Source organism: Pinus tabuliformis, chromosome 2_1 (assembly GCF_031772625.1).
Source record: "Pinus tabuliformis cultivar Carrire ecotype Pingquan chromosome 2_1, CPIR1, whole genome shotgun sequence".
In the NCBI taxonomy this organism is placed as follows: domain Eukaryota; kingdom Viridiplantae; phylum Streptophyta; class Pinopsida; order Pinales; family Pinaceae; genus Pinus; species Pinus tabuliformis.
In genome coordinates this window covers 375,418,643-375,490,731 of record NC_142299.1, presented here as the reverse complement: position 1 = coordinate 375,490,731, position 72,089 = coordinate 375,418,643, and positions in this window count along the sequence as shown.

Sequence of the window (72,089 nt, the reverse complement as noted above, 5' to 3'; positions counted from 1 at the left end):
ACATAGGAGAAGTTGGCCTATAAAAAGGACATGTGGGCCTAGAGATGATGTCAATTCGGGCTAATTGCAAGGGTAAAAAGCCTATATAAAGGAGGAATCAACCTCACTTAAGGAGACATTCATCAAGAATAATCAAATATAAGCAAGAGGAAGTGACCTAATAGGCTAGCGAAGGAAGAGATAATCTCCAAAAGAATAATCCAAAGTTGGAAGTTTGTTTTAGGGTCAAAGTCTCTCACACATTTGGAGAATGTTGGGTACTATCCATTGCTGCAGTAGTCGAGGTACAACAGTCACCTAAGAAGGCAAAAATCATGAGAAAGTCAAACCACCTTATAAGCCGAGTTCCAAAAGAAGAAGCCTTTATCCAAGCGAAGAAGAAACAAGGGAAAAATATTTTTCTTTCTCCCACACGCGATGCAACTAGGGTTTCTAAAGTGACAAAAAATTACAGGCTTGAAGAAAAGCTAAAATCAATGGTGTAGTAGCTAGTTTGACTAGCATTGACTTAGAAGAAAGAAGAGTTATTCAAGGAAGAATTGTGACTTTGTCTTCGAGAGGTTCTTGTTCAACGGTCTAGGTCTTGGAATTCATCAATTAAAGATTCTATAAGAACAAGAACCATGTCAGTTTTCCTCTCAGGATTGGATAGGTTTTGCCCTTAGATGATTGCTTATATATTTTGTCCTTTGTCTCATTGTTCTTTATGGCTTTGGTAATTATTTGATGAAGAGAACACAATATTAATTAATCTAAATAAGAACCTACTTACGACAAACAAAAATTCTTCACAAGTAGTTATCATAATAAGAGATATCACCTACACTTGTTTCCCCTTAGATTTCTCAACATGGTATAAGAGCTAAGGTGACAAGTAAAGGAAGGGTAGCTCAATAAAGGACATTCAAGGACCAAAATTTTAGAATATTATTAAGGGAGTCAAATCATCCGGAGGATATACTCATCTCCAAGGCATTTCAAGAACACGGATTACATCATTATATTGAAGAATGTCTATAAAATAAGATCTCAAAAACCCTAGTTTCTAGACTTGAAGCACTCTTGGGAACCTCACTCAATCATCACCTCGAAGAAGGATACCTCAAAAATCTCAGTCAAATAGATAAGAACTACAAATTGAAGCATCTTGAAGAGTACTTGTCCAAGGGAAGCAAGAAGAAAAGCACTGTCTTCATCATCAAGGATTTATGATGTTCTCTCTCTACTTGAAGTCAAGGATAACTTTTGAAGGAATGCATCTTCATCAAGAAGTCATCTTCCACTATCAATATCATCATCTAAATCAAGAAAGCAACATGTTGAAGATATTTTCATCAAGGAGTATCTTCACAAGTATGTATCTCTATGTCCACATTTGAATCTATCAAAATGTCTTTTTGCAAGGAAAGAAACAAGTTGTTTGGGTCATAAAAATTTCTTGCATGGATGAAGAGAACTTATTTTATCCTCATGGAAAATTAAGTTTTTGAACATGTTAAGGCCTCAATCACTAAACCTCCAAAGGAGGAAGCTCAAGATCTTGTAAAATACATGAAAGAGGAAGTAAGGGCTCAAAGGATTCTCATAGAATCCATTAAATATCCCCTCATATCCTATGTATAAAAATTGGAGACATCAAAAGAGATATAGGAAAAACTTGTAGAATTGTTCTATGTAAGCACTCAAGGAGAAGTGATCTCATTAAGACAAGAACTTTATAAGATGAAGATATCAAAAGAAGAAGGAATATCGTCATGCTTTATGAGGGTGTCAGAAATTAGATACCAACTACAAGAGTTGGGATAAATAATGTATGATAAGGAAATGACAACTATAGTTCTTAATGCACTACCATAGGAATGGGGAAACTTTAGATCAAGCATCTATGGAAAGAAGGATGCTATCCCGTTCAATGAATTGTGGTCATTGTGCAAAATTGAAGAAACTAGGCTAAAGGAAAAAAGTGATGTAGGATCAAATGAGCATACATAAGAATTTGCTACCATGGCTAAGAGAAAAGGGAAGTTTGGGAAGTTTGATCCTCGAAAAAGGAAGAAGAATATGGGCAAGGTATAATGCTATGGCTATTAAGAATATGGACACTACAAGAGAAATTGTCCCAAACTCAAAAAGGACAACAACAAAAGAAGAAGGGAAGAAGCTCATATCACTGAAGAAGTGGAAGAAGCTGAAAAGAAGAAATCAAAGAAGGAGGAAGTAAAATATCTCTACTATGATTAATTCTCCACCTAGTTCTTTTTAATTATTTTTTCAAAGTTTTGATAAATGATAGCTATCTGTTACACGTCATTTTGTCACACTAGGAAAATGAGCATCGGTTTGGATCTCTGGATATCCACAAATTTGTGCAAAAGCATTCCCCTGCAAAGTTAGAATCCAAATTATCCCAAAGAAAGTGGAATTCCTGGATCCCATGGTACAAAACCTTGTTTTTGGCTTCCTGCATAGTTCCCTAGTCAATTGTCGCACATACACATATAAGACCATTAGAAAATGTGCATAAGTACGCACTGCCTTACACTGTGACCTGAGAACATGACTTAACACATGTAAAAATAAAAATTGAAGTCTAGAAGCATTGTTGGTAGAATCTACCCCAACCAACAAGATTCGAATGGTTTCCTATTTTGTCCTGATCCCTACCATCAAGGAGAAACTCCCTCTCTTTGTGGAATCCCTATCCCACCATTAAGGCATCTCATCCCTTGGAAAATGGATCCCAAACTTCCCACTCTTGGCCTATAAAGCTGACACAGGCCTAAGGATTGAGGAGGACTGTTGGAAGTAGGTTTATGCTGTAGGAATAAGGTTGGAAGGCTATTAATTCAAGGAGAGGGTTGGAGATTGTGGGAATGGATTTGCAATATCAAGACTACATGGTTGTAAGGCTATTATCCATTTTATTAATATAAAGGCAATTTTTATTTCTGAATTACATATTTTTTGATAAAATTTGTAGAATTCCTTGATCACCTGCATAGATTGTGATTGCATATTGATTAGTTTATGATACATGATTGCTTAATTAATCCATATAACTCTTATGATTATATACTGGATGCTTTAGTAATATAATTTCTAGAGCTCCTGCAGACGAGAGAAGAATTTTTGAATCGGTCATGGCATCAAATCCGGTCTCCGAAGGTCCAAGGCCTGATGGCCCCTTCCCCCGCCCTCGAAGTTCTACTGACTGCTCGAATGGCCTTCGAAGCGTTTTCAACGGTTTTTTCAACGGTGTCGCAGGGTGGATACCGCAGGTTTCTTCCTTGTTCGCCGACACTTTTGGCTTGCAGGTTCACGCAGGCTCGAAGGGGCTTTTGGAGAAAGCCATTGCGGATCAATGCGGGAAACCTTTGATGGACTCTACCTCGAGGAGGTTGAAGAAAGAAGCGGCAGGCGATTCCCTGGGAAGAGCCATCCCGTGCATAAGGGCAGATCTGTTCATTCGAAACTGTCCAGATTCGACTATTGAAGCCCCTGTTGTTGTTGCAACCATCAGGGTCCATAGAGAAAGAAGATGGAGAGTGGGTGTTCTTAGGAGCTTGGAAATCCAATACCAGCTTCGAAAACCTCTTCAGTCAGGAACCTCTAAGGTTGCGGGGCAAGTGTTTGACAAAATGCCTATCCCAGATTTTTTTCTAAACAGGGGCCTGGTATCCATTTCAGCCCAAAAGGAATGTGCTGGAAAGGTTGTTGATTGCCGGCAGAACTCACAAGGCTCAGTGGAGGATTGGCCTGAGCATGATCTTCCAGATCTAACAACCGTGAGTTGCAGGAGTGCTGCTCGCCCAAGCAAGATAAATTCTGAGAGATTTTTTGACTGCTCTTCTGTACAGAGACCAATAGAACCAGTACAGAGTGTGCCATCGGATAGATATGTGTGCACCAGGCTTCTCTGCAATCAGGGTCACAGCGGCAAGCAGAAAACAGAAATCTCAGAACCATTTCAGATCCTGATCGTACTCCTTTCCGGTAAATCTTTGCTGCAATGGGTGAGATCCTCAGATCTAGTGCAGAACCTCAAGCTATTCCTGGAAAGTAGAATGGGTGTTCCAACAGCCTTTCAGCGTCTCCTTTTTGAAGGTAAACAACTGGAGGATTCCTGTCCCCTGTCTTGTTATAATATTCAAAGAAATGCTTCCATCACGTTATCCCTTCGTCTGAGAGGAGGAGCTGTTGGTCAGTCTTCTTCTGCTGCTGCTTTTTCCTATAAAGATGCTGTTCATGCTCAGAAACCCAAGGAAAAAGCTTCTCCATTTCAAGCCCCTAAACCCTTCTTAGTGGACAAGCTGGAGGAAACCCCATCCATTGAAATAACTCATCCCTTGCTGGATAAGCAACACCAGATATTTGCTGAGTATGCCATCATCTATAGGTTCAATGGTCTCTGGCCTCGCACAGCAGATCTGTACCAATGGATTCACGCTAACTGGACCAACAAGTGCAAGGTTCTTCTCTGTTCAAAAGGCTTCTTTATAACAGTGTTTGTTGATAGTGAGGACTACCAAAGAGTCTTAACTGAAGGCCCTTGGTTTTGGAACTCTGCGGGTCTATTCCTCACCCCGTGGTTCCCAGAGTTTGATCCATCCACAGCAGTCATCACCAAGCTCCCCATCTGGGTCAGACTTCCTAACCTCCCAGCGCACTTATGGAACTTCGTTGTATTTGAAGCTATTGGCAACTCCTTAGGCCGCTACCTCGACATAGACCCATCAAGAGGGCTAAAAGGAATTTATACCTTCGCCAGAATTTGCGCAGAAATAGACATAAGCAAAGGACTTCCTGATCAGATCATTCTCAAAATAGGAGATTTCCACTGGACTCAACCCCTGGATTTCGAGAATACAGCCTTCCGCTGCCGAAATTGTCATCTTACAGGGCACCTTCAAAGCTCATGTCCTTCAATGCCATTCCCAAAAAAGAAAGCTAACTCCAAGCCAAAATCCAAAAGTTGGAAACCTCATGATCCTCCCCCAATGGATGTCATTTCCAGCTCAGATGAAGAGGACGAGGAGGATGATGAGGAAGTCATGGACGAAATACCAGAATAGGTTACTCCTTCGAACTGTCACGAAGAAGCAACTGTCCCCCCCATATCTCAGAAACGAACTCATGAGTCTTCTCCTTTGGACTCAGACAAGGAGCTCTCGCCCTCAGCCCAACGCAGTTTACAAATCGTGCAAAACCAACAGTGTCCAAATGGTTGGGTCAAAGTTGGTAAAAAGAAAGGGAAAAAAGGTCGACCAAATGATTCCATCCTCGCTGTGTGAAATCTTTGGTTTTGATCTTGTCCCCTCTTCTTTTGGTTTCTTTCAGTTCAGCTCTGTCCTCGTTCCTCTCTTCTCTTGGTAGTCGAGGTGGATATTCTATCCTTTCCGGCGGGCCATTTGGTCTGCAGGGATCTGTAACAGATCCATCTTGTTTACCAGTATCTTTTCTCAAGTCTTTTGGTACTTTGTCGCCCTGTGTGGTGTGCTGTCATTTCTTTTTAGTCTTCGGACGCTTGGCCTGTTGTTCTGCGGCCCGTTGGCTGCAGCCGCAGTTGTTTTGTATCATATTTTCCTTTTAATACAAAAATCTGACTTACACAAAAAAAATATATACTGGATGCTTTAATCTCTTGTTTATTTCTCTCTATGTAGATCTCCTTCATGACATTATGGATAAATTATGGGGAGTGACGGGAGGATATCTAAAGCATTCAAGGGTGAATGGTCGAAATATTTGAAGGGGACTTCATCAATACGAATTTTGTTTAAACGGTAAGTGGCCTCTATCATAGTATTTGTTTCAGTCAATCATAGTTAAGAGAAAGGTAGTAGTTTTTGATTGCTTGTTACTAGGTTTCTTTGAAGTCTAGGGAGATCTCTCTTGTCCGCAAGAAGGATAAGTCCATATAACAAATTGGTGACTCTGCTAGGGACTCGTCTCACTCTTCAATAGTTTTCTTGTTTGACCTTTTGAACCTTCTCTAAAATCCTTCCTTGATTGTCTGGAAACCTTAAAATTTTGGATTTTGGGTTGGATTTGACTTGTTCTTTTATTTTTTCCAAAATTCCCCATTGTGTGCACTTAGTTTTTAGGCACATTGCACATATTTGCGCATCTATTTTTTAGCAACAGAGTGTATATGCACTAGTTTCTTCTAGAACCTATGCACATACCTATAATTTTAAAAAAATTCAGTTCTATCCTCATCCAGTCCAAACTTTTGGGTTTTTCCTTTTAATTTACACTTGTTTGTAGATTTTCTGAGTGTTGGTTAGTCTAGCTGAGTGTTATGGAATGTTGGCTTAGTGGGTCCTGACCCAGGTTCAGAGTTAGTTGCGCTAAAAAAAACCCTACACTACTAGCCCTTTCCGCATCAACCCGTGTAGCATGGACTGAAGTATCACTCGAAGTAGTATGTGGGGATGTTAGAACCAAGTGTCCACATCAAGAGATCAGTTTGATGTCCTTTTATATCCTAGATCGGTCTCCTCGCAGATCTATAAGTCCTTAGGGCTTGGTACTGCAATCCCCTTTGAATGGTCTCTAGACCTTCGTGAAGGTCTACGACGGGGTTTTGTGGACCCTAAATAGATGAATTAGCTACTTATGCACACCATAGATTATCCTTAGATTAGTATTTACTCAGACCTACCTAAGTGCTTAATAAACATAGTCTAAAGTATTATAATCTTTGCACAATTACTTAATATTAATTGTGTTCAGTTAATAAGACAGATCCAGTAAATTCACGCATAAATACATCATTATTTCATAAATACATTAATTCATCACATTAGATATTGCAATCATACATAACAGAAGTAAAGAGAGAAAACACAAGAAATTTTGCAATAGTCTTCTTTATTGATCTTCAATATAGGTTCACAGACTCAAAACTTCCCTATGCACTCAGCTATAGGGGTCCACGCACTCAGCTGCGGACACTACTCTAGGCCTCTGTGCACTCAGCTACAGAACCTTTTCCCCTCTAAGACTTACTTCTCTGCGCTAGACTTCTTTGCTCTCATCCATAAACAAAAGACATAGATCTCCCTTAAGCTCTCTAAGATACGCCTATTTATACAATCCCATGGTTCGCGAACTATGGGTAGATCTCAAAAACTGACTCAAGTTTACATAAACAAGGGTAAAAACCCTTTTTTACTCTTGACTAGATACACGCTCTGTGTCCACAATTCAAGGAGACTTTACATCTTTTTACATCAAAATTTGGGATTTTTCCCCAAAACTGACCCAAGGGACCCCATCCCAACAGGCCCCCAACAGAAAGGTCATGACTTGCCCTAGAGTCACTTAGCTAGCATGGTGATCTTGCTGCGAAGATCCCTAGCTCCACCTGCATAACTGCTACTTCAGCCGTGCTTTGCGTGGTTGCCTGCTTCACTTGTTCGACTAGCTGCTCTGTAGTTGCTCCTTGACCAACCATCTTGATCTTCTGCTATGTGAGCTGCAAGTTCGTTAGATTTTCCTGAATGTTGGTGGAGACTTGGTAGGCTTCTTCCAACCAAGGGCCCAACTTGGCCTTAAGCACTACTTCTTTTTGCTGCGCTACTTCCACCTGTGCGAGGAGTTGCTTCACCTCCTGCAACTTGGCTAGGAATTGTGCTATAGCAATTGAGCGTGTCGTCACCCTTACTTTGTCATACCACTGTTGAAGCTCATAGATATCTATATTCAAAAGCTACAGGTTGGGGTCTTCCTGCATGATTGTCACCAACTCCATGGCCTGTTCAAACAAAGCTGTGCAGTCAACGACTGTGGCATCCACATTAGTGACCCTTTTTGGATAGGGGATCCGCGTTGTTCCCTGACTTTGGACGTTTTTGAAGGCTATGAATTAGGCTCCAATTACATTATTTTCATTTTGAGTTCAAATTTAACTCTTGCCACCTCTGCCTTTACATTGTAAACACCCACAGCTAGCTTTCAGATCTTGGCCTCGAGTTGTGCATCCTCAGGTATGTGAAACTCCAACACTGTCCTGCATGCCTCTGCAACCACAGCTGCCAACGGGGCGCTTTGTGCCTGGATCATATCTATTTCTTTTAGGACCTGCATATTCTCGATGAATATTTTCTCATTTTTCACCCAGTACTCGCTTATTAAACTGAGAGCGCGCTGCTCCCGTGCTCTCAATTCCACTGTCACTCCTGTCTGCAGTGCATGAAGAAACTCGTTAGGGAGCACTGCAATATTGGGGCTGATGTTCTTCAGGGTGCTAACGATGATCTTTTCATCGGCCAATTCTGCGCTTAGGGACCCTTCTGGCAGAGATACCATCCTGAGGTCCACTGTCCTGACCAGCTCTGCAGCCTGACTTGTCACTGGTGCCAGGCTCATTTGTATGACACTCACCTGAAATGCGCCCACCTATATTTTGTTGGTATGGATCTGATGTTCATGCAGATACTTCTGAACATTGCCCAATGAATGCATGTATTGGTTCTCGAATTGCTACAACAATTTGGCTGTAGTGTCACACACTTTGTCCCCGATATCATCGAGATCACCCTCCATCAGCGTAATGGGATCCACCTATAGTTTAGTCGCCTTTACCTTCTTCTGGGACCCGTCCTGCTGCTGTTCTCTGTACCTTTTTATCCAGAATGGAGTGCTCTACCCCTCATCACCGCCTCTGCCCTATGAAGACTGCTCTTCCTCTTCTGTTTTGGGTGAAGGGGATTTATTTCTTTGCTCGGAGTCACGCTGTTCCTGTTCAGGCTTCTCCTTTGAAACACGCACCTTTTCCATTCGGGCCTTCTCTTCGGCCTCCTTCTTTCGCTACACGACCAATTTCTACGCCGCCTGCTTTGCTGCATCCTCCCCATTTTTCTTTGCTGAGCTCCTCGTGCCTTTTGTTGGACAGAGTGTGCCACTCTACTGGCCAGTGCTTGATCACTTCATGCATGGCATCATCGGTAACTAGGTATGGAAAATCAAACCACTTATGCTGCGGGTACTTTCATGCCAGAATGTAAACACGGTGGAAGTCTGCCTTGAACTCAACATATTCAAACAACTGTTCATACATGGTTGGGGACAACCGTGGGCACTGGTTGATGGCCATGCAGATGCTCAACTCCATCAATACCAAAAAAAATTTCATTTCTGCGACCTGCACGGGTTCCTTCGTGGCCTAGAGGGAGGCAAACTATATAGCCTCCGGTAATCCTACCTAGAATGGAGGAAACTAGCTGTCCTTTGGGAGATCCCATGCAACTAGCACAATGGAGAGTAATAGCCATGCGTAGTGGAAGGTCTTGCTCTCATATTGGGCCTTGTGACAATTTGTAAGGAATTCACTGCACAAGTACCATGACCAGTTAAATTGCACGCCCTTCGTGTGCTGTGCAGCTAACGACACCACCAGCGTTGGAACCTTGTCCGCATGGCACTTCCTCATAACTTTTCCACCCTGTATTTGGGTGGAAATCTTTACCGCATGATCATTGATGGATGTGATGGAGTAACCGCGCAACTTCTTGAGAAGCTAAAACTTCTTTTTCATCTTCTCTGCCAAGTCTCTCTCGCTTGTCTTTCCACCAAACTCGTTGGCCAGATTCAAGCTGTCATGCGGTAGGTGTGTGACCCTGTGGATAAGCATATCTATGATGAGTATAGACGCACCAAGCCATAAACACCCGTCGTGCACCAAAGTAAGCAATTTCCATATACAGATGGTGTTAATGTTAGAGCGGTGGCAGTGGGGCACCCACAACAAGCTTAATAATCTGGATTGCTCCACTCCGTGAATCCATTCAATTGTCTCCAACTCAGTGACACCTGAGTCTTTGTAATACACACACCTCATATAATTTTCAGTCACAAGGTGCAGGAACCTCTCATGGTCAGCCAGGTCCTAGTCTTCCATTTTTAGCAGAGGGATCCATGCCAGGCGTGGACCTTCGAAGGTTATCTTCTTTGGCAATAGGGCATTTGAATAAGGAACTTCTCCGAGTCTGGGTCCTTAGTGACCTTCGCCTTCCCTTTACGCGGAGGGATATAGTCTGGAAAATTGGTGATGGGCTCCATGCCCTCAACATCTATATCTTCAATGCCCTCTTCTGCCTCCAAATCTACAACCTTCTCAGGCTACTTGTTCTTCCTCTGTGTTTGGGTAGTAGAATGCTTCCTAGGTGACTTGCGTAATGGCACTGGCCTCTTCTGCTTGTATTTCTTCAACTTTTGGGTCTCTCACACTGGTGTAGGCTTCGGCCTAGGCAACCTCGACACCGTAGGCAAAGGAGTCGGAGCCTCCATTCTCACCACCTCTGGAATAGCTCCTTTAGATACGATGTCTCCCTCGGTGCTCATAGTATCAACAGGGCTCGGACCGAACATTTTCTCCAAGATAAATTTCTAATTTAGCTCAAGCAAATTGGAAAGAGCAGGGCTTGTGACCAAATCCTCAAAGAAAGAGTGACTCATCAGCCATAGACATCACAACCCAAAAATTCTTAGGGTGCAAAGTGTTCTTTGTTGGACTGGCACACGTAATTAGTAGGGGAATTTGAATTCAAATCCGATTGTTCCCCCCAAAATTCGTTCATTAATGCTGATTTGGTGGCAGATCTCTAAAGAGTTTAGCCTTAATTTCCGGCTGGCCGCTCCTCTTAACCATCTCTTGGCTGTCAAATCATGAAAAATGACTCTAATGGTCACTTTCTGGCTGCGCTATGCGATATCTCCCTCCATAGCGCAACAACTCCCTTCGCGCGGTTTCTAGTAGTGTGACATCACCCTTTTTTGCATAGCCCCCCCGTTATGTAGTCCCCAAAATCGGGCAGTGTAGTTTATATTCCCGCACTCTTTTGCAGTTGACTGGAGCACTAAGACTGCCCTTCCATCATATAGTCATTGCACTAGATCTCTTGTATACGGCTTCAATCAAATTCCATTTACTTTTCCCGAGAAAAGGTTCTTCTTTCAGCGTGGTGAGATGACCGCACCCCCATCTATGATTTCTTTGAGAACATATGGCCCCAGACAGTGCATCTGAAACTTTCCGGGAAACTTAGCGAACTTACTATTATATAATAATACCAAATCATTTAACTTGAATGTACCCAACTTGATGTGCTGATCGTGCCAAGTTTTTTCACTTTCCTTCTAGACTTGCTGATGGAATCCTGCTAGGAACCTGTCTTCTTCGAGCTCCATCAGCTGCGCAAGTTGTTCTTCCAAGGCTCTGCGGTCCACCATCCCTATGAAAGCTGCTATGCGTAGACTAGGCATGATATATTCCATAGGAATCACAACTTCTATTCCATGGACCAATCGGAAAGGTGTATGACCTATTAGATTTTTGTAAGTATTCCTGTATGCCCACGCACTGTCGGTACACGCACATCCCAATCATTCTGTTGTGCATTGCAGATCTTTTGCAGCACATGTTCCAAGATCTTATTGAAGGTATCAACTGTTCCATTAGCTTGAGGATGATATGGTGTACTCTTCTGATGATACACCTGGAATTCTTCTATCAATGCGCTGATCATTTCATTGAGGAAGTGTGTACCGCGATCACTCATCAACACTTTTGGGCAACCAAACCTGGTTAACAGATATTCAAACAAGAACTTTGTTGCTGTGGTCCCTGTACAATCCTTCACCAGATGTGCATCCACCCATCTGGTTAGGTAGTCTATCACAGTGATGATATAGCATGCCCTTGTCTTCTTGCCTGGGGGTTGAATTGGTCCTACAAAGTTAATTGCCTATTTCCCGAATGGCTACGATGACACCTGAGGATTTAATGGCATCTCATCCCTTTATGATAGTCTGCTCATTCTCTGACATGCATCGTATGCCTTACAATATGCTTTGGTATCCTTATGTAATGTAGGCCACCGAAACCCTACACACAAAATCTTTTGCACTGTCACTTTTCCTGCATAATGTCCTCCCACAGCTCCTCCATGAGCTTTAGCGAGGATGCTATTTCATTCAAAATTAGGAACATATCGTCGGGGTATCTTGTCTGAACCCATCTTATATAAATGTCTTGCAATTACTAAAAAATATGTCACATGCACTACTAAATCCTTCTTTTGATGGATGGTGTATCCTTTTGGAGCCGTCCCTATAGTAAAAAAGTGGATAATATCTGAAAAATAGTTATCCGCTACACGCACCATGAAGAGCTGTGCGTCGAGCAACCCTTCCTCCAAATTAGTAGGCTCCTCCCTAGTTTCAGTTTGTGACAAATGGTCAGGTCCTGCATTCAACCTTCTTGGCTTCACAATTACCTCAAAGTCATATTCTTGAAATAGCAGCAACCATCTACATACCTCCCCCCCCCAACATAGGCTTATTGACTAAGTACTTCAAGGTAGAATGGTCCATGTACATTTTGAAATGTCCACCCAACAAATAGTGTCAAAACTTTTGGAGTGCATACACCATAGCCAATCCTTCGTGTTTTGTCATTGAGTAATTCTTCTTAGCCTTTAATAATTTCCTGCTCGCAAATGCTATAGGATGTTCCATCTTTCCTTCACTGTCCCGTGTCAGTACAACTCCCATTGCAATACATGATGCATCAACATGCACATGAAATTCCTTCTTCCAATTCGGGAAGACCAAGATCTGTGCGGTGATCATCTTTTCTTTCAATACATCCAGACTACACCGACATTCTTCATCCCAACAGAATGTAGCATCCTTCTTCAATAGCTTCTCCATGGGCGTGGTAATCTGAGCATATGCCTTGATGAACTTTCAATAATATCCCATATGGCCCAGTGTTGTGCGCAATTGTTTGACACTCTGTAGGGCCTCCAACTTGACTATGACCACGATCTTGGCAGGGTCCACCATTAGTCCTTGCTTACACACCACATGATACAGAAAAATCTCAAAGGGGAAATGGAACAAGCATTTCTTCAGGTTTAGCACGATCTGATATCTTTGGCACGTATATAACATTAGGTGTAGACTGGCTACATGGCGTTTTACCAACTCAAACACTGTCTAGTCATCAAAATACACCTCCAAGAACTTGTGAGAGAAATCCTTGAACGCCATGATGACTATGCGAGAGAATATCACCAGCTCATTTTTAGTCCGAATGGCATTACTGTATATTGAAAACAACCCCATTCTGTCCCAAAGGTTGTCTTTCTCATGTCTTCTGGCGGGATTTTAATATGATGGTATCTAGAGAACCCATCAGTAAATGAGTAAGCTTCCTTCCCTCCGAAATTTTCCAATACCTCATCAGTAAATGATGTTGGAAAAGGATCATGGACAAAAGCATCATTAAACTTCCTAAGATCTACACAAATTTGTATTTCCCCCTTCTATTTATTTCCTTGAACCACCATCGGGCTCACCCAATCATACTCTTCCACTGGTTTGATAATGCCTGCCTTAAGCATCTTTTCCAACTCCAAGTGGACCTTTTCCTTGTATTTGGGATTAAGGCGATATGGCCTTTGCTTAATAGGCTTCACGTTTGGCTTCAAAGTTATTTTCATCACACCCAAATTGCCTACGATGCCCTTTAGGTCTCAAAATTTTGTAGGAAACAAATCCTGATATTCGCGGAGTAGGTCAACAACTTTATCTACCATGGCATCATCCCAATAATCCCCAATCTTCGCAAATTTTAGCTCTGCTTCAGTACCAATGTTCACTTGCCTAGTATTCAATGACACGGTGATGTATGGATTTTCTATCTACGGTCCCTTGACCTCGTAGTGGCCTTCTACCTTTGGGATATTAATATTTCTTGGATCCTCATCCTCCCCTTCAGCAGTCACATTATAGAATTCCAATGCATGGCATAGCTAGGTGCTCCAGTTTGGTTGAGCCAGCTCTAAAAGGTCATGTGGTATCTTGAAGATCACTACCTTAACCTCCTACATAGATTCATAAATTCTTTTGAACCCATCCTAAAAACTGAAGGTCATCAAGAATCCCTCTCTTAAGATATCCCACTCCACGGTGCCATGGCGGAGCTCCATTTCCAGGTACCAATTCATAGGGATTATATCTAGAGTGTGATAGAATAAGTGTACCCATTCCAGCTGCAGCTCTATTATGTAGAATTTAGTCCACTTGGCCAAATTATCGTGTAGATCATTTCTCCCATCATATTTCTTGGTTAATAGAAGCTTAGGACGACCAAATCGCAACCTCATCATCCTTCTATATTTGTGCCATTCATCAAAGTTGTCCTTGTGCATTTGCCACTATTGTGCAAGCATAGCGCAAAGTGCCAAATACAGCGCTTAAAAGTGATGATCCTTAGGTACTTATCATTCAAAGGCATCCAAAAATTTATCAACGTCAATTAAACCATCATAATAAGGTAAATTTCTTACCTCCGATGACAAATAGTGCAATGATTTAGTCATCATGTTGCAGCACAATGTAGATATTTCATGCAGCCTATTCTACTAGTGTTCCAACTCTTCATCCGAATTTGAGGTATAAGAACTTTCATGGTCGTATGCAATCTGCCCATCAGCCATTGGATTAATCCTGTCTTGGTCTCACACTGTTATTTTGTAGATTTGATCCAAATCACCATCGCTTTCCTCATAGTTGTGGGCTGGTTCGGTATAGCGCAGTCCTTCTGCAGGGTCTAATGGTACTACAACACAAAGCGATTTCCTTTCAAACGACATCGTTTGTTTCTTTAAGTTTATGACTCCATTCATATCGATGGCCCAACCAATTCCAAGGAGCGCAGGGTAAGGATTGCTGTCATCAACAATTTCTATCACTTCAAAATAAGCTAGCATGCTTGCACCTTCTATATTTACCGTGACTCCATGTAATCATCCCATAGGGATAATATTCTACTGGTTCTCCATCCTTAATTGAATCGGAGATCACTGCAGCGCAGGTCTCCCCATTCTTTCCCATTTCCGTTTAGGCAAAATGTTCGCATTAGATCCCAGATCCAAAATAACCTTGTTCATCTCATAGTCTCCTATTTGTGCAGTGAGCCTCATCTCAAGCCCTGTTCTTGTCTTATGTTTTCCAATCTTTCTGTGTCCCTCAAGAGCATTTTCCTTACCAACACACTTATTTATCAACTCTTGTATCCCTTTCACAACCTTGCTATCATGCAACAATTTCATACAGGTCTCCAAGAATGTGGTAAGCACAGAGGGGTCAACCTCTGTTAGTGTGCCAGTTTCTGGCAGAGTGTTTTGAATTCCAGAGGTTGAGGCCTCAACAAAGATTTTCTTCACCTCCATAAATGTTTCCTTCATGCACTTCAGGGCAAAACCAATCTCCTTTTCTGGGGCCCTATGGACCCATGCATCCTCTTCAGGTTGTTTTCCCTTATCATCTCTTGTCGTGATCCCACTTCAATGCACGATATTCACATTTGGATCCTCCTCGCAGGGCTCATCCCTCATTATTCTAGGTAGGAAGCAGGGGCTGCACCTTCTTCTCCTACATCTTGGCTATCATCATAGGACATTCTTCTACTGTGTGGTCAAATTGAGTGCAATATTGACATGACGGGCGTGTCTAATTCCTACACTCCCACGCATAGTGTTATGGTGTCCCATAATTGTAGAAAATGACTTGTCCATGGCCTCTAACCGGTTCCCCTCCTCCTCGGCCTCGTCCGTGCCCTTGATATCCTCCGTGCACTCCCCCAATGCCCTAGTCTAGAGGTTGAGTTTCTGATTACATTCGATATGTAGGTGTCCTTTCCATCATCAATTCGAAGCTATGGCAGTGATGCTCATCGTGGTCCACCAATTTGTAGAAATCATAGAATAATTGTTGTGGCATCTGCATAAACTTTTGCAGCAAATGACAATTATCTGTTACATGTTTTCCATCCACCTAACAAATAATGCACCATAGTGCGGGCCTCGTACTTGGTCCTACTGGAGCTTCCTGCCTCAAGGGCATTGGTCCCCCCTTGTGATATAATTCGCAAGGACAGGGAAGTGATCTTTATCATGCCCATGGCTCTTACACTTGAGACACCAAACTTCCTCCTGGCCGAGCCTCTTTTTCTTTTTTCAAGTTCTACAATTCTAATTAGAGGTTCTGCAACTGTGAGTGAATTTTTTGGACTCCCAGAGACGCATCCTGAATAGGTGTTTCATGCAATCTCATCATGATTTCCAGAGCTTCCTCATGATTCCCTATCTTCTGCTGCAATAGAGCAATCCTTAGGTGGGGTAGGAGCAAGGCTATAAACCATTTGCGGTGTTGACTATTTATGAGGTGCATATTAGCTTCACGGATCACGCACTTCAATCTTTGATCTAACTCCCAGGGAATTTCATCGGCCCTCATTGTGATTTCCTTGTATCCAATTACCGATTGTGAGTTAGACTTAGGCTTACCAAATTCTTTGTTCAAAGCAGCTTGAATGTTTGCTAATTATGCCAACGAGTTATCGTTGCAGTACTTAATGTACCATGTCAGCACGTGATATTGCAAAGCGGTAACCAACTGCGCCTTCTTTATATTATCATCAGTAATTTTTTTTGCTATCCACATATCCTTCGCAACAAAACAAAACTGATATGCATCCTCACTTCCTAGGCCATTGAATACTGGAAACGTCATTGTATTCGACATGTTGAATAGCGGTGGTGGAGGTGGTGGTGTGGGCGAAGGTGTTTGCTGTGGAGGTGAAGGTGGAGGTGGAGTGGATGGACGATGTGTGCACGGAAAACCCTGCCTTATAAACTAGACAATGCTCCACATTGAGGCCTGTATCGCTCCCTCGTCGTCACTTGAAGGAGGTCCATTCAATGGGCTATATTCAGGCCCTACTTTTTCTTGGTTTCTAAGGCTTCGTCCACTTTGTGTAGATCCAAACATCAAGGTAATGACATAACCCACTTTTCACACAAGAGCATCTTAATCCAGGTATTCAAAGATCTCAAATACTTACCTCGTGGTCCATTGAAGAAGCGTCGCTCTGCCTTGCTGTAAGTGACTTACGTATCAACCGCGAACTCTGTCACAAATCTTCCTATGATGCAATAAAGCTAGTGATCAACAACGCGCACAATCTTACCCTCAGAAGCTTCCAGCCTCCGCACTAATTCTGGAGTCCACACTATCAGACCATCAAGCTTCCACCTTCCTTGGTCATCTGCCAATTTAGCTATCCACTCATACAATTCGATCGGGAAGGTGTAGAAGAAAATTTCATGTATTTCAGTGTAAAAATATTTGTCCAACCACTGTTCTTTTGACAAGCATAGATTCCTGTTCTCTTGCATTGTGAATTCATGGATATTCCTATCCAAACACTTCTCAATTTATTTCTTGGTCGGATTCCAGTGATGCAACATCAAACATCTCCTTAAGTAGATCCTGGTCCCGGCAACAGAACCATTTGTTGGCTTAGTGGGTCCTGACCCAAGTTTAGAGTTAGTTGTGCCAAACAAAACCCTACACTATTGGCCGTTTCGGCATCAACCCACGTAGCACAGACCGAATTCTCACTCAAAGCAGTATGGGGGGATGCTAGAACCAAGTTTTTGCATCTAGAGATCAGTGTGATGTCCTTTTATACCCTAGATTGTCCTCTGCACATATTTATAAGTCATTAGGGCTCGGTACTACAATCCCCCTTCAATGGTCTCTAGACCTTCACAAAGGTCTACGATGGGCTTTTGCAGACTTTGAACATACGAATTAGCTACTTACGCGCACCATAGATGATCCTTATATTAGTATTTACTTAGATCTACCTAAGTGCTCAATAAACATAGCCGAAAGTATTACAATCTTCGCATAATTACTTAATATTAATTGCGTTCTGTTAATAATATGGATCCAGTAAATTTACGCATCAATACATCATTATTTCATAAAGACATTAATTCATCACAATGGATATCTCAATCATACATAACATAAGTAAAGAGAGAAAACACATGAATTTATGCAACAATATTCTTTATTGATCTTCAATATAGGTTCAAAGACTCAAAACTTCCCTCCACACTTAGTTGTAGGGGTCCCTGCACTTAGCTGCGAACACTACTCTAGGCCTCTACGCATTGAGCTGCAGAGCTTTTTCCCCTCTAATAATTACTTCTCCGCCCTAGACTTCTTCCCTCGCATCCATAGATAGAAGTCATAGATCTCCCTTAGAATCTCTAAGACACACCTATTTATACAATCCCACGGTCTGCGGACCATGGGTAGATCTCAAAAACCGACTCAAGTTTACATAAACAAGGGTAAAAACCCTTTTTTATTCTTGACTAGCTACACGCTCCACATCCACAATTCATGGAGACTTTACATCTTTTTACATCAAAATTTGGGCTTTTGCCCCAAACTTCACCCAGGGGACCCCATCTCAACATGGAAATATTTGCTTGTGATTGTCATATTTTTGCAAATTATGGTAAGGTCTCATCAGATGAATGGTCGATCTATCAAAAGAGAGATCTGTTGGTCTTGTTGTGTTGACTTCCTATCTTTGTTTTGTCGATTACATCAGGTTTTGAGTCTAGTTTTCTCTTTTGTGAAAGTTTTATTTATGTGTCAAAATCAATGATTTACAATATTAGGTATTGTTTGTGAAAAATATTTCTTATGCTTGTTTCAAAATGAAAAGTCATTTTTCTTTCTGTTGCTGAAGTGTTCATGAATTGTACTTTTGCTGCAAGTGAATTCATAACATTCAATAAGGGAAAATCATTTTTAGTGAACATTGGTTTCTTGTTGCATTTTGTGAATTCTTGAGTGATTGTATGAAGAGAGGGATTTATTGACTTTTTGGGTTATTGGGAAAAGTAAAATTTTGAAATTATTTTCAATATTTGGGTGATTTTATATTGGATATCTGCATTTTAGGAAAAGGGATATAGTGGGGTTTAGAGTTTTGTTTACATTTCAGTTGAAAAATTGAAAGAATATTTCCTTGCTTGAGATAGATTTTCATTGAAATGAAAAGATTACATTTTCATTTTCAACAGAATTAGGATTTGTGTCAAGTCATAATTTCATCAGTTTCACATCCATTACCTTTGAGTAAATAAAAAATCTTAAAATCAACGCTAATAAAGTCAATCTAGAAAGTTTTATTTTTAGGACTCTTTTCCACCTTCAATAGATTAGGTTTTAGGGTTTTGGAATAGGAAAGTAAGTTAATTTTACAAAGCTGCAAACAAACATTAGCGTCTTGTGATAGGGAGAAAAATCCATTTACTACAATTTTTCTCTGGGAATCCCCTCACAAAGGAGTCAGGCATGAGATCATATTGGATCGAGTGAAGTGATCTATCACACTTCATTGGCTAAGGTAAAGTGATTTACACATACTAAAAACAATTCCAAAAGGTACTTGGGAGTCACTTGGACGTAAACCTCAGATTAACCATGTTGAGGAACTTTCAAGGGTATTGAGCTTTGTTACTCTGCCCTTGCGTGTACGCCCGATTTGCGACTGTTCCCCCAAGTTGAATTGTTTTACGCTGTAAACTTAGTGACCATATTCTTAGGGATTTTACCTGAGGTGACGACGGAGGGGAAGTATCTAATGTTCCTGGAATAGACGTTGGCTAGACTCACTAGGAAATTTCTCGAGGGTATGATTCATTAGAGATGGCATAAATGAAGTTTACTTGCACCAGATTATGTACATTAAGTAGGTTGTCAGCGTAACTAGTTCCACCCGCTCTATCTATAGCCACTTTTCACTTTGATTTTTGTGATGTTGGATTTCATCACTAACTAGTGATCTCACTGTGAAAAGCTTGTTTGCATGGTTTGAATCCTTAGATTTTTTAGCCTGTGTTAATTGTTTGTTTTTAATTTATAGGGACGCTAGGATTGGATTGTGAATATGGTTTGATGTTGTGATAAATTTTCATCCTGCCTGAATCACCAAGGCAGTCACGTAGAATGCAAGGTAAACCTCTTGAATACACATCTAGTCAATTGGAAAAGATAAAACTGAAAGGTCAAAATCAACATGATTTAAAGCCTCAGAAGAACCTGAAACATCGACAATTTTACAATATGGGGCAATAGAAACTGAAGTGAATCCAATGTAAAAAATAGAATCATGCTTAGTTCACTCTGACCAAGAGATTATCGAAGTAGTTCAAACTGAATCTGATACTGGTGAAGTTTCAGACACTGAACTAACCGATACAGGCATAGAAGAACCTGAGTCTAGATTTTCTCAACCTAAATCACCTTCGGCTATTATAACTCCTACTCCTGAGCCACATTCACCTTGAAGGAGTGTCGCATGGAATAAGTCGATCTTGTAGACAAGATAGACCTTCCTAGAATCTAAAGAAGACCTAATGACAAGCAAACCAACCAGACACTATCTTTCTCTAAATATGCTTTGATAAACAATGGAAAACAAGTGTTTTTAGGGCCTACCTTAGGTCCAACGCAAGCTTGTGGATGCCCTCGCTCCTTCGATCCAAATGAGCTCCTTTGTCGCGAATCTGCAAACACAAACAAGGCAAACAAATTAAATAGCACCTGAAAAGCCAATTGTATAAAACATATTTAACATGAAAGTCAAGGAGTCCATGAAACAAATAACATGAGATACTTGTTGAGAAAAATGAGTTTGATTGTATTAATTCAAAAGAAGAAGAACTTTACAACCTTTGCCTTGACGTTGTACAAGCTCCTCCCAGGGTCCAGCAAGAAGTCTCCTCTACTTTGACAAGTTTCACTCACTCCCCAATGAAGCCAAAAAGGTATGTGATCTCTCCTCTTAAGCTCAACTAGGAAGTCTTGATTTCACCATCATTTACCCTAAAAAATGTTCAGCTTCTAACTTCTCCAGCAACCAGCCCAATGCCTGTATTTATAGTGCAATGGAGGGAGGTTACTAGGCCCTCCTTCAAAGGGATAAAGTACTCCTTCAAAGGGATAGCTCCTCTCATCAAGGGATTAGCTCCTTCTCTTTTGGGATGCATGAACCACCTCAAAGCGAACAATCCACGTTGAAATTCCTTCTAGAAACCTCTAGAATTAACCCAAAGTGAGTTTTTTAAGATAAAACTTGTGCCTTTTGACTTTCACAGGGGTCTGCACCTACACCGTTAGGGACAGAGCAGGCAGGTCCGTAGTTTTTGTACATAGAAGGTGTGGGACCGCAGGTGACAGTGAGAGAAAGTGCGGAACCAGAGTTACATTGATTTTTAATGTCTTTCTCTCATTTCCAAAGCTTGACTTGAAGAGCTGAGGTCTGAGACTTGCTTAGGAGGACAGTACAAGTGATGATAGACCCATAATGACTATAAATATTCATGGTGATGATATTTTGGTGTAACAGATTGCCCCCTAAAGTGCGAAGTCTGTAGTAGATGAGGATTTCATTTATCATTTAGGAAGAGTGAAGTACTTTATCATTTCAAGGATCATCTTGTGGAGAGCCTGGCTGGACCTGTAAAAACATTCAATGAAAGATATATATATGAGATCATATCATCGCTGAGGTAGGCATTCCCATACTCAGATCAAAACTGACTAGAAAAACTAACTACTGCTCTGATACAGGAATGATCTTGTAATACATCACAAGTATAGACTCATGTGGACACAGTATGGATGCAGCCATCTATTTATGAATCGACCATTATATAATGAATACAAAATTCCTCGCAGCCTAGATTGTGGGAACTAGATCCAGGGTCTTCATTTCTACTTCCTGGAACAGTACGATTCTATCCATGCGAATGAATGTGTTGATGTCGAACGTGGTAGAAACCACTTGATTACCAGTCAATGATGTAAACTATTAACAAGTGTGAGAGAAACCACCAGTGATGTCAATGGCTCTCAAAGTACCCAGTACAATCCATGAGATGCGAATAAATGTGTTGATGTCGAACATGTCATGGAATCCTTTGATCGAAAGTCAATGATGTAAACTGTCATCAAAGGCGAGAAACCTGCCATTGAGGCATGCAGATCTCAAGGTACTGACGATTTCTAGATCATATTTCTAGATAATGAGCTGATGTTGATATTGTTAGCGCTTGAAATTTCACCTCAGGCTGAAAAAGGTAAACTCCGAGGCAACATCAAACCACTTAGCCTCGTAGCTAGCCCTACGGGGCAGGAGAGGGCTCTCTTCGGTCTATCTCGGCAAATATCTTCAATGGGCAGAGATAACCAATAAAGAACACTGATTTTAGGCTAGTAAACTGATAAAAGGTTTGATTTGGGATTTTTAGGGTTTTGGTGGAAAATTGGGGAAAGCCAATTTTGGATGCGGGGATTGGACACAGTTTTCGCAGGGGGTTCTTTGGGGCAAGGTAGGAGACTGTATTGATGCCTTTGAAAGATTTGGATGGATGAGAATGACTGGTGAGGAGCTAAGGAGAGCAAGCAATCACCTTGAATTCCCCTTAAATAGATGAAAACATTGATATTAAGCAAACTTAAAAGCAGAGCATGGCAATCATGAGTTCTACTTTAACACTTCATTTGCCTAATTTGCAGAAGGAAAAGTAAGAAGATGATTCACATAACAAACTTACAAGTAAAAAGAGAAACACACCATCAATACATGTAACCACAGGAATCCCAAAAAGGACTGCAAAACCCTGGTCTTTCTTCCTTTGCCAAAATTGCAGAGATACAATGAGTAATACAATAGAAGCTTTCTCCCTCAAGAGTCCAACCATGAAAATGACCAAGAAAGTACATAATATAGGAAATCTAACATCTTTACTTGCCTCTAGGGGTCAAGCTCACTATCCTAGGAGCTGTTTCAACCAATTCCAAACTGAGCACTAAAATCTAGGCAGTCAAAACAACTTGCCTCTATAAGCTAGGAAACCAATTCATTCATTAAATTTTTGCCTATTTCATGAATGAATCTTCTAGAAGAGATAAATAAGTGTCAAAGCATCATAAAATTACATCATTTACATCAAGGAGGATCAAAATCCACTCCAAAAAGTCAAACCTAGTCAAAACTGCGTTTTGCTGAGCTGTAGGTGCATTTCTGTGAAAATGGCCTGATGCGTAGCGCCCTGAATCTCAACGCATAACGCGCCTTTGGGCCTGCTTTTGAGGAACTTCCCGGTGTCCAAATGAAGAAAAAGTGGGCTTGTTGGAAAGGTCGGGATGTCTAATTTCCAACCCAAGTAGAATTTCTGAATTTGGTGACCATTTGCCCCTCCAAAATTGCAATCTCCCAAGACTGCTTCCTGTGTGTCAAAAGGTGGCAAAAAGTCATTTTTTGCTTGTTTTTTGACCTTCTGGAGGCTCAAGACTTGGTGAAATTTCTTGGAAACTGCTGAGCAAGTGTATTTTTGCATGACAAATCCAAAAATGCTGAGTTTTCATGAAAAGGAGTTTCCCATCTTCAGGGTAGCGCACGACGCGCTATGCGTTGGGGAAGAAAACCTGCTTTTTGCCCAAAAATTCGCAAATGACCAAAAATGCTCAAATTTTTTTGAAATTTGTGCTGGAGGTAAGTCATTTAGCACCATGCTCCTCCAAGGAAGCCTCAGCCAAAATATGGAGGGGATCGGGCCCTTTTCTTCGTTTTAGTGCCTTGGCCAACCGTCCTTTGAGCACCTTCATTTTTGCCTTACATACGTGCATTCGAGCCCAATAATGGTTTTTCATGTTCCAGAGCATGTCCTTATCTTTTTTAGCCTTGGCCAGCAACCTCTCCAAATGAGCATTGACCCGGAGAATCATCGCCTCTCGCTCAATGGGTACCAAATCACCAGGTCTCTTACGAGCCAAGTTGCGGTCTTCATGGATTCTCCGCAACTCATCGAGAGTGTGCTCATCCTCTAATTGCTTGTTGCGCTGCTCTAAATAAGTAATTGTCCAGTTTGCCATCTCCACTTTTTGTTGCAACAAGTCATTTTCAGCTCTTAACTGCTGAATGATCTCCTCTAACTCTAGGCTAGGAGAACTGATATCAAGATCAACAACCTCTATGCCTGGAACACCTGATGGCCCCTCATCAATCTTGGGCTGTTTTCCTCTCTCTGGTACCTGTGCTGCTATCGGAAATGAGGCCCCTTCCACCTGGTGTGAAGATAACACTCGCAGTGCTGATGAAGAAGGCGAGACCCCTTCCACATGATGTGGAGAAAATACTCGCCGAGCTGATGCAAATAAGGCCCTGTGGCCTCTCTGATATGTGACCAATGGAGAGGAGCTGACATGTCTGGGCTCAGGGATGTCACACTGCTGTGAAGGTCCTCCCTCCTCATGAACAACCTCAGGGGGTGGTGGTGCTGTGAATAAATCTCGAGAGATGAAATCCTCCCATGGAATACCCTGCTGGGCCAACTGATGCATGACCACAATCTTGATCAAAGCATAATGGTAGATGCTCCTGTGTTGCTGTGCAGGGCTCTTTCTCTGCACCAAGGGCACCATCCTCTCAATATTCCGGCACATGAAGAAAGGAATGTTCATCATCCGTACCCATGTGAAATGCATCAACAAGCGGATATGGTACGAATACAAACGTGAAAATCTGCCCTCACAGGTTAAATAGCAAATGATGAGCCTCATCAAGGGTGCATACTCATCCCTCAAGAATCTAAAAGGAAATACACCAGTCATGTGCCTCATATATACAGGTTTAATGTAGGGCTCAAACTGGAATCTGTCCAACAACTGGCGCTTGTTCCACTCTTCTCCAACATTGGGTATCCCTGTTGCTTGAGCAATATCCTCAGGTGACAATGTAAAATCCACCCCTGCAAGATTCACATGCCCGTTGTGCAAGTGCAAAACAAACAAGCGGACCAATTCCCTGTGGTGCTGAATTTGGGAAATTCTCTCACAATATTCATAGCATGATTGATGATGGAAACATGTGACTGCAAGTGGACAAGCTTGCAAATAGGCCAAAGAGGTGGGCTCCTCTCTCACATGCTGACCACCTTTACCACCCCTGTGAGGCCTCCTTGGCACCTCAACCTCCGGTGTTGACTCACGGTCATCACTTTGTTCATAGTTTGTTTCAGTTTCTGACATGGTTTCAAGAGCAAAATGGCTGAAATGTACTGCTGCTTCTGCTTAAATGCCCTGTTGTTTTGACTGTTTGAATGCTGCTCTAAGGGGACAAAAAACACAAGGGAGATGTTAGGGAGGGGGACTTTTGAGGGGATTTAGGGAAAATATATATAAAAGGGAATTTAGGGAAGGAATTATGACACATACATCATCACACAACCATAATTTGTAGGGGTTTGATAGGAGGTAGGATTTAGGAAGATTTTATTGAATTTTAGGGATAGGTAGGGTTATAGGGCTTTTGATATTTTTGTTAGGGAAATTGTGTGAAAGTGACAAGGGAAGTGATAATGGAAATGTGGGGAAATGAGGGATTGAAAAAGAATGACCTTGGGCAACAAAGTCAAAACCCTAGCTTCACTTGCAATTTGAAATTTTTAAACATAATAAATATGAATTTCATGTTTCACACTTGATGGCATTTGACACATTCTCCATGCTCATTTTTCTTTAGCAAGCAAAAAACATTGATGATTGGAGGCCTACTTGTAAAACTTAGGAGATTTGAGGTCGTTTTGAAGCTTGTTGGCAATTTGCTGTAGGTGAAAACCCAACGCGTAGCGCGCGGGTCCTGACGCGTAGCGCAAGCCCAACGCATAGCGCCCGACTGTTTCTTCCACTGCGGAGTGTGCCCTGACGCGTAGCGCACTCCCAACGCGTAGCGCGCAGGTGCTGTCGCTCAATTTGCTCAATTTCACACTAAATCGCCCTTCACACTTGCTTTTGGAGTCTTGGAGGCAAATGAATTGAAAAATGAGGAGAGAGGGGTTTTTATAAGCTTGATTTAAATTAATTTCCACTCAAACCCACTTTATAATGTTTATGAATGACACTTTTTTAAAACTAATTACTACTGACTTGTGGTTTGCTTTTTGTCATGAAATTGGTTGAAATGATGCTTTTTCTTGAAAATTTCTGCAGGGATAGCTTCTGAGGAGTCTTGGCAAAGGAGTCCAAGGTCGCATGCCGACTTCTGGAGAATTTGAATTTTTTACAAATTTTTACAAAAATGAGAAAATGACCTTGCCTTCAAAAACAGGGTTTTCGAACTCAAGGTAAAAATTAGCTATACAATATGAAATCGTCTAAAGTGATGCTTTGATGGACATCCCTCTGGCCTGCTGGGCACTTATTGACCTTAAAAGACATGACCTTAAAGACAAAATTGGACTAAACCCTAGACCTAGTACTTTGACTTCAAGACAAGACCAATGACCCTGTAAAGAATTTATTGACTGAAACAAACTTAATCCAGCAATGTCAAGAGGGGAATAAAAGACACAAGCTCCTCCATCAGGGTTATGGCATGCCTAGTGGAATGCAATAAGATGACACTGATGAGACACCTACTTATGCAAATGCAAAGAGCTTTGATCGCTGATGGAGGGCTACTAGACCGACTCTAACAGATAGAAAGCGATCCGTCGTAGGAAAGCCCACAACACGAAATCATAGATCAAGTTTAAGAAATTTAGTTGCAAGGACTGACACAGGGATGGTCAAGATGGATGAGAGATATTTTGCAGATGAATGGCTTATTGGCAGTGACCTCTTGAACACATAACGACACAACAAATGGTTTGGTGACAATTGACCCAAAGTTAATACCCAGAAACTGGCTGAAGACTTTCAATGTGGTTTGATCAACTGTTAGGCAAAGGATTTCCCAACCCACGTGAATAAAAGTGTCGTGTTCAAGAGTGGTTACAAAGTATAACAAACAGACTCATTTTTCTCTCTTTTCCCCCACCATTTCTGTTATAGACATTTTTGTGCCCTACAACTCCAAGCATGAAATGTCCATAAACCAAGGGCTCCTAAGTCTCTAAAAGTGTTGTTCTAACCCCTAAAGGAACAAGGTCAACTGATTACAGCTTCTCCCAGAAGTTCTCCATGAAAAACTACTCAGAACTGGTCAAAACTGGATCATTGCACTTGATCCATGGCCAGAGTGCGATGCATTGCACCTTGTACACACGGGAAGTGCATTGCATTTCAAAAAGCCCTTCTATGGGGTGAGATGGACGAGAAAAGACAAGTGGCGGAGACATTTTGCGAGGTGGATGATCATGGAATCTTCCAGAAACTTCTCCTGGGACACTTGCCTCTCAGAATCGCCCAAAGATGAGTAAGAGATCAATGAGATCTCCAAGTGGCATCAAGAACTATCAGAGAGAAGACACTAATCAAAAACCCAGAGCTGAATCACACCTCTGCAAATATCTATATATAGATCTCTCATCCCAGAGATCCACAGGTTGGGAGGCTGGAATTTTGCATATTGTAAGGAATTGCTGTTGGTTTCTAGAGACAAACATTAGATTGTTGGGTGATTTATGCTTTGTTTGAGGTGAAGAGGGGCTTCTTTGCTGGGAGGTTGATGCTGGGTCAGAACCACTGGTTGTAACTCCTCCTGGATCTTTTCTTGTTTATCAATAAAAACTATTTGAGTTCTCCTCCATGCTTTTGTATCATTGATGCTTGTTACATTTGTATGGTTAACTTAAATCTGATCCTAAGTTGTTTATGAATATAGATCCATGTCTTTGTATAGTGCTCTGCTTCTGTGATCTTACAGGTACTTTGTGAAGCTGGGCATGCAAGGGAGCAGGTAGCTGGAGACTATCAAAGAAGAGAGGGATTGGATCAAAGGATTAGCGCAAGACACAGGTTGGTTCTTTCTATTCCTCTCTATCTATAATTCATAAAGGAAATACAAAAGTAGTTTTTCTCTGTTTGTTTCTAAGGTAGCTGTCACACCTTAGTGGGATAGAGCAGTTCTAAATAGACACTTTTCCCTGTAACAAAATGGCGACTCCACTGGGGACTGTCTAATTAGTTTGTTTGTGTATCATTCTTTGTTGTTTGTTTCATAAACTTATAAGTAGCTTTCGAACTGCATTTGCCATAACAAATGCAAAGTAGATAACTGCTGCTTCAATCCATTCACTGGATCTGTTTATGATTTAAATAGCTGATTCAAAAACTATCTGATTGCACTTGTGATAGCTCTTAGATCCTCCTTAGATCTACCCCTAATTGTTGCATTACTGATTGCTTTTTACTCGACCAAAAACCAAGGACTGAACTGCAAACTGTGACCCGGAACCCGGACAGAGTCTCGTTTCTGGCCCAGCGCAGGTACTGTTAAGAGATCTTGAATTTCAACGCACTTCCTGAAGGGGCAACCTGCGCTACATTTCAGATTCTCTGTGTTACAGGTGCGCTGATCAGGCTAGCTCTATGCAGCTGTGGTTCCTGTGCTTCATTCTTTCCAGTTCTATCCCTGAATTTTGCTGCTTGTGATCAATATATGTCTATTTGAAACCTCTTTTCCTTGCTGTTATTCCGCCTCCTTTGTACAAAAGAACTGTAGATGTTTTTGTGTGTTTGTTGAGTCGTTTACAGTTTTCCTTTGCAAAAGTAGCATAGTCGTACTGTCATCCTTTGATTTGAATCTGTCGCAAGTGTCGATTTCGATCATAGGAGAGAGTTTGATTGCTGTTGATGGTCGATTATCCTGTTACTATTGCCTTTGGTCTGAATTTGTAATTTTCTAGTGTCAAGAACGAGTGTTCATTTCAAAATCGTAAGGTGTCGTAATCATCTCTGTTTTTTATTTCGAAAAAGAGCTTGTTTATATTTGTCGCTTGAAAAGAAATTCAGATTTGTACATCAACTTTCTTTTTAGCATCAATACTAAGAAAGTCGAAAACAAATACATGCATGTGAATTTGCATATAAACAGTCTATTTGGCTTGATTTAGGAAAGTGCATTTACAGTGTGCTCTTTGCTCTTTGTGAACAGATTCTGTCTTTCTTTTCCCCTAGTAGCTAGGATTTTCATTGCACAAAAGAGATAAAAGTTTGTTTATCATCTTTAGATTGCATTTTAGGAGTTACACTTACATCTCGTGGTGAACCCGAAAGGCAAACTTCATAAACAAGATCAACTTAAAATAAATTCAATGAATCTAACAACGCTTTGGAACTTAACGCACAACATTTAGAGGTCTAGGCTAGAGACGTATTCCGGCGTCGTAAAGCCTGGTAACTGTTGTCCTCACTGATGGTTGGGTGATTCCTCCACTTTGAGACGATAAGTGCCAGTACGGACTTGTTCTCCCACGTACCATCGGGTATATTTTGGGAGACCCCTATAGGCTTAAATCCTTTATCCTTAGGAAGCCGTGTCTACCGCCCTATCTATCGCAATGCACTGAACACAGCATTCGGGAAGATTGACTGCCGTACCGTAAAAAGTATTCTGCAGTTTTGCGATTGGTTTGGTACTCCCTCTACCTAGACTTCCAGAGTAGTCCCATTCGTTCATTTTCAGACTCCTTAACGGAAAAGGTCCATCTGAGCACTTGTCACTTCAGGCTCATTAAAAATCAAAGGCGACTAGAGTCATCTTTTGTTTTTTCTCGACTCTTAAAAATTGAAAAAACAAGTTGTGTCAAAGTGTCTAAAATTTATTTTAAATGGAATAACCATCACCTTTCCCTCGTTGGTCTTCGAAGTTAGTCTCCCTTCATCGCAAGTTCTTGTAGAATCGTTAGAAAATCTTTTGGATAGACTAGATATGTCTAAACAACCATCGACATCTAGGACTGTGTCATCCGACGTAGCAGCAACAGAGCCTCTTGCTGCTACTCCAACGATGTTCGCCAGTATACCATCTGTCCTGGCAAGTTATCAACAACAAGCCGGAGTCCAATCAGGGATTGCTTCGACGACATGGTTAGTTCCTATTTCTTCATCCGGATTATCATTTGGTATTTCTTATGTTGAAACTCAACAAATTGATCCAATGTGTCTTCAAAGGCCAATCTACCCTTTAAGTACTGGATTTCCACCATATGGAGGGCAGTATGCCTTTTCATTGTTCCCTCGCAGAGAACAACCATATGGGAGTTTACAACAAAGTTCATGTCAAACTGGAATTACATCCAGCGGTTGGGTATTAATACTGCCTCAACAACCAAGGGTTGTATATTCAATGCAACCAGTCCATCCTGTGTCGAATATTCCCACTATACTTTCTATGGTGACTGCTTCGCAAGTACAAGCGCTACCTATTGTAGGTCAACCCCAAGTTTCTCAGGTTGCAATACAACAGCCTCTTGTCTCAACGACTCAGTCACAACCTCAGGTTAATGCCTCCTTATCTGGAGCGACTCAGGCTCAAACAAGTACTATGACTCCTCATCTTGGTCAATCATCCAGTATTGGGCAACAGCAAATGGTCCAACAACCATGGCTGATTCAATCTCAACAACCGCCATTCCAGCAATCATATCAAGGACCTGAGCAACAAGTCTTTGTAAGTAATGGGCAACCACATTTCCAAAGCGGTTATCAACAACCATATTATAATGGTTATGCCCATCAACCTTGTCAAAGTTTCCAGCATCAAATACATTATGCTGGTATGCAAAGACCCACTGCTCAGGCGATTCCATCTTATCCTGGGTATGCTTTGCCTAACCGGAATCAACAGTTTCCCTTTGTAGCAACTCTAGAATTACCAGATCTAAACTGACTGCCGAATGATCCAATTGCTTATGCCCCTTGGTGGCCAGCGATTCCGCATAAACTTCCGTCAGATATTCCTAAATTTAATGGAAATCCGGGTGAGGACCCATCGAATCATGTGATGACATTTCATCTGTGGTGTTCATCAAACACCCTAAACGATGATTCGATTAGGCTTCGCCTTTTTTAGAGGACGTTAACTGGTCCGGCAGCAAAATGTTATATCGAGTTACCCAGAGCTTCATTTGACAACTTCAGTACCCTAGCCACAACCTTTTTAACCCATTTTCAATTACCAATAAGGTACGAAATGGGAACAGAACTCCTTACCAACTTCAAACAGACAACGGCCACTCACATATCTGATCATATACATGAGTGGCAACGTCGTCGTAGAATGGTAAAAACGTATGTTCCCGATCAGCTCTTAACTGAATGGTTTATCAAGTCATTACTACCTTCCATCACGAAAGATGTGGCAAAGGGGGGAGTCGTAATAGAAGAGCAAGTTATTGCTCGTGCGCAATATTTGGACTTGATTTACACTCAGTCCGGCACACTCTACGATAAAATACCTGACGCCCCTAGACCGAAATTCTCGGTTCCTCCTCCTCATAAATCAAACAATGACTCTCATGCCAGCGATGGCGTGATTGGCGCAACAGACATGAAATCGACAAAGGATACATCCAAAAAGTCCCGTAAGATTTCTAATCAAAATGCAAATGAAGAACTTCTTGCCTCGGAGGTAAAGTCATGTCGACCGACAAGGGAAAACAACTGAAGCAACCAGGGGGAAAGAAGAAAAAGAAAGGGATAAAGAAGAAGCAGGATGAGTCATCTCCTAAAAAACCTTCTGCAAACCCTTCTGGGCAAAGGAAACCCCCTGCGGGGTGTCAGATATGCGATAAGGATCATTGGACGAGAGATTGTCCACATAAAGCTGAAGTCAAGAAACTCTTTAAGAGTTCAAAAACCTCAGCAATATTGACTGATCCATTTCCAAACCCAGGAACCAAACTGGTTGCTAATCAAAATGCTTCCCGATCCCAAGTGCTTATGTTGTGTATCTCAAAGTAGCAAAATGATGCTTTGACAAGGAATAAAGATTACGGGAATCCACAACTGTCGAATAACAAGGCTAATGAACAACCTAGTAGTTCGAAAAAAACTTTGACCGAAGTTGTGCCACCCATCATTCCTGAACCAATGATAAAGCCGCCAAAGGGAGTAGTACACAAATCGACATTTAATCCCTGTGCCAAAGTAGCACAGAATTATAATATAGTAGAGGACCTGGCTCAATCGCCGTCCGCTATGTCGACACTTGAGGTACCGCAAAATTGCCCCTCCCAAGAGCAAGCTTTATTATCAGCAATAGGTGGGATTGACCCAATGGATTCCAATCTTGTATCCTTTAATCACAAAGGATATGACCCTTAATTACCAGCTCAACTAGCTTTCCTTATTCAAGTGAAAACCCTCAACAAAACTGATCATCGAACAATTATTGATGAAGGGGCATCTACATGTATTATGTCGATGAGTTGCTCGAAAAATTTGGGTTCACCACCCTTGTCGAGATCGTCAACAATGTTAAAAGCATTTGATGGACGATCATACACTCCATATGGGATTTTAAGTAACTTGCAAGTTGAACTAGGGGGCAAAACAATAGAAATTGATGTTGAAGTAATCGATGGAAACCTCGATTACAACATCCTACTGGGAAGGCCCTGGATATATGCCATGGCCGCAGTTGTGTCGACCTACTTCAGGAAGATTGCATTTCCCTTTCAAGGAGGAATTACAATCGTCGACCAACAAACATTTCTCCCCAACAGTTCACAAGTTACGGGAAGCATTCCAATGATCCATAGAAGCAATCATTCGCTTCAAAATATTGGAGTAGGCCTCCTAAAAGACCCTGCCTTAATGGGTACTTTTGCCCTACCGCCTCCGAGTAATTTGGCGGAAGTGGCCATAGTGGAAACCTGCAATATGAAATCTTCTATATCTAATGGATTAGGAATATTCCTAAACATTTTGTCAGCATGGATCATCGCCATTTTAGAAATATTGTAGCAATCAATTTTCTTGGCTTGGGGGGCAAACCCAAATCAATGCTCATTGAGTGTTTGGATAGATAGGTCTAAGGAATATGGCACCTCTTCAGATTCTTGCTCGCATGTACATTCTACAGACGAAGGAATCATTCAATCAATGATGATAGGAGAGGCACCATGGGAAGATTACCACCATCGCTCCCATCTTCCGGATTACCACGGAGATTATTCTAGCAACCTTAATCATCCATCAGTTTTTGATTTTCTATCAAATACTGTAAATATGGTGGATTTCGAGGATGGTTCTTATCTCGTGTCGACCTCATTAAAAAAATGAAACAAGGAGTCATGAGGATAGTTCTTTTACTGTGTCAACCTCATTAAAAAATGAAACAAATCCCCTTTCCAAATCTCAAAGGTAAACCTTCATTCCAACCACTGAGTTGAATGCAATGAAGCTTGGGGGGCATGCACCTCGATTTGCGTTATTATGCTGGGGGCATGCAATCTTATCACGAGCAGTGTTACTGCAGGGTTCAAGCTCGTTAAAAAATAAACCCGCATTGAGCAGTTTTATCACATAGTTCAAGCTCGTTAAAAAATAAACATAAGACATGAGCAAATGTTTCCACCTGCGTTTAAGCTCATTAAAAAATGAACTATTGCTCGGTAAATAACCATCGTGAATGTAGTACTTCAGCCGTTAAAGCCTTGGTCGTGTTTTGCACCGTCACCTCCACTTTTCATTGGCCGATCTTTCACTTCCATTTGATTGTTTACCCATTTTGAGGAACATCTGCGAAGAGTGATTTCACTAGCCATCCTTGTGACACTGCCGTGATTGGAAAATTCCAAACCTTACCTGGAATCAGCCGCTACCCGTTTTATCACTCGTTTCTCAAAAGACGAGTCTCCTTTAAGCTCTTTTCAACTGACTCGTAAAATATGAAAAAATTGCCGAGCCATTGGCCTCTCCAGCTCGTTAAAGGGACAGGAAGTGCTATCCCTCATCTAGATTTTAATATTTTTGGACCTGAGGGATTATTACACAAAAATATCGAGCGCTTGTTTTGTTCGGCTCGTTAAAACTATCGAAAATTCATCCCTTCTGTATTGTTTTATACTTTTTCGGACTTAAGGGATTAGATGACGAAAAAGGAATTTTGGAGTTACCTTTACGTTCCTTTTCAGACTCTCTAAAATTGAAAAGGACCGAGTTATCTTTGTCGTTAAACTCGTTAAAAAAGATTAATAGCGACAAACTTGTCTTTAGACGAGAACGAGTTTCACTATCGCTAGGCTCGTTAAAACATAGCGATGGGTTTGCCCGGAGGGCAAATTATAGAACAAGCATATGTTATCCTCCTCAAGCTTGAGAAAAATAAAGAGGTACTGGTCAGCAATGACTGGGAAAAATTGGGAAGAAAACTCAAAGAAACTTTGTTGGTAGCAAGTCGCTCTTGAACATGACACTTCCACTCCGTGTCCGAGTCAGGTTGGGTTGTTTCATTCACCGGTCACATCACCATGGTCACGCCATACCATCCACATTTGGGGTTAATGCTACCAATCCATCACATCAGTGTCGCCGATATGTTCAAGAGAAGTCATCCAGAGAAGTCACCTGTGTCTCACCCACTACCATACATTATACTCCATTCTTTCATGACCGCCACCCTGAACCTTATATCACCAGATCGTTTTCACCTCCATCAAAATCATTTGCTCCGCTCCATGTCATTGATGTGGGATTCATTAAGGCCCTCCTGTGACAGATCGCTTCTTGTCGACATCAGCTCATTATCCAAGAAGTTGATCTAGGAACACCCCATTCAGTACTTTGAAGCTTGCATGCCTCAATGGCAAGTTTCTCACTTCCGGTGACAGGTTTTACATCAATGGCCTTCGACCGAAAGATTTTGCGTGGTGTTCGATGCCAAGTCCTTTATTCACACCACGTGAATTGTACTGCAGTACCTTGAGGATCATTATCATTATCGGTGATTCCTCTCGCGCTTGTTAACAGTTTACATCATTGACTGGTAATCAAGCAATGTCTTTCCATGTTCGACTTCAGAACATTTCTCACATGGATTGACTTGTACTTTGAGTGAAGATCGGACGAGATTGAAGACCCCGGATCTAGTTTCATCCATCCGGGCTGCGATATATATTCAAGGAAATAAAGACATTAAATGTACAACACTGCAGCACAGATAATCATCCTACCAAAAGGATGATGGCTCTATCAGAATCATCTGTCTACACTCAGACGATTGTCTGTCCTATGTACATGAAAATGAATTTATAAAGCTGAGCATGGGAATTCCCACCTCAGCTAGATCATGAAAACAGTATGAAGATAATGTATTGTATTGTATCTTATTACAGGTCTCCTCCCAGCATTGAAAGAGCTTCGGATCCTCATAATAAAGCATTTCACCCGACACCAAAAGGTTAACGGCCTCATACTTTAGGGGGCAACTGTTATAGAAATTTTTGTGCCCTACAACTCCAAGCATGAAATGTCCATAAACCAAGGGCTCCTAAGTCCCTAAAAGTGTTGTTCTAACCCATAAAGGAACAAGGTCAACTGATTACAACTTCTTCCAGAAGTTCTCCATGAAAAACTACTCAGAACTAGTCAAAACTGGATCATTGCACTTGCTCCATGGCCAGAGTGCGATGCATTGCACCTTGTACACACGGGAAGTGCGTTGCATTTCAAAAAGCAATTCTATGGGGTGCGATGGACGAGAAAAGACAAGTGGCGGAGACAGTTTGCGAGGTGGATGATCATGGAATCTTCCAGAAACTTCTCCTGGGACACTTGCCTCTCAGAATCGCCCAAAGATGAGTAAGAGATCAATGAGATATCCAAGTGGCATCAAGAACTATCAGAGAGAAGACACTAATAAAAAACCCAGAGCTGACTCACACCTCTGCAAATATCTATATATAGATCTCTCATCCCAGAGATCCACAGGTTGGGAGGCTGGAATTTTGCATATTGTAAGGAATTGTTGTTGGTTTCTAGAGACAAACATTAGATTGTTGGGTGATTTATGCTTTGTTTGAGGTGAAGAGGGGCTTCTTTGCTGGGAGGTTGATGCTGGGTCGGAACCACTGGTTGTAACTCCTCTTGGATCTTTTCTTGTTTATCAATAAAAAACTATTTGAGTTCTCCTCCATGCTTTTGTATCCTTGATGCTTGTTACATTTGTATGGTTAACTTAAATCTGATCCCAAGTTGTTTATGAATATAGATCCATGTCTTTGTATAGTGCTCTGCTTCTGTGATCTTACAGGTACTTTGTGAAGCTGGGCATGCAAGGGAGCAGGTAGCTGGAGACTATCAAAGAAGAGAGGGATTGGATCAAAGGATTAGCGCAAGACACAGGTTGGTTCTTTCTATTCCTCTCTATCTATAATTCATAAAGGAAATACAAAAGTAGTTTTTATCTATTTGTTTCTAAGGTAGTTGTCACACCTTAGTGGGATAGAGCAGTTCTAAATAGACACTTTTCCCTGTAACAATTTCTGGCAAGTACCTCTTTATTTTTGACAAGCTTGAGGAGGATAAAATTTGCTTGATTATAAGCTCATCCTTCGGATGAGTCCAACTTAGTTTAATTTTGAACCCTAAGAAGGAGTGGTTCGTTCCTGTTTGTAATTGAACAGGTCCTTTACTGTGAAATTTTAACGAGTCTAGTATAGGATAAACTCGGCGTTTTTCAATTTTAAAGAGTCTGAAAAAACTTAAGAAGACTCCAAGGTTGACCTTTTTCGTAAATTTGTGTCTCCCAAGCCCGAAAAAGTATAAAATAATACTTGAGAGAACCGCTTGATCTTTTACGAACAAGGAGTACTTTTCGTCATTAGTGCCCTTGATCCGAAAAAGTAAAAAAGCGACCAATGACACGTCATTTTATAACCGATATCGAATTTGAAACGACAAAAATGCGGCAATCTTTTCATGTTTCAAGAGTTAGAAAAGAGCTTAAAGGTGAATCTAAATGTTTTTTCATCGAAAATGATAGATTTCGCTTGAATAATCCATTATCCTGCACAAAAACACAAACATTACTCATACCTGTTTGAAATAGATAAAAATGTCACAAAAATACCTTTCCAAAGTGAAACATAAACAAGTTTGCAATTTATTTATTCAAAAAACTTATAAAAAGGGCCTTTTTCAATTCATTTCTACCGTTTGAGTTTGGGTGAGAAAATAGTGCTTTTGCTCAGAAAACTTCCCGTGAAGATTGTGGAAAATCCAACCGTTGGAATCAAGTGCCGTCTTCTCCAGGTAATCCACATCATCTTACTCTTCATTTTTAACCATTTGAATTTTTGTTTTAGTCATTTATTTCATTTTTGGGAGGGTTTTTAGGCATAAAACCCGCGCGCGGGGGCCCGCAGGTTTACCACTACTGGCCTGCGGACCTTGACTTTTTCTCCATTGGGAAAAAGCTCGGGGTCCGCACCTTCCATGTAGAAAAAGTGCGGTCCCACGCACTGTGTCTAACCCGGAGGGTGCGGTCCCCGTCGCAAGGGTTTTTAACCCAAAAATTCTCGAAAATGGTTCAAACAAAACAATTTCTAGAAATTTAATTTATCCTTATACTTGATGCAGAGAGTACATCATGCTAGATTGGTGCAAATGAGAGCATGAGGATGTGGATGGTGCTGCATGGAATCATCAACCTTCACTTGATGCTTTGAGGGCATGCGGCTTGTACAAATTCTGGGCCACTCCTGGCATGAGGGCTTAGGTGGATTTCTTATAGAGGATGGTTGATAGATGGAGCGTACAGGACCAGTGCTTCTTCATTGGCAGCCACCAGCTCGAAATCGAGCTGGCAGGCATATATTTCTTGACTGGTTTGCCTAAGAGAGGCGAAGACTTGACTCTGTTTGGGGCTAGGGTAGGTGACCATTCTGTCGATAGCCTCAGGCTAGAGTACTGCAACAGCCATGCTAGAGACAAAGGGATAGACATAAAGACCATATCCCATCCTGAGCTCATGGTGATTGCTTTCACTGTCACCAGACTTTGCAGAGCTTCCGCATTACATATTGCCACCGGATCCCAGATGCGTATGGCAGTTGATTGCTTTCGAGGCACCATCTTCAACTAGTACGATGTCGTGTTGGCTAATGTGAAAGGCCAACTGACCAGGGCCAAGAACGGACGACTAAAGACCTTTGGTTATGGGGCTTTGGTCGTGAGTTTTGGCCTGGAGAGGGTTCCTATGCTGATCCAGCAGCACCTTACTATCGGAGCTGGGCTTCCTCGAGAGCCCAAATTGATGTGATGGGTCGCAGTTATGGCTCGTCACCCAGACGAGAGGACAGAGGTTGCTCGATTCAAACATGAGTATTTCCAATGGCTGGAAAACCAGGTCTTTTCTATTCAAGACTTCCCTTACGCTGAGATAGATTTTCGTGGTGACCTAGACATGGTTCTTCCACCAGGAGAGCGGTGGGATGAGTCAGGTAAAATCCTTTTCAACATTTTTCCTATTTTAATTTTTTGTTATTTTTCCATCGTCTCAAAACTGATAGTAAAAAATTTCAAATGCAGATGTGGGTCCACAGCGACCAGCCGCTCTCCGGCCTTACGAGAGGAAGCAACCAATTGCACCCGCGCCAGCCCCACAGGACGAATCAACAGAGGTTTTGGCCGAGTTGGAGGGTCATCTCGAGCGCTTGACAGGAGATATTCCCGAGACCACTATAGATGACATTCCTCGTCGACTTCAACACTATGTGATTGGGGTCCCGGGACCTTTTAGGAGGTTCCTTTGCAAGGTGGCTCATGTAGTGGTTTCTTATAGAGATCATCACCAGTGATAGGATGATCGCCTATTGTGGGCACATGTGACATTTTTGTTTTTTGTACTTATCATTTTTGCCGATCATAAGGTGTTTTTCAACCTATGATCGAGGACGATGTATTTTTTGACACACTCCTATATATATATATCAGTATTACCGGCTTATTTTGTAAATCATGTTATGGAATGGTTTTAAATTTACATGTATGATTGTTGCAAATGTCTATTTAACATTCGAGAAGCAATTGCATCTGCTAATGTATTTAAAGATCTTGGAATATGCTGATATTCAATGTAATCAAATTCACGTTCCAAGAGACGCACTCTCAAAAATAATCTTAATAACACTGGATTTCTAATGGCATACACTCTATTAAGCTGTAATACAACGAGTTCAGAATCTAACCTCACTATCAAACTCCGAATCCCAAATGAAATAGATTCAGATAATAACTCAATCACTGCACTATACTCGGCAATGTTGTTGGTTGTTTGACCGAGGCTTACCCCATGCATAGATACTAACTCGTCAGAGGGCGAATAGAGAACCCAATCCATGGAAGAGATGTTCCGTGTATTACGACAAGCACCATCAGTGAAACAAATGTATGTTTGGAGAGGCATCAACATCTACAATATCAAGAGTAAAACCAAGATAAGCAGGAATAATGACGAAAAACAATCTCTAAGCTAAGCACACTATTCAAAATAAAACACACCAGCTAGAAAGAAAAACTATCATAACTAAAAATCTCCATACCCATTCTTTTAAGCATAATACCTCTTCAAGTAAAGGGCATTTCTGGGTTTACCCAAAGAGTCCCCGTCAAAGTCTACCAATTCATAGGCCCCTTTGGCTAGCTTTCACTTGACAACATAGGGACCATGCCACATAGGAACGAATTTTCCAGTGCCTAATTTATCATTAGCTTGATCATAAACTAAGACTAGATTTCCTTCCAAAAAATTTTGAGGGGTCACATTTCGATCATACTGAGCTTTCATTCGTTTTGCGTGAGTCTCGATCGCCAATGCAGCATCACGTCGATTCTCATCTAATTGAGCCAAGTTTAACAAACGCTTTTCTTCTTCGGAAGTGGCTGGAAGTAACTTGATGGCCATTTGCAGTGACGGGATTTCACATTCAATGGGTAACACGACTTCCAAACCATAGACTAGTTGGAAAGGAGTGAACCCTGTTGATGTTTTTACTGAAGTTCGGTACACCCAGAGTGCTGAAAATAGCATTTTGTGCCAATTCGACCGATGAATCCCAATGATTCGTCGGATCATGATAACTAAAGCTTTGTTGATGGATTCAACCAAACCATTTGCTTGTGGATAATAAGGGGTTGAACTACGTGACGTAAACCAAGTTGGCCTGTAAGTTCGGTCATCATAACGTTTTGAAAATGACGCCCATGATCAGTGATTATTGCTTGCGGGACACCAAACCTAGCAATTATATGATTGAACACGAAAATTGTAGATTGCTTGCCGTCTGCCTCAAATGTAGGCATTGCCTCGGCCCACTTAGTAAAATAATCTACCGCAAGGATGATATACGCATGCCCCTCGGCCGAGTGAGGGTTACATGTAATAAAATCGATACCCCATTTGGAAAAAGGACCAACGACAATTATAGGGTGGAGAGGAGCAGGTGGAGCGCGCATCTTACGATAAAAAATTTGGCAGTTGTGGCATTTTCGGACCACCGTAATACAATCTTTAAATAAAGACGGCCAGAAGTAGCCAGCGCGCAATATCTTTTGGGCCGTGGCAAACCCAGACATATGACCGCCACACGCTCCAGAGTGACAGTCATTTAGATCCCTTTCAGCTTCCTCGTGAGTTAAGCAACGCCGAAAAACAGAGTCCACCCCACGGCGATAAAGAGTATCTCCAATAATCCTGAATTTTTGGGACTGGAATCAAATTTTTCGACGTTCTGACCTTGAAATTTCTGGCTGAAAGGATTGGGTCTGGAGATAAACGATAATATCCCCATACCATGGATCTAAAGTGCTAATTAGAAATAAGGATTTGTCTGCAATGGGCTCCTCCGCCATAGTTTCCATGTCAGCACGCAGGAAGTCACACATTAACACCGCAAAAACTAAAGATTTCTTAGACTTAGATTTCTCAAATTCCAAGTCGAACTCCTGCAGGATAACGATCCATTTAGAGTACTTTCCCCCTAGCAATTTCTTGGTCAAAATGTAGATCATAGGGTTGCAATCCGAAATTACCGTAGTTTTACGTAGTAAAATGTAGTGACGAAAACGTTGGATAGCTTGAACAACTGCCAATGCCAATTTCTCCACATGTGAGTATTTTAGCTCAGTTGGATTTAAAGTTCGACTAAGGTAATATATCACATGTTCAGTTCTGAATTCATCTTCCTGAACTAAGACCATTCCAATGGTGGAATGTGAGGCGGCGAGATACAAGAAGTAATCCTGGTTGTAGTTGGGAGGATGCAACAACGGTGCATGGGTCAACGCGTGTTTGAGTGCATCAAAATATTTCTGAGCTATCTCATCCCAATAGAATGGAGTATTTTGCTTCAACAATCGGGTGAAACCCTTTGTAACCTTGGCGTAGTTAGGAATGAATCGTCGTAAAAGTTTTGCTTTCCCTTGCAAACTTTGGAGTTGGCGAAGACTCGAAGGAGGAGGCAATTTGATGATAGCTTCGACCTTCGAGGGATCAACGCGAATGCCGGCTTTCAAAACTACAAACCCCAGCAATCGACCCGTTTCTATACAAAAGACACATTTGTGTGGGTTCAACCGAATATGATAATGCCTACACCTCATAAAGATTGCTCGTAAATGGACGAGGTGATCAGTTCGATGTAATGAATGAGCAGGCAAGTCATCGAGATAGGGTTGCACAATGTGTTTGATGTCATGAAATGCATAAGACATCGCCCTTTGAAAAGTTGCTCCGACATTCTTAAGCCCAAAAGGTAACTTGAAATAAGCAAATGTCCCCCATGGACAAATGAAAGCCGTTTTTGGTTGATCGGTAGGTAGAATATTGATTTTATTGTATCCGGAAAAACCTTCCATGAAGGAGAATATTTCTCTACCAGCACAATCATCAATGATTTGATCGATATAGGGAGTTGGGTAATTGTCCTTTGGACAGGCTCGATTAATTTCCCTATAGTCGATGCATATTCTTATTGTTCCCTGTTTTTTGTTAACCGGAACAATATTCGATACCCAATCCATTAACGAGATCAGATAAATGAAACCTGCTTTCAACAATTTTTCAACTTCTGCTTTAATTGCAACAGCTTTTTGTGGGTGAATCTGACGCAAACGTTGCCGGACAGGTTTAGCATCTGGGTAAGTCTTGATCTCATGAACAACAATTGCGGGATCATTTCCTGGCATTTCCTCATAGGACCAGGCAAACACGTCGCGGAATTCTTGAAATAGGGCCTTATATAGCTGAATTTCGCCATCTGTACACGAGGCACCTATATGAATGTTCTCAACAATTCCGGGCTTAACCGAAATGTCAATAGGAATAGTTCGAGAGATGTTTCCCAAATTTAACTCTGAATCGGGATGTTTCATTGGATTCTGAGGTTCCTTGACATATTCAGTTGTAAAAATTGATGAGAAATCATTTCAAAACGATCATCCTCAAGTAAAAACGAAGATCTGTGATGGAGATCTTCCCATGGTAAATCATCTACACATAGGATTTCATGAATTTTATCAATAGAGTGAACAAGTTCAGAAAACGTGGTTAAATCCGAGGTTGATGTGAAAAGTGATTCCTCACAGACCACATTCATTAAGTCATTTTCGGTTGAACATGGGTCGGAAAATGACTGCACGGCTTCATAGGCAATTTCATATGGACTCAAAGGCATGGCATTACCAAATGAGTCTATCTCAGATTCAGAAGGAACGATCCAAGGATCATCACAAACAATGGTGTCTGATGTAATCATATGAATGGTTGCAAATGAAGATGATGCGTTGATCAGAGGAAAAGGAAAAGTTCCCAGCAAACCGACATCTTTAACTAACCCTACTCCAACATCCTTATACAGGATAGTCGTTTTACCGACATGTTGAATACTCTTCGAAGAGGCTGGGTCAGATGAAAAGTAAGCCAGCTGGTCTATTGTTATGATCTTTCCATTGTGTGGAAACTTTATTACTCGAAAGACCGATGAAACGACCACTGTCATAGCGTAAGACCAACTTCGACCCAAGAGGAGGTTGTAATCTAGAGGGGCATCAACCACCTCCACATCTAGACTAACGGTTTTTCCTTCAACCCCTATAGGAAAATCTTGCAGAATGCCAAAAGGATGAAACCCACGGCCATCAAAGGCCTTTAGAATTGTCGGGGATTAATTTAGCGAAGGAGAACCAAGCGATCTCCAACACTGTATCAACATAATACACGTTGAGGCTCCCTCATCAATTACATTCCGATGAATAGGCCTGTTTTTGACTATCACTGGAATCTGGAAAGTCATTTGATGAGGCAAACGCGGTGTACTATTTTCTAGATCGAAAATCATTAGGTTCGAGTCTTGAACATCAACAGCTCCTATAGCCGACAAAAGTAATTTACGTTGTGCTGGACATGATTGCAGCACTTCCAAAGCCGACATTGCGGAGGGTGAAATAGCTAAATCCTCAACAATGTTATAATTCTGAGCCACTCTCGCATGTGGATTGAAAGCTGACTTTCGAAGTATACCCTTGGCGGGCAGTTTGATTACCAAGTCTAGATTAGGTTTCTCGATCTGTAGTGGATCGGAACCGGGAGTTGAGGTTGATGGATTAGAATGAGAAGATTCTGCTTCTTTACCATCAACAAGACTTTTACTACCATAATCTTGCGATCGAGTCGCAGTCCTAACATGGGACATCATCAATATGGGTTCTTCATTGGCATTCGAGGATGAACCTATCATATTATTGTCTTGAGCCGGAAAAGGATCCTTCAAAACAGTAGGAGTTTGGGAACCTTTGACAATCTTCGCAACCTCTGTACGATAGGGCAGCCTCTTGTAAAATGTTCATCGTCACAAATGAGACAAGGATAATGAGGTTTGTGCTTTTCATCATTGGATTCTGCCTTTTCAAGTTTCTCCTTTGAACTTTTGTCCGTTTTATTCTTCTTCTTTCCTTTCTTCTTCCCACCAGATTTTGATTTGGCTGTAGATGACTCTACAACGTGAATATAGGCGGAAATCTCTACAGAAGAATCTCCTGTTGGGGAATCAAGCAAGGTTATGATAGGGGAAGAATTCTTGGAAGACTTCTTCTTACTTTTAGTGTTAACCGTGCCAATCATACCATCGGCGGCATGAGATCCTGAAGGAGCTGCAGCGATTTGATTTTGCTTGGGAAGATCGGGGATTTTCTCGTGTAACGTACATGACTGAGTATAGAACAAGTCAAGGTACTGTGCTTGAGCAATCACTTGCTCCTCAGTAACAACTCTGGCTTTAGCAACATCTTTAGTGATCTTTGGCAACAAAGATTTTACAAACCACTTGGCCAAGATCTGATCTGGAATAAATACCTTCACTAAATGCCGTCGACGTCTCCACTCATGAATATGATCTGAAATGTAAGTGGATGTCGATTGTTTTAGCGAAGTTAACAATTCCGTGCCATTGTCATATCGGACTAGCAAGTAAAAACGAGTTAAAAACGAGGTAGCTAACTGACTAAAATTATAAAAAGTGCCTCGCGGTAACTCAATGTACCACTTGGCTGCGAGACCAATTGGAGTGCGCTGGAAAAGTCTAAGACGGATTGAATCATCTGAAATGGAGTTAGACGCACACCAGAGGTGGTAAGTCATCACATGGTTCGTTAGGCGCGACAAGTCAGGCAAGTCCAATGTTGCGATAAACGGTAACTGCCGATTAGGATCCCTAAAACTTTGGGTCATGAGACCAGCCCCAGGAGGAGGATATCCAGGATAACTAGGAATAGGAATTGCATTTGGGATATTGTATCCTCCCGGAAAACCAGGATTAACTGGACCGTACTGGGGTTGTTGAGGTTGTTGATAAGTGTACCCAGGGTACGGTTGATACTGATAGACTGGCTGCTGCACAGCAAGACCGAATTGGTACTGTCCCTGATATGGTTGATAAGTGAATTGTGGTTGACTTGTGACAACCGTACTTAAACCAGGTTGTCCTCCAGGCATCTGAATCGAAGTTTGAATCGTAGATCCAGACGATGGTAAAGATGTCTGAGGAGTAGATACAGGAAAAGTAGAAACCAGAGTTGTCGATACTCTAGAAGTAGGTGGGGTAGATTGAACGGATGTTGCGGCAGTTGTAGCAGTCATTTGAGGTGGAGTACGAGGTGTACTAGGCCCAGGCTGAGAAACTACCGAAGGTACAGTAGTTTGAATGTTAGACTGGACTGGTTGCTGGGGTGAACCAGAAACTAAGGGTTGTCCAGTTTGAGATGACAAATGTATACTTGGCTGCAACACCTGTTGAGCTTGCAATGGATCCCACACTATATTCATTCTGGGGTACTGACCCATAACTGGTTGAGAATACTGAGGACCATAACCGGGTTGAGGGTAGGATTGATAATTGAAAGGTACATTTCCCGTTCCTTGAACATACGTTTTACTGGAGGGTGGTTGGAAACCTTGGTTCGAGTATTGACCTTGGGGTTGATACCCTTGAGGCACATATTGATACTGGGGTTGACCTTGAGGTATAAATTGATACTAGGGTTGATCTTGGGGTACATATTGAGTCTGGGGTTGACCTTGAGGAACGTACTGTCCCATAGGTATGTACTGTCCTTGAGGTTGCCCCCCAGATGCAAACTGTGTACCTTGAGGTTTCCCCCCAGGCGGTAACTGGCCACCTTGAGGTTGAGGATTAGGAATAGAACCTGAAATCATAAGAATGTCTTCTACGCTCAATGGCTTAGTACCATTTCTTCTAGTTAATAACCCTTTCTCAATGGGTTGAGGAGATGCTCCCGAAAAAGTACCAGAAAGTGACTGATACCCAGAGGGAACAGAAGGACCGCCGTACAAAAAGGATTTGGGCGATTGAGTAAACATGGATGACTGTCCTGACATATTTACGGAGTATAAAAACCTCTAGGTGTTGGGTGATAAGGAGCGTGAGGTGGTGAAAAACTTAACCCTGAGTTTTCTAAGAAATTAGTCAAAGAGAGATACCAAGAACTGCTCCTAGGTGGACTGTTAAAAATTGATTCACGCTCCCTTAGTTCAATAACAGGTTGATTTTTAGGGATAGGGATGCCTACTTCTTCTTCCGGAGCAAGTTCTTCAATAGCAATAAGTCCAGAAGGAATATCTTGGGTGATTACTCTTTCTACCCTAGGTGAACCAGGGCCACTAGAAGTTGGAGAAACAAACCCCGATGTCAGAGTAGTAGCGAATTCACTTTTAGGCTCAAATATTTCAGGTTCTTCACCTATATCACTAGTAGATGAAAAGCTACCAGCAATTTCGGAAACAGACACTGACTGTGGATTATAATCTGCTACTAACGGTTGAAAATCAGGATGTACTATCAAAGAAGATTCTCCTTCCTCAGGTGACCCAACTCTACTGTCTCTAGGAGTTACGAGGACTTTCAAGCCTTCAAGCTGGCTCGCTACTTCCTCAGGAGGTTGGCCCCGAAGTCTACGGGACTTCCTCAATAACTCAGCCACGTTTACAAACTCAGGAGACTGGGCCCGAAGTCTACGGGACTGCCTTGGTAATTCAGTCACAGTTGAAAAATTTTAACTACTTCACACGCAAACAAAGTAAAATCTCAATGAAAAGCACCTAAAGTCTCTAAAGAACCAAACAAATTTGAATCACACGCCTAAAGAATCTAGGAGATCAAACACACACAAACAATAACTTTCTGTATTGAAAACACTAGTTGGTGATGAAATCCAACGTCGCAGAGTTCAATACAAAAATGGCGGTTGGAACAGTTACCCCAGCAACCTGCTTAATGAATAGACTAGCACAAGTTCCTCCACTTAACCGTCTCGAGTGAAGAGAACCCCCCAGAAAATCCAAGTGAGTCTAGCCGACGTTTGCTCCAGGTACAGTGGGATCTTCCCACCACTATCACCTCAGGAAGAGTCCTAAAGAATATGGCCACTAAGGTTACCAACTGAGACAAATATACCTGGGGGAACATTCTACGATTCGATACGCACGCAAGGGCAGAGTAGCAAGCTCAATCCCCTTGAAGGCTCCTTGAAATAATCCAAGGTTTACCAACAAGTGACCCCAGGCTCCTCGATAATGGTTAATCCGAGGTTTACCATTTTTAATACGTGAATATCTGGCGTCGTTCCCAATGAGGAAGGATTGATTCCCACACTGGTTCGGACACGATCTTGTGCTTCTCCTTTAAGAGGAGCTTTCCCAGAGCATAAATGCAACAATTGGATTTCTTCCCTACCACAAGATACAACTACTTGTTTGTTTTTACTGTCTTGGAGAGTTAATTACTCTCCTACTCCAAGACACTAGCCTAAGCTAAGTTGGTGTATCAGAGCCCTAGAAATAAAAATGTTACTAGGTGAATTTTGCTTTAGGCGTTAATTTTTATTGGTTTTTGTTTAAGTCAAAAGGTGCAGAGATGAAACTCGTGGTATGAAGACTCGACTCAAAATCACTAAAAATGCACCTAAGATGATCTAAACAATCTTTTTCTCTTCGATGAACTTCTATCTAAGAAAGAGTTCGAGAATGCAAATACTTTGTAAACACAAATCTTTCTCAATCAACAAATTAAAAGAAGAGTTTTTGTCCTTTTCCAATGCACTCAAAACGAGACAACTAGTTATTTCACAAAAATTTCCCTTTTTTGTTTCAAAGCACTCAATCACTACAAAACAAACCTTTTTCCAAAAGAGATTTTTATATTTTTTAATAAAACACTCAAAACTATGAAAATGACTAACTTTGAGATCTATAAATTATAAAAACCTATTTGAAGTCAAAGCCTACTAAAAGTCTTTTTGAAGGATGTTTTACTTAGCTAGATGTAAGCTAAGGACCAATTTATGCAGAATCACAAATAAGTCAAGAACAACCAATTTTGTTTTCTTTTTGAAAATGAAAATCCAAACTCTCAAACACAAGCTTTTCGAAGTTTTGTAATGAGAAAACTCAAAGCGGATTCCTCAACAAGGGGAGATTTCATAAATGGTCAGACTCATAAGAAGGCTGGTAGACACTAAGGTGATCTGAAGTCCCTATAGCTTCTAATCTCAGAGCCACTACACAACCAAAATGAAAAACAAACCCAACAAGCAAAACTCCTAGGAATTTCACTTAAAACCCTAACACTAACGAAATCAATCTAAGGAAAGCTTCTGACAGGTTATATGCAGGTCTGGGCAGTGGATAACAATTTCTAAACAAACACTAAGCTGACTAACAGAGGAAATCTTAGGGTTTTTCAAAATTTTGATAGGGTCCGCAGGCCCACAGTTGACATAGGTGCGGTCCCGCTCTGTGCTAAAATCCAAGCTGCGGGTAGGTACGCACTGTGTCAAACGGCTAGGGTGCGGTCCTCTCCCAAAGCTATGAAAAACAAAAAATAACCCTGGATCTACAAACTCTACCCAATTTTACACACAACAAGCCAAAAACAGAAACAAAAACACAGTTTCTCAGGTCAAAGTAAAAACAAGGAAAACAATCAATTCCCCAGCGGGGTCACCATTTTGTCGCACGGAATAAGTCGATCTTGCAGACAAGATAGACCTTCCTAGAATATAAAGAAGACCTAATGACAAGCAAACCAACCAGACACTATGTTTCTCTAAATATGCTTTGATAAACAATGGCAAACAAGTGTTTTTAGGGCATACCTTAGGTCCAACACAAGCTTGTGGATGCCCTCACTCCTTCGATCCAAATGAGCTCCTTTGTCGCGAATCTGCAAACACAAACAAGGAAAGAAAATTAAATAGCACCTGAAAAGCCAATTGTATAAAACATATTTAACATGAAAGTCAAGGAGTCCATGAAACAAATAACATGAGATACTTGTTGAGAAAAATGAGTTTGATTGTATTAATTCAAAAGAAGAAGAACTTTACAACCTTTGCCTTGACGCTGTACAAGCTCCTCCCAGGGTCCAGCAAGAAGTCTCCTCTACTTTGACAAGTTTCACTCACTCCCCAATGAAGCCAAAAAGGTATGTGATCTCTCCTCTTAAGCTCAACTAGGAAGTCTTGATTTCACCAGCATTTACCCTAAAAAATGTTCAGCTTCTAACCTCTCCAGCAACCAGCCCAATCCCTGTATTTATAGTGCAATGGAGGGAGGTTACTAGGCCCTCCTTCAAAGGGATAGCTCCTCTCATCAAGGGATTAGCTCCTTCTCTTTTGGGATGCATGAACCACCTTAGAGCGAACAATCCACGTTGAAATTCCTTCTAGAAACCTTTAGAATTAACCCAAAGTGAGTTTTTTAAGATAAAACTTGCGCCTTTTGACTTTCACAGGGGTCCGCACCTACATCGTTAGGGACAGAGCGGGTAGGTACACATTTTTTGTACACAGAAGGTGCGGGACCGCAGGTGACAGTGAGAGAAAGTGTGGAACCAGAGTTACATTGATTTTTAATGTCTTTCTCTCATTTCCAAAGCTTGACTTGAAGAGCTGAGGTCTGAGACTTGCTTAGGAGGACAGTACAAGTGATGATAGACCCATACTGACTGCAAATAATCATGGTGATGATATTTTTGTGTAACAAGGAGGTTGATAATTACGACTGAATTACCTCCTGGGTTAATTAGCATTAAAGATATTACTGGAAACAAAGAGATAGAAACACCTCATTTGCCATTTACCGACAGTGAATCTTTTGACACAAGAGTGCCTTTCTCTCCTTTCCGACTTGATCCTTGGTATTCTACCACTTTGACCTTTTTAGGTCATAAATTATCACCATCATGCATTTCTTTTTATCACTAGAAGGAACTATGTCATAAATTCCTATTTGGAGCCAACCCATTGAGTCATCTATGTTTACTAGCTCCCGAAAATCATTATTTTATGGTTGTCCATTATTTCCTCCTGGATACCTGTCACACGGAATCAGTCAAGGGTGCGGACACAACTGACCTTCCTAGAAGTCTAAGACATTCTAATGACAAACAAAACAAACTGGAGCTATCCTTCTCTAAACATACATTATGATATGAGAAATCAAGTGTTTCGTTCTTACCTTTGTCCAAACGCTGTTGTAGAAGTCCAAGCTTTGTTAATCTGGATGAGCTCCTCCTTTTCTCCAAAACCTGTAATCACCAACAGTCAAACAATTAAATAGCACCTGATTATAACATAAAACAAAGCATATTCAACACATAGACCAAGGAGTACATGAAATAACCCATTAACAACAAGTTATTGAGAAGAATGGACCAATTTGCATTAAAAGTAATCAAAAGGAACCATTACAACCTGAGCCTTGGTGTTGTGCAAGCTCCTTCCAGGGTCCACAAGAGTCTTCCTCTACTTTGACAAAGCTCACCCACTTCCAAATAGAACAAGTAAAGATGACAATCTCTCCTCACAAGCTTCTAAATGGGAGTCCTAATTCCTGCAACATTTACCCTTAGAAATCTATAGCTTTCAACCTTCTTTCCTTCTGGCTCAATGCCTCTTTTTATAGTGCTCAAGAGGAAGTTAATCAGGTCCACCATCAATGGGATAGTCCCCTCTTTGGATGGGATCATTCCCTTATTGATGGGATAAGTTCCTCTTTGATAGGAGTGCATGAACCATCTGGAGGCGCTCAATACACATCAAACAACCTTCTAGAATGCTCTAGAAATGACCACAAGTAAGTTTTTGAAGATAAAACTTGCGCATTTTAACCTTTTCAGAGGGACGCACCTGCCCCTTTAGATACAGAGCGTCCTTGGACGCAGACCTTATGAACAAAAGGTGCGTACCCGCAGGCAAGGCTTGAGAGAACCTGCGTACCCAGAGATAAACATGTTTATAAAGACTTTCTCTCTTTCTTGGAGTTTGACATGAATAGTAGAGGCATAAGACTTGCTCAAGAGGGTAGTATGACTGTTGATAGAGCCATACCAACTGTAAATAGCCATGGTGACATTTTTTAGTGTAACAGATTGCCCCCTAAAGTGCGAAGCCTGGAATAGATTAGGGTTTTGTATTATCTAGGAAGGGTGAAGCGCTTTATCATTTCGAGGATTATCTCGTGGAGAACCTGGTTGGAACCTGCAATTTTCAACACAAAATACATGGATAAGATTATATCATCACTGAGGTAGGCATTCCCATACTCAGATAAAAACTTTAACTAACAGACTAACTACTCTGATACAGGAATGATTTTGCAGTACATCATAATCATAGACTTTTGTAGACACAGTATGGGCGCAGCCATCTGTTTATGATTAGTCTACTTAGATAATGAATACAAAACTCCTCGCAGCCTGGATGGTAAAGATTTGATCCAGGGTCTTCATTCCTACTTCTCGAATTGGTACGATTCTAGCCATGCGAATAAATGAGTCGATGTCGAACATGGTAGAAACCACTTGATTACCAGTCAATGATGTGAACTGTTAACAAGCGAGAGAGAGACCACCAGTAATGTCAATGGTTCTCAAAGTACCCAGTACAATCCATGAGATGTGAATGAATGAGTTGATGTCGAACATTTCACGGAATCCTTCGATCGAAAGTCAATGATGTAAACTGACGTCAAAGGCGAGAAACCTGCCATTGATGCATGCAGACTTCAAGGCACTGACGATTTCTAAGTCATCTCTCTAGATAATGTGCTGATGTCGATAGAAAGTGACCCGTTGCGGGCAAGCCCACAACACGAAATCATTGTTCAAGTTGAAGAAATACTGCTGTAAGGACTGACTCAGGGATGGTCAAATGGATGACAAGTATTTTGCAGATGAAAGTTTTGTTTGCAGACCTCTTGGACACATAACGACACGACAGATGGTTTGGTGCTGAATAACTCAAAGTTAATCCCCGGAACCCGGTTGAAGACTTTCAAAAGTGGTTTGATTGACTGTGAGGTAAAAGATTTCCCAACCCAGGTGAATGAAAAGTGTCGTGTCCAAGAGTGGTAATAAAGTTTCTTCTGAGACAAAAGGTAACAAATAGGCTCATTCTTCTCTCTTTTCCCCCACCATTTCTGGCAAGTACCTCTTTATTTTTAACAAGCTTGAGGAGGATAACATATGCTTGATTATAAGCTCATCCTTCGGATGAGTCCAACCCAGTTTTGATTCGAACCCTAGGAAGGAGTGGTTCGTTCCTGTTTGTAATTGAACAGGTCCTTTACTGTGAAATGTTTAACGAGCCCAGTATAGGAGAAACTCGGCGTTTTTCAATTTTAGAGAGTCTGAAAAACTTAAGGAAACTCCAAGTTGAACTTTTTCGTAAATTTGTGTCCCTCAAGCCCGAAAAAGTATAAAATAATACCTGGGGGAACCGCTTGATCTTGCGACCAAGGAGTACTTTCATAATTAGTGTCACTGACCTGAAAAGTAAAAAGCGATCAAGGACACGTCGTTTTATTTCCGTATCGAGTTTGAAACGACAAAAACACGGCAATCTTTTCCTGATTTTACGGTCAGAAAAGAGCTATAAGGGGACCGTCTTTTAATTCCGTTTTAACGAGTGTAAAAGAAACGCTCGGCAATCTTTTCATGTTTTAGGAGTCAGAAAAGGGCTTAAAAGATGACTCTGATATTTTGTTTGTGAAAAAATTACAATTTTCCCTCTAAGTCCCTTTGTCCTGCACAAAAGCGACACATTACTCATACCTGTTTAAGATAGGCAAAAATTCATCGAAAAACATCTTTCCATGGTGAAAAATGAACAAATTCATCCAAAAAACCTATAAAAAGACTTTTTACCATGTCATTTTTACCGTTTGACTGTTGAGGTTGAAAAAGGAGCTTTTGACAAGAAACTTCCCGTGGTCGCTGCGGAAAATCCGACCGTTAGAATCGAACGCCGTCTCTTCCAGGTATTTCACAACATCCTCCTTGTCAATTTCATCCATTTAGAATTTTGTTTTAGGTTTCATTTTTTATTTTTGGGGGGTTTTGGGTTTTGGAAACCGCCCTGCGGGGGACGCAGGTTTCCTAAAGACTGGCCTGCGTCCCCCGACTTTTTCCTACACAGGGAAAAGGTCGGGGAACGCAGGTTACCTTCAGGCCACCTGCGTCCCGGCGCACTGTGCGCCAAACGCGGGGTGCGTCCTCCGCAAAACGCGGGTTTTGAAACCCCAAACTCCCAAACTAACCATTGAAATTTCCCAAAACTAATTTTATTCCTGTTTATTCATGTGTAGGGCACTTATCATGCTGGATTGGAGAGAAAGAGAGCATGAGGAGGTTGATGAAGCTGCAATCAATCATCAACCTTCCCTCGATGCCCTAAGAGGATGTGGATTATACAAATACTGGTCCATACCCGGTATGAGAGCTCAGGTAAGATTCTTGGAGTGGCTGGTCGAGAGATGGAATGTTCAAGAGCAATGCTTTTATATCGGCGGGCAACAACTCGAGATAGAGCCTGCTGACATTTACTTTCTCACTGGCTTGCCGAACAGAGGTGAGCAACTCAATCTGGCTGGGACTAGGCCGGGTGGCCAATCCCTTGATAGTCTCCGAGCAGATTGGTGCCTACCTGATCGAGAGCATAAGAAAGGCATAGAGATCAAATATGTCTCTCAACGTGAACTCATGGTCTTAGCTTTCACTGTGACCAGGATTTGTGGCTCAGCCACTTTACATATTGCTACTGGGTCTCAATTTCGGATGGCAATTGATTGTCTCCAAGGCACCATTTTCAACTGGTGTGATGCGCTGTTGGCTAACTTGAAAGCCCAACTGACCAAGGCAAAGACCGGGAGACTAAAGACCTTTGGATATGGGCCTATAGTCGTGAGCTTTGCCTTAGAGAGGATTCCAATGCTGATCCCTCAGCATCTCACTGTTGATATTTCGGGTCCTCAGGAGCCAAAGCTGGTACGATGGGTTGCGGTGATGGCCCGGCATCCGGACGAGGGTGCGGCAGTTGTTCGATTTACTGACAGTTATTTTCACTGGTTAGAGGACCAGGTGTTCGCGATTCAGGACTTTCCGTATGCCGGAATAGATTTTCGAGGTGATCCGGACATGGTTCTTCCACAGGGAGAACAATGGGATGACAGAGGTACTTTATTTTTCACGAGTTTTCAAATTATGTATTTTTTTTGTTTTTTTATATATATCGTCTCAAACTGACAGTAAAATTTTCAAAATGCAGATGTTGGTCCACAGCGTCCAGCCAACCTCCGGCCTTTCGAGAGGAGACATCCAGTTGCACCGGTACCGGCCCCACAGGACGCGGCGGCTGCAGAGGTACTGACTGAGTTGGAGCATGATCTACAGCGTCTGACGGCGGATATACCGGAGACTTCTATGGATGATATTCCTATCAGACTTCAGCGCTACGTAGTCGCGGTCCCTGGACCGTTGAGGAGATTTTTGCGCAAGGTAGCCCGTGCAGTGGTGTCGTATAGGGAGCACCACCAGTGATTGGCTAGTCACTTTGTAGACACATGTGACATTTTGACTTTTTGTACTTATCATTTTGCCGATCATAAGGTGTTTTTCAACCTATGATCGAAGACGATGTATATTTTTTGACACACTCCTATCTATATATATATCACTATTACCGGCTTATCTTGTTTAACATGTATGATGAAATGTTTTTTAAATTTACTTGCATGATTATCGTAAATGTCTGTCCAACACTCGAGAAGCAATTGCATCTGCTAATGTATTCAAGGACCTTGGAATATGCTGATATTCAATGTAATCAAATTCACGTTCCAAGAGACGCACTCTCAAAAACAACCTTAATAACACAGGATTTCTAATGGCATAAACTCTATTAAGCTGTAATACAACAAGTTCAGAATCTAACCTCACTATCAAACGTCGAATTCCAAATGAAATAGATTCGGATAATAATTCAACCACTGCACTGTATTCTGCAATGTTATTCGTTGTTTGACCGAGGCTTACCCCATGCATAGAAACTAACTCGTCAGAGGGTGAATAGATAACCCAAGCTGCGGAAGAGATATTCCGTGTACTACGACAAGCACCATCAGCAAATCCAATGTATGTTTGGAGGGGCGTCGACATCTACAATATCAAGAGCAAAACCAAGATAAGCCAGAATAACGACGAAAAACACACTCACTAAGCTAAGCACACTGACTAACTAACAATCATACTAGCTAGAAAGAAAACCTAACCTAACTAAAAATTCTCCATACCCACCATTTAAGCATAATACCTCTTTAGGTAAAGTCCATTTCTGGGTTTATCCAAAGAGTCCCCATCAAAATCTACTAGCTCATAAGCCCCTTTTGCTAGCTTTCGCTTTACAATATAGGGTCCATGCCACATAGGAACGAATTTTCCAGCACCTAGCTTATCGTTAGCTTGATCATATAAGAGCACTAGGTCTCCCTCCGAAAAACTTCGAGGGGTCACATTTCTATCATACTGAGCTTTCATTCGCTTCGCGTGAGTCTCGATTGCCAATGCAGCGTCACGTCGAGTCTCATCTAATTTAGCTAAGTACAATAAACGTTTCTCCTCTTCGGAAGTAGCTGGAAGTAATTCGACAGCCATTTGAAGTGATGGGATTTCACATTCAATGGGTAACACTGCTTCCAAGCCATAAACTAGCTGGAAAGGAGTGAACCCTGTTGAGGTTTTCACTGAGGTTCGGTATGCCCATAGCGCCGAAAATAACATGTTGTGCCAATTCGACCGATGAATACCAATGGTTCGTCGGATCATGATAACCAGAACTTTGTTGATAGACTCAACCAAACCGTTGGCTTGCGGATAATAAGGAGTAGAGCTGTCATGGCGCAAACCAAGCTGGCTTGTAAGTTCAGTCATCATGGTGTTTCGAAAATGGCTTCCATGGTCAGTAATAATTGCTTGTGGGACACCAAACCTAGTTATTATATGATTGAATATGAAAACTGCAGCTGTTTTGCCGCTTGCGTCGAATGTAGGCATCGCCTCGGCCCATTTAGTGAAATAATCAACCGCGAGGATGATATACGCATGCCCCCCGGCCGAGTGAGGGTTACAAGTAATAAAGTCGATACCCCATTTGGCGAATGGACCAACGGCAATTATAGGGTGGAGAGGAGCAGGTGGTGCGCGCATCTTTCGATCAAACACTTGGCAGTTGTGGCACTTCCGGACTGCAATGATACAATCTTTAAACATAGATGGCCAGAAGTAACCAGCGCGCAACACCTTCTGAGCTGTGGCATACCCAGACATATGACCGCCACATGCTCCAGAGTGACAATCATTCAAAACTCTCTCAGCCTCTTCGTGAGTTAGACAACGTCGAAAAACTAAGTCTGCCCCCCGGCGATAAAGTGTATCTCCAATAATTTTGTATTGCTGGGATTGAAACCTAATTTTTCGACGTTCCGCTTTTGAAGCTTCAGGCCGAAAGGTTTGGGTTTGGAGATAGATGATTATATCCCCGAACCACGGATCTAAAGTACTGATAAGAAACAAAGATTCGTCCGCAATGGACTCTTCTGCCACAGTCTCTGTGTCAGTACGCGGGAAATCACACATCAATTCCGCAAAAACTAAGGATTTCTTAGACTTGGACTTCTCGAACTCCAAGTCGAACTCTTGCAGGATAACGATCCATTTAGAGTACTTGCCCCCTAGCAATTGTTTTGTCAAAATGTAAATCATAGGGTTGCAATCCGAAATAACTGTAGTTTTACGGAGAAGAATGTAGTGACGAAAACGCTGGACAGCTTGAACGGCTGCCAGGGCCAATTTCTCCACATGCGAATATTTTAGCTCAGTGGGATTTAAGGTTGACTGAGATAATATATCACATGTTCCGCTCCGAATTCATCTTCTTGAACTAACACCATTCCAATGGTGGAATGTGAAGCTGCGAGGTATAAGAAGTAGTCCTGGTTGTAGTTGGGAGGATGCAACAACGGTGCATGGGTCAACGCGTGTTTAAGTGCATCAAAAGATTGTTGGGCAATCTCGTCCCAAAAGAATTGAACGTTCTGTTTCAACAACCGTGTAAAACCTTTAGTGACCTCGGCGTAGTTTGGGATGAATCGACGTAAAAAGTTCGCTTTCCCTTGCAAACTTTGGAGTTGGCGCAAACTCGAAGGAGGAGGCAATTTGATGATCGCCTCGACTTTCGAGGGATCGACGCGAATGCCGGCTTTTGAAACAACAAATCCCAGCAATCGACCTGTTTCTATACAGAAAACACACTTGTGGGGATTCAACCGAATTCGATAATGCCTACACCTCATAAAGATTGCTCGTAGGTGGTCAAGGTGATCAGCTCGATGTAAAGAATGAGCAGGCAAATCATCGAGATACGGTTGCACAATGTGCTTGATGTCGTGAAATGCGTAAGACATCGCCCGTTGAAAAGTGGCCCCGGCATTCTTAAGCCCAAAAGGTAATTTGCAATAAGCAAATGTCCCCCATGGACAAATGAATGCCGTTTTTGGTTGGTCGGCAGGTAGAATATTGATTTGATTATAGCCCGAAAAACCATCCATGAAGGAAAACATTTCACTTCCGGCACAATCATCAATAATTTGATCGATATAAGGCGTAGGATAGTTGTCTTTTGGACAAGCTCGATTGATATCCCTATAGTCGATACAGATTCTTATTGTTCCTTGTTTCTTGTTGACCGAAACAATATTCGATACCCAATCCGTTAACGGGATCGGATAAATGAAACCTGCTTTCAACAGCTTTTCGACTTCTGCTTTAATCGCAGCCGCTTTTCGAGGGTGAATCTGACGCAACCGTTGCCGGATGGGTTTAGCATCCGGGTAGGTTTTGATTTCATGAACAACAATGGCAGGATCGATTCCCGGCATTTCCTCGTAAGACCAGGCAAACACATCGCGGAATTCTTGGAATAGGGCCTTGTAAGTTTGGATTTCTTCTTCTGTACATGCGGCACCTATATGAATGTTCTCCTCAATTCCGGGCTTCACTGAAATATCAATGGGAATAGTACGAGAAATATTCCCTAAATTCAACTCTGAATCAGAATGTTTCGTTGGATCCTGAGCGTCTTTGACATATTCAGCGGTAAAGATAGATGAAAAATCATTTTCAAATGCATCATCCTTAGGTAAAAACGAAGATCTGTGATGGAGATCTTCCCATGGTAGATCGTCTACACTTAGGATTTCGCGAAGTTGTTCGTCAGATGACACGACTTCGGGAAACGCTATCCGTTCTAAGGTTGAGGTGAAAAGTGATTCTTCACTGACCACATTCATTTGGTCGACCTCGGTTGAATGAAAGTCGGTAAAAGACATAAGAGCTTCATAAGCAATTTCATATGGACTCAAAGGCATAGCATTACCGAATGAGTCTATCTCAGAGTCAGATGGGACATACCAAGGATCATCATAAATAATGTTTTCTGATGTAATCATATGAATTGTTGCAAACGAAGGTTCTACGCTGAGTGGAGGGAGAGGAAAAGTTCCCAGTAAACCGGAATCCTTAACTAAACCTACACCAACGTCCCTATAAGGGATTGTCGTCTTACCGACATGCTGGATACTCTCTGAAGAGGCTGGGTCGGATGAAAAGTATGTCAGCTGATCAATAGTCACGATCTTACCGTTATGTGGAAACTTAATTACTCTGAAGACCGATGAAACGACCGCTGTCATAGCATATGACCAACTTCGACCCAAAAGAAGGTTGTAGTCTAGAGGGGCATCAACCACTTCCACATCCAGACTAACGGTTTTACCTTCTACCCCTATAGGCAATTCCTGTAGAATACCAAACGGACGGAACCCACGGCCATCAAAGGCCTTAAGGATGGTGGGGGATTGGTTCAACGAAGGAGAACCAAGGGATCTCCAACATTGAATTGACATAATACACGTAGAAGCTCCCTCATCAATCACAGTTCGATGAATAGGCCTGTTTTTGACTATCACTGGAATTTGGAAAGCCATTTGATGGGGGAGTCGTGGTGTACTATTTTCTAGATCGAAGATCATTAGATTCGGATCCTGAACGTCAACAGCTCCTATAGCCGACAAAAGCAATTTTCGTTGTGCTGGGCATGATTGCAGCACTTCTAACGCCGACATTGCTGAGGGTGAAACAGCTAAGTCCTCAACAATGTTGTAATTCTGGGCCGCTCTCGCATGTGGATTGAAAGCAGACCTTCGAAGTACACCCTTGGCGGGCGGTTTAATTACTAAGTCTGGGTTAGGTTTCTCGATCTGTAGTGGATCGGAACCAGGAGCTGAGGTTGATGGGTTAGAGTGAGAAGATTCTGCTTCCTTACCATCAACAGGATTCTTACTACCATAATCTTGCGATCGAGTCGCAATCCTCACATGAGACATCATCAAAATGGGTTCTTCACTGGCATTCGAGGAAGAACCTATCATCTTATTCTCCTGCTCCGGAAATGGATTTTTTAACACAGCAGGAGGGGGAGAACCTTTGACTATTTTCACTACCTCGGCCCGATGAGGGCAATCTCTCGTAAAATGATCCTCTTCACAAATAAGACAAGGATATCGAGGTTTGCGCTTTTCGTCATTGGTTTCCGACTTTTCAGTTTTCTCCTTCGGAGCTTTGTCTGCTTTAGCCTTCTTCTTTCCTTTCTTCTTTCCACCGTTTTTTGATTTGGCCGTAGATGACTCTACAGCGTGAATATCGGCGGTAAGTTCAGGAGAAGACTCTCCTGTCGGGGAATCGGGCAAAGTGATAATAGGAGTAGTTGAAGCCTTGGAAGACTTCTTCTTGCTCTTTGTATTCACGATACCAATCATACCATCAGCGGCATGAGATCCCGAAGGAGCAGCAGCGATTTGGTTCGACTTTGGAAGATCCGGAATCTTCTCGTGTAATGTACCCGACTGCGTGTAAACTAAGTCAAGGTATTGTGCCTGAGCAATGACTTGCTCCTCAGTAACTACTCCGGCCTTAGCTACATCTTCAGTAATCCTTGGTAATAATGATTTAACAAACCATTCAGCTAAGATTTGGTCCGGGATAAAAACTTTCACTAGCCTTCTTCGACGTCTCCACTCATGAATGTGATCTGAAATATACGTGGAGGTTGATTGTTTTAGTGAAGTTAATAACTCCGTACCGTTATCGTATCTGACCGGTAACTGAAAGTGAGTTAAGAACGAGGTAGCTAACTGGCTAAAATTGTAAAAAGAGGCCCGTGGTAACTCAATGTACCACTTGGTCGCGAGACCAATGAGTGTACGCTGGAAAAGACGTAAGCGGATCGAATCATCCGAGATGGAATTTGAAGCACACCAGAGGTGGTAAGTCATCACGTGATTGGACGGATCCTCTCCAGACTTACCTTCGAACTTGGGTATATCGCTGGGCAACTTATTTGGCATTGGCGGCCAGAACGGAAGATATTGAATTGGATCGTTCGTTAGGCGCGTCAAGTCTGGTAAATCCAAAGTTGCGATAAACGGTAACTGCCGGTTAGGATCTCTAAAACTCTGGGTCACAATACCGGCCCCAGGAGGAGGATATCCAGGATAACTAGGAACAGGAGTCGCATTTGGGATATTATATCCTCCTGGAAAACCAGGATTAACCGGACCGTACTGGGGTTGCTGAGGTTGTTGATAAGTGTACCCAGGATACGGTTGATACTGGTAAACCGGTTGTTGGACAGCTTGCCCAGGTTGATACTGTCCCTGGTACGGAGGTTGAACAAATTGAGGTTGAGTAGTGACAACCGTACTTATACCAGGTTGGCCTACAGGCATCTGGACTGTGGTTTGAATCGTAGATCCAGACAACGGTACAGATGTCTGAGGAGTGGTTACAGAGACAGTAGAAACCGGAGCCGTCGATACTCCAGAAGTAAGTATGGTAGATGTGGCGGTAGTTGCAGCAGCCGTTTGAGATGGAGTACTAGGTGCAATTGGCGGCTGAGTAACTACCGAAGTTACAGAGGTTTGAACACTTGACTGGACAGGTTGCGGTTGCTGGGGTGGACCAGGAACTACAGGTTGTCCTGCTTGAGGTACCGACTGTATACTTGGCTGCAACATCTGTTGACCCTGTGACGGATCCCACACTAACATTCCAGGGTATTGACCCATAACAGGTTGAGGGTACTGAGATCCATAGCCGGATTGAGGATAGGGTTGATAATTGTAAGGGGCAGTCCCCATACCTTGACCATATGATTGACCTTGAGGTGGTTGATAACCTTGACCTGAGTATTGACTTTGAGGTTGATAACCTTGAGGTAAATACGGGTACTGGGGTTGACCTTGACCTTGAGGTTGGTATCCTTGAGGTTGATACCCTTGGGGTTGATACCCTTGGGGTTGCCATCCTTGAGGTTGCCATCCTTGAGGTTGATATTGATACTGAGGTTGACCTTGGGGTACATATTGAGGCTGGGGTTGACCTTGAGGTATGTATTGCCCCATAAGAGCGTACTGACCTTGAGGTTGCCCTCCAGACACGAATGAAGTACCTTGAGGTTGCCCCCCAGGCATTAATGAAGGTTGCCCCCCAGGCGGTAATTGGCCACCTTGAGGTTGGGTAACGGGAACTGAACCTGACATCATGTAAATGTCTCCTACACTCAATGGTATATTACCACTGTTTCCAACTAATAACCCATGATCAACGGGTTGAGGAGACGCTCCCGCAAAGGTACCAGAAAGAGATTGATACCCAGTAGGAACAGAAGGACCACCATGTAAAAAAGATTCAGGACTTTGTGTAAACACAGATGACTGACCAGACATATTTACAGGAGTATTAATACCTCCAGGTGGAAAAGGAGTACGAGGTGTGGAAAAACTCAGCCCAAAGTTGTCTAAATAATTGGTTAATGAAAGGTACCAAGTAGTACTTCTAGGAGGACTGTAAAAGATAGATTCACGCTCCCTTAGATCAAGGGTAATTTGATCTTCAGGATCAGAGACGCCTATTTCTTCCTCTGGAACAAGTTCTTCGATAGCAATCAAACCAACAGGAAGATTTTCGGTGATAATTCTTTCTATTCTCGGTGAATCAGGAACACTAGGAGTCGGAGTAACAGGTTTGGATATTTCTGGTTCTTCGCCTGTATCACTAGCAGACGAAAAACTACCAACAAGCTCAGAAACTGTAACAACTTCGGGATTATAACCTGTCTCTAAACTTTGGTAATCTGGATGGACTACCAAGGAAGATTCTCCTTCTTCAGGTGAACCTACTCTACTGCCACTAGGAGGAGTTACAAGGACCTTTAAACCTTCTAAATGACTGGACTCGTCTTGAGGAGGTTCACCCCTAAGTCTACGGGATCTTCTCAACAATTCGGCCACAGAAAAAACTTCAGGAGACTGGCCCCGAAGTCTACGGGACTGTCTCGGTAATTCCGCCACAGCTAAAAACTTTTAACTACTACACACGAAAACAAAATAAAATTTCAAATCAAACCACCTAAAGTCTCTAAAGAACCAAACAAATTTGAATCACACGCCTAAAGAATCTAGGGCATCAAACCAAACACAAACAGTATTCTTCCGGACCAAAAGCGCTAGTTGGTGATTAGGCCCAACCTCGCTGGATTCAGTACAGAAATGGCGGGTGGAACAGTTACGCCGACAACCTGCTTAATGAATAGACTGGACCAAGTCCCACCACTTTAACCGTCTCGAGTGAAGTGAACCCCCCAGAAAATCCAACCGAGTATAGCCGACATCTGCTCCAGGTACAGTGGGACCTTCCCTCCACCGTCACCTTGGGTAGAATCCTAGAGATTATGGTCACTAAGGTTACCAACGGCCACAAGTACACCTGGGGGAACAGTCTAAACTCCGACAGCACGCAAGGGCAGAGTAGCAAGCTCAATCCCCTTACCGGCTCCTTGACAGTAATCCAAGGTTTACCGATAAGTGACCCCTGGCTCCTCGACAATGGTTAATCCGAGGTTTACCGTTTGTAATACGTACTGTCTGGCGTCGTTCCCAACGAGGGGGGAATGATCCCCTCACTGGTTCGGACACAAGCTCGTGCTTCTCCTTTAAGAGGAGCTTTCCCAGAGTGTAAATGTAACAATTGGATTTGATTCTATCACAAGATCGACTACTTGTTTGGTTTTACTGTCTTGGAGAGTTAATTACTCACCTACTCCAAGACACTAGCCTGATCTAAATTGATGCTTCAGAGCCCTAGAAAATAAAAGTTACTAGTTCAATTTTACTTTAAGCGTTACTTTTAAGGTTGTTCTTTAAAGTCACAAGGTGATGGAAGTGAAACCAATGGTGTGCAGACTCGACTCCAACCACTACGAAGATGCACCTAAGATGATCTATGCTACTTTGCTTTTTCAATGAAATTCTTTAACTAAGAGAGTTGAGAGAATGCAATTTTTAGAGAAAACAACTTCCTTAGAAAAGACAATCAAAGAAACAATTTTCTTTTTCTTTTCAAGCACACAAACATAACCACTCTTTACTTGCACGAAAAACTCTTTTTCTTTCAAAACTTTCAAAGCTACTTGAAACAAAACTTTTTCAAAGGAGATATTTTTGTATTTTCTCTTTTTAATAAAGCATGTAAACCTATCTTTAACAAAAAACAATCTCAACAGCTACAAAACTATGAAAACTTGACTCACAAGCAAACCAAAAGAGAGATTACTCTAAGCAAATCTAACAAGGCAAAAGCTCACAAAGATGATTCTAGGATGTTTTACTTGATCAAAATCAAATCAAGGACCAGCTAATGCAGAATCAAAAGACTAGTCAAAACAAAACTCAAATCTTTTTGTTCTTTTCGTAAAATGGAATTCAAGACTTAAACAACAAGCACTTCGAAATTGGCCCAAAAGACAACTTGATGGTAAGTTGCTCCTACAGGTAGACTTTATAACAGGTCTGACTTCTTAGAATGTTGACAAAACCAGAGATATCTAAGGCTTGACAACTCCTACCGCTAAAGTCGCTACAAGACCTACTCAAAAATCAAACCCTAGGGCTTACACTTCGACGAAATCAACTAAAACACTCAATGCTAATGAAACCAGTTCAGGTGAAGATTCTGGACAAGGGACTGATGAATCTGGGCAGAAGAAACTAAGAAAAAACAAAATCTAAGAGCAAAAAGGGCAAAAAGTGATATTTTCTCAAATTTTGGCAGGGGACGCAGGCAACCCGTTAGCACAGGTGCGGGCCCGCTCCGTGCACACAGCAAAAGTGCGTCCAGGGATGCACTGTGCAGCACTCAGAGGGTGTGTCCTACTGAAAAACTCAAGAAAACCCAAAATAAAACTAATCCTAAGCTAACCCACCCAGAGACAAGGTCACAGAGCCAAAACCAGAAAAATAAACCAATTTTCTCAAAGCAAAGTTCACACAAAAGAAAAGACTCTTCTCATCAATGGAATCTATCCCCAGCGGAGTCACCAATTTGTCACACGGAATCAGTCAAGGGTGCGGACACAAATGACCTTCCTAGAAGTCTAAGACATTCTAATGACAAACAAAACAAACTGGAGCTATCCTTCTCTAAACATACATTATGATATGAGAAATCAAGTGTTTCGTTCTTACCTTTGTCCAAACGCTGTTGTAGAAGTCCAAGCTTTGTTAATCTGGATGAGCTCCTCCTTTTCTCCAAAACCTGTAATCACCAACAGTCAAACAATTAAATAGCACCTGATTATAACATAAAACAAAGCATATTCAACACATAGACCAAGGAGTACATGAAATAACCCATTAACAACAAGTTATTGAGAAGAATGGACCAATTTGCATTAAAAGTAATCAAAAGGAACCATTACAACCTGAGCCTTGGTGTTGTGCAAGCTCCTTCCAGGGTCCACAAGAGTCTTCCTCTACTTTGACAAAGCTCACCCACTTCCAAATAGAACAAGTAAAGATGACAATCTCTCCTCACAAGCTTCTAAATGGGAGTCCTAATTCCTGCAGCATTTACCCTTAGAAATCTATAGCTTTCAACCTTCTTTCCTTCTGGCTCAATGCCTCTTTTTATAGTGCTCAAGAGGAAGTTAATCAGGTCCACCATCAATGGGATAGTCCCCTCTTTGGATGGGATCATTCCTTTATTGATGGGATAAGTTCCTCTTTGATAGGAGTGCATGAACCATCTGGAGGCGCTCAATACACATCAAACAACCTTCTAGAATGCTCTAGAAATGACCACAAGTAAGTTTTTGAAGATAAAACTTGCGCATTTTAACCTTTTCAGAGGGACGCACCTGCCCCTTTAGATACAGAGCGTCCTTGGACGCAGACCTTATGAACAAAAGGTGCGTACCCGCAGGCAAGGCTTGAGAGAACCTGCGTACCCAGAGATAAACATGTTTATAAAGACTTTCTCTCTTTCTTGGAGTTTGACATGAATAGTAGAGGCATAAGACTTGCTCAAGAGGGTAGTATGACTGTTGATAGAGCCATACCAACTGTAAGTAGCCATGGTGACATTTTTTAGTGTAACAATACCGGTCACTTATTGGGACTTTTTTAAGGAGCTGTTTCTTCTCCTCAACCTTCCACTTAGTCATCTAGTTTATCTACATCTACTATTCAGAGTATGACATCCATGTCTAAAGCGCTTATGGCATAAAACCAAAAAAATCACATGGTATCCACTAACTCAAGTAACCCCAACTAGTGTTTATTACCTGCCTGGGGGGGAACCTCCTTATCCTCCACTGGAGGACAACCTATGTGGGGGTCAACCTTTTACTGGAACTTATGGTCAAAGACCTCAGCCCGGTCTAGATCAACCTGCCGTAACTTAAACTTTGCTTGGTACTCCTTACCCTGGGACGAACACTATTTGGAATCCCACTTTTACTCAACAATTTGGTCTAGTTGCTCCACAAGTGCCACTTTATCAACCTGTTCAGCCTACTGGACAACCTATTCCTCAAATACCTATTCCAAGCATTGTCGTACCTGTCCAACAATCTATTCAGGATATTCCGCAAAAAATTGTCCAAAAAGCTATCCATGGAATTCCTCAAACACCTGTTTAGGAACCGATTCAATGACCTATTTAGAGTTCACCTCAAACACTTGTTTCACAGCCAGTTCCAAGTTCCCCTCAGACACCTATCCCAGGAGTATTACAAACAACTGTTCTAGTTACCCCTCAAATATTTGTTCCTCAAACTACTTAGGAAATCCATCAGGTTTCTTCTTATCAAATTGTTCTTACGGTCCAGTCTATACCACAGATTCCTATCGGGCAACCCATTATATGAACAGTGAAAACACCTTTTCAAGGTCAAGTTTATGAGGTTCTACCTTTTCAAGGATAATTTTTCCAAAGTCCACCATTCCAAGGTCAAACTTTCCAAAACCCACATTTTCAAGGTCAATTTATTCAAAGTCAACCCTTTCAAAGTTAATTTGTTCAAGGTCAACCTTTTCAAGAAAACATGTACAAGGGAAATATTACTTAGTTAAAATGGGTCAAGCTCAACCTTTCCATAGTTGACCATACCTTGGTCATACTTATCAAGTCCCTGTCCATCCTCAACCTGGTATGATTCACCCTGTTTATGCTAGTGGAATTCCAATTCCAACTGCATAGGCTATTCCAGGATATCTTGGGTATCCTCCTCCTGGGGTTGGTCTTAACCCGCAAGTTTATCAAATTTTACGGCAAGACCCTAACCGACAATTACCGTTTCTTGTAACCCTATATTTACCTAATTTATCCTGGTTAATGAACAATCTCATTATTATTATCCTTATTAGCTAGAGATTCCTACCAAGTTACTGAGTGACATACCCAAATTTGAAGGTAAATCGAGAGAAGACCCATCAAATCATGTGATGACATATCATCTTTGGTGTGCATCGAATTATTTAATCGATGATTCTATTTGTATTTGCCCTTTCCAATGAACTTTAACTGGTTCAACAACCAAATGGTACATTGAGCTACCTCGTGCTTCTTTCAATAAATTTAACTCTCTAGAAACAACATTTTTAATCCATTTTGAGCTACCAATTCGATATGATATTGGTATCAAACTATTGACTTCTTTAAAACAATCAAAATCGAATCATATTTCTGATCATATACATGAATAGAGACATAGACGTCAATTAGTCAAATTTTTTACTCCAGATAATATTTTAGCTGAATGGTTTACAAAGTCACTTATTTTTGTTATTATCGGGAATGTTGCTAAGGGAGTTGTTGTCATGGAAGAGTAGGCAATTTCTTGTGCTCAATATTTAGATTTAATATACACCCAATCAAGCACCTTGTACGAGAGAATCCCGAATTTACCGTGCCCTACAGGTGATCCAATAATTACATCTCCTACAGGATCTAATGTCGTTGATGGTACAATAGGTTCTAGTAGCCAACAGTGTAAGGGGAAAGAGAACAATTCTAAAATTACTCAAACTTAGGCTATACAAGATTCACTGTCTGAAAACCTTTCTTCAGTAGCTATTTCCAAAATTAATGTCATAGAATCATTTACTAGCAAGAGTCAGTCAACCAGAGGTAAAAATAATGGGAAAGGTAAATCGAAACAAAATACTTCTTCAAAAGAGAAACCCGTTAAGACTAAACCTACCGATGAGAAATGAAAAGCTCACTATCTTTTCCTTATTTGCGATGAGGATCATTATACGAAGGAATGCCCACATTGGGCAAAGGTTTCCAAATTCATTAAAGGTTCTCCAACTCCCACTGTTTTGAAGGATCCATTTCATTCTCAATATAGGAAAAGGGTTTCTCATAACATATCTTCCTCTTCCACATCACAAGATATCATGATGATGTCTTCGAAACAAGTAATTATAGCTACGAGATCAAAAGATTACAGATGTAAGGGTCCTGTTGACAATGGAAATGAAGCTAGTTCATCTTGTCAACCTTCCAATTCAATTCCTCCTCCTCCTTCTAAACCATTACAGATCAAGAAACTGAATCCTGACATGATGATCTGACCACCTCCTAAAGGTGTGCTTCAGAAATCAACATTCAACCCACATGCTAGAGTTGCACAAAATTAAAACATTGTTGAAGACCTGGTTATGTCTCCTTCTGCAATGTCAGCTCCGAAAGTGCTACAAACATGCCCAACACAGTGAAATATTTTATTGTCATCCATAGGAGCTATTGATCCGCAAGATTCTAACCTAATTATCTTTTATCTTGAGAGTCATATCTCGAGACTCCCTCATCAACTGGCATTCCACAGTTGTTGATAAAGGTGCTTCTACATGTATTATGTTGATTGCTTGTTGGAAATATTTAGGTTCTTAAACCATCAATCAGTCACCTACCACTATGAAAGCCTTTGATGGAAGAGGTTTTCGTCCTTATGGAATCCTAAATGATTGGCTTGTTTTGGAGAATTTAGTATCTACGGATAAATACTAATTCCCTAGATAAGTAGCTGTATCTAGAACAACAATTTAAAGTGTTTTAGACTTTTCCTATAAGCAATAGATAAGATGAGAAGATAAAAGACCTACTTGTAGTTATGCTTTCCTCTCATCTCCCTTGTATCGATCCTGTCGCTCCTTCTCGTACTTAATCTGCTTGAGAAGTACCCTGTAAACACAACAAAAGACAAAGAACCGATCAAAGCATACGATCTATTGAATATAAGTGAAAGGAATCAGATACAATTCACACATATAAGCATTATGAAACAATACAAACATATGGGAAAAAGGTTCAAACACTTTATTAGATAAAAGAAGGAATTATAACCATTTGTGTCTGATTCAAAGCCATTCCTCCAGCTTGGATCCCATCCACATCACGTCAAAAGCATGACAAACTTGTAGCATTACAATACTCGCTTCAAAGCCAAATCTCATAGCAGCATTATCTCCTTACAATTCAACATAATCCAGCCCCTGATCACTTAGATGAGTGGTCAATTTATAGGAAGATGAAGGAGGTTTTTTCATTAATGGTGGCATTGAATGGCCGTCCATATTCAGAATTAGTTGCATGGAGGAAGGAATGAGAGGATAGGATGCACCTTAATTCATTCCTCATCCATTTTCGAGCTCGTAGGAGTTTATAAGTGAGGGAACCTTCTAGATGACTCCAAAAGATAAGAATATTCCCCAAACCTTATGTGAATTTCGCTTATTCTCACCCAGTGCAGGTGAAAGGAAACCTAAGTGCTCTACAGAGCACCCTGGTAGTGGACTCAACTCCTCTGCAATGCACTCTCATAAGGGATTACCTGCACTGGTCCCTCTAGAGGCTATTTTTGGATGTCTTTAAGTCATGAAACTGTCTGGGAAGGAGGCATTCAAAGGGGTGACTTGTTTAGGGAATGAAGCGGCTGAAATTAGGGTTTGATGAGCCCTAAAACACTAATCTAGATGGTGGGATTTGATGTGCCCAAATGGATCTGTAACAGCTACCCCCTAAAGCATGAAGTCGGAAAAATGCCAAATTTGAATGAAATGCGTTAGGATGTGATGAGGAGGTATCAAAGTGGAAGGTGACCTGCATCAATTACAATACATATATCATGATATTTGATTTTACATGAATTGCTAAGGGAAGGCATACCCATGCTCAGCTTGTAAACATTCATTACATGTACATAAACAGTCGTCCACAGATATAGACCCATGATCGGAATGACCATCAATGTAAAGCCATTGTACATATGATTTAGTACTCCTAAAATCGTAGCCCAGATGGATGAAACTATATCCAGGGTCTTCTATCTCATTCAACTGTTCACTCAATTATGAGTCTAACCATGTGAATATGTGATCTGAAGTCTAACATGGGAAGACACCATCTGATTACCAGCCAATGATGTAAGCTGTTAACAGATGCAAGAGAAATCACCGATGATGATAATGATCCTCAAGATACTGTAGTACTTTTTTCATGGTGTGAATGGATGATTTGATGTCAAACACCATACAAAGTCTTTCGGTCGAAGGCCATTGATATATGCCTATCGCCAGAAGCGAGAAAATTGCCATTGGTGCATGCAAGCCTTAAGGTACTGAATGGGTGTTTCTAAGTCAACTTCCTGGATAATGAGCTGATGTCGACAAGAAGCAACTTGTTGCAAGAGGGCCTTGATGTATCCCACATCAATGACGCAAAACGAGTGTAGTGATTTTAGAGATGGAATTTGACTGACGACACAAGGTTTAGGAATAATGATCATGAAAATGAAGGTTTATGAGTATTGCAACTGAATGACTTCTCTTGAACATATTGACGACAGTGAATGAATTGGCAGCACTAACCCAAAACCAAAGTAATGGATGGTGTGATAGACCATAGGTATGATAACCATCAAGCAGATAACCCAAACCAAATAGTCTGAATGAATTGGAAGATTGAACCAAAACTAAAAGTGATGGACGGTGTGATAGACCATAAGTATGATAACCGTCAAGCAGATAATCCAACCCAAATAGTCATGGTGATGGAGTGAAAGTGTCATCTTCAAGAGTGACCTGCTACCATAAAGTGGTTTTCCCCTTTTCCATTTTCCCTAGTCATTGCTGACCAATACCTCTTTATTTTAATCAAACTTGAGGAGGATAACATATGCTTGTTGTATAATTTCACCCTTCGGGTGAATCCATCGCTATTTGATGTTTTAACGAGTCTAGCGAAGGTGAAACTCGATCTTGTCTAGATGGACAAGTTTGTCGCTATTTGATGTTTTAACGAGTTTAATGACAAATATAAATTGGTACTTTTCATGTTTAGAGAGTTTAAAAAGGTACAAAATGAAAACTCCACAAGTTATTTTTCGTAAATTAATCTCTCAAGCCCGAAAAATCGTAAAATAATACAAGAGAGATATCGTTTCCAATCCGTTAACGAGCTGGAAAGGACAAGTGCTCGACAATCTTTTCATGATTAGAGAGTCTGAAAAGAGCTTAAAGAGGACTCCATTTTGAGAAACGAGTGGTGTCTATGGTAGAAACTGGTTCCGGTGATGTCGGAACTTCTCAAAGCATGTTGATTTATGTGAGGAGGCTGGCTAATAAGACCACTCATTGCAACTGTTCCTAAAAAAATGGTAAAACAACCAAGTGAAAATGTATGATCGGCCAAAGGGATGGTGGCGATGGGATGAAAAAAACCAAGGTTTATCTAACAAAAGAGGTTGATAGAATGAAAATCACGAGGGTTAAAATGGAAATGGGTTCATTTTTACACAAGCTTGAACCATGGGAAACTATGCTTGGATTCAGTTTAATGTTTACACAAGCTTGAAATGAAAAACTATGCTTAGATTCAGTTTCATTTTTACACAAGCTTAAAATGAAGAACTATGCTTGAATTCAGTTTCGTTTTTACACAAGCTTGAAACAAAGAACTATGCTTGAGATTAGTCTACATGCCCCCAACACGATGAAAGGGAGAGTCTCCTATAATTAGATGGAGGTTGCTGCGGTGAAGCAGGACAATTATCCAACACTTTTTGGCTTCGTCCAGATAGGGACAAAGGTGAATGGGGTGATTCCCTTCACATAACCTACAGGGAAGCTTAACTTTTACCACTAGGTGCATGCCCCCCAAGCTTCTTTACATTCACCTAAGTAGGCTACTTGTGGCTATCAGGTGGTTGGAATGAAGGTTCGTTTACGAGATCAAGTGAAAGACTCGACTAGGATTTTACGAGATCTAATCAAAGACTCGACTTGGAACTTTGCTCCAGGGGACCTTGTTTCAATTTTTAATGAGATTGACACAAGACAAGGAACTCTGCTAAGATTCCTTGTTTCATTTTTAACGAGCTTTAAACAAGACAAGGAACTATGCTCATACCCTTTGTTTCATTTTTTTAACGAGGTTGACACAAGACCAGGAACTATCCTCATGGACCCGTTTCATTTTTTAACGAGGTTGACACAATAAAAGAACTATCCTCATATCCTTGGTTTCATTTTTTAACGAGGTTGGCACAAGACAAGGAACTATCCTCATGGGTTTGTTTCATTTTTTAATGAGGTTGACACAGTAAAAGAACTATCATTATATCCTTGGTTTCATTTTTTAACGAGGTTGACACAAGACAAGGAACTATCCTCATATCCTTGGTTTCATTTTTTAACGAGGTTGATACAAGACAAGGAACTATCCTCATATTCCTTAGTTTAATTTTTTAACAAGGTTGACAAAAGACCAGGAACTATCCTCATTGGTCTGTTTCATTTTTTAATGAGGTTGACACAGTAAAAGAACTATCCTCATGAACCCTATTCATGACTCATAAGATGTCATGACTTCCAAGAGGTTCTCATCAGATGGGAAAAAATGCTCTAGAAGAAGAGATATGGTTCCAATGCTAACTCGTGGCAGGGATGATACCATTGGTACAAAAGGACCATTTATGGAAGATGCTTGACTGGAAGCCATATTTGGACCAAGAAATGAAAGATGGTCAACAGTGAGAATTCTGCCTTCATGTGGGAAACAAATCACTCGAAAGAGTGTTGAAACAATAGCTCCCATGTCATA